A 72,089-nucleotide genomic window follows, 5' to 3' on the forward strand; every position below is an offset into this window, starting at 1 on the left:
CAGACAGAGATCCTAGGTTCACTTCTAGATTCTGGGGTAGTCTTCAGAGAGCCCTAGGAACTAGATTGAACTTCAGTACCACATTCCACCCACAGACAGATTACCAGTCTGAGAGGGTAATTCAGATCCTGGAGGACATGCTACAGGCTTGTGTGGTTGAGTTTGAGGGCAGTTGGGATGCACACTTGCCTTTGATTGAGTTTGCTTATACCAACAGCTACCAATCAAGCATTGGGATGCCTCCATATGAAGCTTTGCATAGTAGAAAATGCAAAACTCCCCTGTGTTGGGATGAGGTAGGTGAAAGAAAGATGATTGGGCCCAAAATGGTTTAGCATATCGAGGAGAAGATCAGGGTGATCAGAGATCGACTTAAGACTGCATCAGACGGTCACAAGTCCTATATTGATTTAAAGAGAAGGGATATTGAGTATGCAGTGGGTGGCAAAGTATTCCTCAAGGTTTCCCCTTGGAAGAGAATTATGAGATTCGGCAGAAAGGGGAAACTGAGTCCTCATTTCATTGGGCCATATGAGGTTCTAGAAAGAGTGGGTCCTTTAGCATATCGTTTGGCATTACCTCCAGAGTTAGAGAAGATACATAATGTCTTCCATGTGTTTATGTTGAGGAGGCATAGATCAGACCCATCTCATGTACTACCAGTAAAAGAGATTGAAGTGAATCCAGACCTCACATATGAGGAAGAACCCATAGAGATTCTGGCTTATGAGGTGAAGCAGCTACGGAACAAGCAAATACTATTAGTGAAAGTGCTGTGGAACCATCATTTGGGCCAGGAGGCTACTTGGGAACGAGAAGAGGACATGAGGAGACAGCACCCATAGCTGTTCAGAGATTGATGCCAGGTAAAATCTTGAGACAAAATTTATTTTAACGGGGGGAGAATTGTAACACCCCTATTTGCATAGCCTGGTATATTTCACTATTTTGGTGACCGGTGTCAGTCCGGATAATTAAGGGGATTAGAACCACACTTAAGACAACTAGATAAGCCTTAAACACAAATAATTAGTAATTGTCAATTAGTTAAGTATAAATAAGAAAAACAGAACATAAGAAGTTAAATGAGCCGAGAGTCACAGCGATGGGTGACCTTCTCGGGAAGGATTGCGAAGTCCATTTAAACTCAAATTTTGAATCGTAAAATATGATGCTACGGTCCTTAGGACTATTACGAACATAGTGGAAAAGAGAAAATCACAAAAAAGAATTGTTAAGCCCGTCAAATAATTAGGTCAAGGATCAGAAGAAATATTGAATTATTTGCAAACCGAGTCGAACCGGCGAGGGGCAATTTGGTCAATTGACCCCTGGAGTAGACTCTTGACCTAATTGTCAAATAAAATCGAAGAAAAGAAAATTTCTGAGTCGGTAATTAAATTAAAGAACTAATGAAAAAATAAATAGAAAAAAAAAAGAAAAAGTGAAAAGTGATGACGTCATGCATGACATCATGCATAATGCAATAAATATTATAATTAAAAAATTAATATTAGATAATTGTGGTCTTCCTAAAGGATTAAAAACATAAAAGAAAAGAAAGAAAAAAAAAAACAAAAAAGTCTTCTTCTTCCCAAACTTGCCGCCCCATCTCTCTCACCTCTCCCTCACCAAAAACCTTTATTGAAGCTCATTTTTTAGCTTGAAGAACACTAAATCCCACAATAGAAAATTTACCTACCATGATTAAACGTTGCTTGGGCAACTAGAAAAGAAGATTAAAGGAGAAAGAAAGAAGAAAAATTTAAAGGAAGTGAAGATTGAAATTCTGTAAAAAGGTTAGTAAACTAAACTTGATTTTCTAGTTGAATTAATTGTGTTTATAGTTGAATAAACCTAGAAATATGCTTAAAATGAAATGAAAACATCTTTGGGGGACTATATGGAATTTCGGCTAGCTAGGGTTTGAGATGAGAATGCATGAGTTTGATTGAATTAAATGTGTTAGCAAGCTTGAATGAGTTGAGAAATGGTGTTTGTATGTTTGGAATTAATTAAATGTAACAAAGTAGTGAGTTAGGGTTTGGACCTAGGGTTTTAGAAGACAAATATTGGAGAATTGGTTAAATGGTGTGTTTGACCTTGTTTGAGCTGAAAAATGGTCATATGTGACCAATTGGGGTATGTTGGAAGTGTTAGAATTAGGTTTAAATAAGGATTGCTTAGGGACATTATGCAGGCAGTAGGACCAAGGTCTCTTTCAGGGATCAAAACTGAAAATTTACCGGCCCAATTGGTGTGAGGCCAATTGGGAATGAAATTAGACACAAAATGACACATTTTTCATTTAGGAATCATGCCCAAAAAGTGACTAAAACCTAGTGAACAAATCGACCAAATTCGGAATTAGGTATGCTGCCCTGTACAAAAATGACCAAATGAACAGAGCATCTGTTCATTTGGCCATAACTTGGGCTAGGCAGGTCTAAATGACCTAAACTTTTACTAGTAGAATGCTGAGATATAGACCTAAAACTTTCATGAAGAAACAAACCCAAATTATGCCCTTAACCAAGTCATTTAGCCACCCAAATTTGGTGACCTAAAACTGCTAGAACTAGTTTTAGTGCCTAGAAAATTTGGGTTAGAATAGTCCTGCAGCCATGATTCAAATGGCTATAACTTGAGCTACAAAACTCCAATTTGAGTGATTCAAAAAGGAGAATAAATTTAAGACAATAAGGAACAATTTCTGTGAAGAAAACTTAGCCAAATTCTAACAGCAACATGACTAATGGAACAGTGGAACATAGTATACCAAAACTGAAAATTTGCAAATTTGTCTAAAAGACTTAAAATTTGAGTAAACAACCAAAACCAACAAATTTAGTAACCAAAATGTGCTATGTGGGTGAAATTGGGATTCCCATACCTATTAAGCATTAGAAAGTCAAGAAATTGACTTACATAGTGTAGTAAATAGTAACCCCGAAACACAAATTTTAAAGAACGGCAAGTTTAGGATATTAAAGCTAGGTATAAGTAAATTTAAATTTATTTTTGGATTTATGATAAGTTATGATACTGAAACACTGTGAAACTGTGTATTTCAGTGGAAAAGAATACTAGGAAAGAACCCGAGGCATCGAGTCAAGGCCAAGAGGTGACTGGTATAATGTTTGTGCACAATATAGAATTTATGTAAATTTTCTTCTGCACATCTTTTTGAATGAATTGAAATATTGAATTGTGATATCATTGTCTTGAAATGTTTATTATGCTTTTAGTTTAAATTGTTGAAAGTTTAATTGTATATATTTGAAATGGCATCAAATGTTTAGTAAATTATTAAGATAGTTTTGAAACCACAGTGTCATGACCATATATTTGAATACCTCACTAGCATGACTAGTGGGGGAAATCAGTTTCGAATTTTGATTCCTTCTCTGGCTGAAGTGTTGAGGTGTGTGCCAGTAGAAGAAGAAAAAGAATGGGTTCCCATATATTTGAGCTAGCTAGCCTTGTGTTGTGACTTCTCCTTAGCCTTTAGCTACTGAGATGATATTTGTTTCGAATAGCATGATATAACTATGTGTTTTTATAAAATTTGTTTTGAGACTTTTGAAATGAAATTGTTTGGATTAAAATCTTATAAATCATGTTTTGAATTTATATTTCATGTTCAGTTTAATTTTTGAATAAGTATGATTTAAATTTTGCATAAAGGTTATTTTAGTATATTGCGCACCACTGAGTCCTAGTACTCAGCGATGGCTGTTATTGCTGTTGTAGTGTAACACCCCTATGTTCGGTAGTGCGTTCTACTGCTCCAGTGACCAGTGTTGTCCGGACAGCTAGGATGCCTAGAACTACACTTAGATATGAGTGAGGAGACATAAAATAATGAAATACAAGAAAAGAAAATACAAGAAAAATAAAGAAAAAATAATAGTAAAGAAATACAACCAAGTTAAGCGAGCCGAGAACCCTAGAGATGGGTGTGTCACACCCTACCCCTCTGTAAGGCATAACATGTTCCCGTAGTATACCTAATGAATTACCAACTTCGCCTACTGATAACCCATTAAATACACTACAAGGGATTTTCAAAACTTTTCTTACTTCTTATACAGTGGTGAGCACTATTTACAGGTGTTAAAAACCTTTTTGAACTGAAGTGATAGGACTAACACATTTGAATTATTTGGAATTTCTGTAAAAATTTTGGCAGAGTGCCATCTGTATTTTGGATAAAACAGTTCTTCAGAAAACCTATAAAAAGCACTTCAATATATTTCCAAATCTCAACTCCAACATATTCTCAACACAACATTTTTCTCAACTCAAATCCACAGTGATTTTTCAAAGACTGAGATAAAAGAAATATAATAGAATTTTTACAAGCCAAAATAACTCATAATTATTTTACAACTTCAATGTACAATTTGGATTTACAACTGCTCAAAATCAAAAACAATATGTACATATAGTGGTCATACATTACAGTACAAAATGCAAAATGTTGGTATACTCATTATACCCGAAAATCTCTCGCTGGAGGTACTAGCAGCCTAATCACGCTCTGCCTGTCTGCCTACCACAAGCAAGAATAAAGCTATCATTTGAGACAATGTCTCAGTGGTGCACAACATTAACCAAATACAATTTAAATCATAATTCATAAATCATATAAATAGTGGATACTTAAAACCATAGTTAATTTCAAGACAGTAATTGTCAACAAGAATTTAAACTCCATTTCTCAATATCACAATAAATTTCAATAAGTCAGATCATGGTTGAATTCAAAAGACAGTATATGTCAATAAGAGTTTAAATTCATTTCACAATCTCACAATACATATCAATAAATCACACACAGCTTAATCATGTTCCAAAGTTCAATTCGTCCCAAAAGCCGATGGCTAATGAGGTATTCAATTCGTCCCAAAAGTCGATGACTAATGAGGAATAACATAGCTAGCTAGCAAAAATATGAGTACTCATCCAATTCGTCCTCGACAGGCACACACCTCAACACTTCAGCCAGAGAGGGAATTCAATTCGTCCCACTAGACAAGCTAGCGAGGAATACAATCAATATACATGATAGCTGTGGTTTCAAACCATTTCCAATGCTTTTCAATCAATAAGTATACATCAATATCATTCAAACAATTTCTCACAATTTCAAACCATTTATAGTGCTTTTCAAGCGATAAATATCCATTCAAACACATTTCCACAATTTAAAACAATAATGTACAAATAGTCATAATTCATTTCAATTCAAAAATTCAAAGAAATAGTTGTTGTGCACAAACCTCTGATAATTGTCTCCTGGTCTGGACTCAGTGTTTCCTTCCCTTTCCCTGAGTCTTTACTAACTGAGAAACACAATTTGAAGTGTTTCAGTACTAAATTAAACTGTCTCTATCGATAATGCTTGATAAGTAATTCACTGAAAGCTATTATTTGCTTAATCACCTAATATATCGACCCTCGATGCGTTCTAGGTAAATTAGGTTTTAGTGTTACTAATATGTCACATTCGATAGTCTTTTAGGGTTGGTACATGTTACCAATTTCATTTCCTTGTTTGGTGCATTTTATTGGAACTTACTGGATTCCGGGATACTAGTTTGACCTAGTCGGACGACCTAGTTCCCTCGGTTTTCGGGTTTCGGTCAAAACTAAAAACTTGTAGATCTATGTCTTATGGAACGCGGGAAAAAATTTTAGGTCATTCTGAGTTATGTAGACCAAGTTATGGTCATTTTACTATTGCTGGTCAAATGGCATCAAATTTGGTCATTTTAGGTCAACTTTGGTTCGGCCAGTTTTTGGACCCGAACTTGTGCAAGCTGTTTGACTTGCTTATGGTCATTTATGGGCTTTGGTGTCTTCATAAGACTTGTAGATATGGGTCTTAACTATTCATGGTTAAACTTTCAGGTCAATTGGACCTGTTTTGAGTGAGTTATGGCCTAAACACTAACTGCTGCCCAAATGGTCAATTTTCAGGCCTCAATTGCACTAAATCTGGATTTGATTATTTTTCAAGCTACCTTGCAAGCAGAATTTTGGAATGCTTCCTTCATGAAAGTTGGCACATTTTGTGCCTAGTTTCACCTCCAATTGGTCTCATACCAATTGGAGTTACATATTTAGATTTATAGGCTCAAATGCATACTGTCTTTAAATACATTGCTTAACATCTATCAATTGCACATTTACTTGCTATAAGTCCACTTCTCTTACCAATTCTGTTTTGGTACATTACCAAAACCATATATCACTTCACTTTAAAGTCACTTTGGGCAGAATACAAATATCTTCAATACACCAAATGAAACTCTAATTCACAAAGTCCAAATACAACCATAAATACACATAAACACTCCTAATTGTTACATACAATTTCCATAACCAATTTACATACATATTCATCAATCCTCAATGTCACAATTTACCCAATATCTTCATGAATTTAAACACTCATCAAGAAGCCTCAAAGCTGCCAAAATGCTTCACATTGCCAAAGTGTCCATAATTTCGTCAACTTCAATCCCAATTGCACAATCACCACATATACATGGAAATAACTTACTAGGACATTAATCACCCTACTCAACATAATTTCCCATCAAATATATGTAAAAATAAATCATCAAATATACAACTCCATGGTTGTCCAAACTGGATATATCAATAACTCCTCAAAACTTAAAAATTTCTTCACAAAGCAAACACCCATAACATGTTTTCAAACTTTAACAAAGAAATATTCAAAAACTCAAACTTACCTATTGTTGGGACTTGCTTAATCTTCACTAAAACTTCTTAATATTGGTATCTACTCCTTCCTTGTGAAGTGGGGATAAATTTTAATGAAGATAGGTGTGGGAAAAGGAGGCTTGATCATGGGATTGTTAAGCTTTGAAGGTGGGCGGCCATGGGAGCTTTTCACTTCTTCATTTCGGCATGGGTGAACCAAGTGAGGAAGATGAAGTGTTTAGTGGAGCAATTCTGCCCACTAAACACATATTATAATCCTAAGTGGTCCACTTACACCAAATCAAATATATTTTATGTTTAATTCTCATTTATTCCACATTAAACCCATAATTTTTGCTATTTATTTTATATACCACCAATTTAATTTTTTATTATATTTTCCAAGTGTAATATTATTTATTTTTAATGGACATTTAGGTCAAAAGACAAATGACCACAATGCCCCTGTTCGGGTTACATTTCTGATTTTTTGGTAACACCAGGTTTTGTCCGTTTTTCGATTTCTCACTTTTCTTTGTACTAATTAATTAATTTTTCTTTGATATTTCTAATGATATTTATACTTCAATAGGGGTCTCTTTAAGTCCTAAAAATATTTTTTAGGGTTCCACGCAGTCCAGGGCTAGTCAACGGTTCACGCCGTGACTTCCCGGTGCGGTCACCCATCGCTAGGGTTCTCGGCTCGCTTAACTTGGTTACCTTTCTTTGCTATTATTTTTCCTTTGTTTTTTTTGTATTTTCTTTTCTTGTATTTCATTATTTTATGTCTCCTCCCTCATATCAAAGTGTAGTTCTAGGCATCCTAGCTGTCCGGACAACACTGGTCACCGGAACAGTAGAACGCACTACCGAACATAGGGGTGTTACAGGGTGACCGCACCAGGAAGTCGCGGCGTGAACCGTTGACTAGCCCTGGACTGCAGGGAACCCTGGAAAATATTTTGAGGACTTAAATAGACACCTATTGAAGTATAAATACCATTAGAAATATTAAATAAAAAATTAAATAATTAGTACAAAGAAAAGTGAGAAATCGAAAAACGGACAAAACCCGATGTTACCGAAAAATCGGGAATGCAACCCTAACAGGAGCATTGTGGTCATTTGACACCCCGAGTTGTCTTTTGATCTAAATGTCCATTAAAAATACATGATATTACACTTAGAAAATATAATGAAAAATTAAATTAGTGGTACCTAATGTAAATAGCAAAAATGGGGTATAAATTAAGTAATTAACACTTAAAACATATTAAATCATTATTGTAGGGTGAGTGGAGCACTATGGGTTAAATTAATCACTATGTGGGCAGGTGTAAACCCACTAAGCACTTCATCTTCTTCATTCATTCCTCCATTCCAAATTGAAACCCTTAAAAATCCTCCATGGCTGAAACTTGAGAGAGCTTCCTAACCTCCTCCATTTCCACCTCCAAACACCAAAGTCACTTCACTAATTTTGATCCCCACCTCACAAAGAAGAAGTAGATACTAAATTCAAGGGAGTTTGGTGAAGATTTAACAAGCCTCATCAATAGATAAGTGTTTAAATTGATTTCTTTCTTAAGTAAAATTTATGGGAAGCTTGAGATGAACAAATTGATAAAGAAAATTTGAGGTTTTGGTGAGTTGTTATTATGCACTAGTTTAGGCAGCCATGGTAATTAAAGAGTTTGAATTATTTTCACATGCAATTGATGGGTATTGATGTTGATTAAAGTGAATAAAAGTTTTAGTAGGTAAATTCTTGGTGTATGTTAAAGTTGAGCACTTGAGTTGGAAATTATGTTGAATTTGAAATTCTATGCGTGAATGCCTAAATGGACAGCCATGAAATTATGTACTAAATAACCTATTTTTACATGTATTGTGGAGAATTAATGTTGACTAATATGATTTAAAATTTTGATAAGTTAACTTCATGTATATGTGATGTTGGACCAAGTGGAGAATTGAGCTTGAAAGCAATTATGGGAGGTTTACAAATGCGGCAGCTTGTTAACTCCTTGAAGAATGCTGGAATTCATGGAATTTTTTGATGAATTGTGGTCCTAAAGTTTTCCAAATATGTATGTAAGTTAGTGGTGAAGATATATGTTATGATAATGGACATGTAAATGAGTATGATTAGGTGATTAAATTGTTGTAATTGAGTTTGACAAATTCTGCACTTTATGGTGTATATTGAGTGTGATTATAAGCTGCCAAAATGATCAACAATATGTGGTAAAATATGTTTAGGTTATGGTACAAACCAAAGTTGACATGAATGTGGAGTTTGGTAATGCTAAAAGTGACCTTTGATGAGAAATGAAGGAAATGCAATAGGGCAGTTAGGTTTTGGGCTTAGAACCTTAAGTGTGTGGCTCCAATTGGTATGAGACCAATTGGAGGTGAAACTAGGCACAAAATGTGCCAACTTTCATGAAGCAAGCTTGCCAGAATTCTGCTTGTAAGATAGCTTGAAAAATGACCAAATCCGGATTAGTGCAATTAAGGCCTGAAAATTGGCCATTTGGGCAGCAGTTAGTGTTTAGGCCATAACTCACTCAAAATAGGTCCAATTGACCTGAAATTTTGACCATGAATAGTTAAGACATATATCTACAAGTCTTATGAAGACGCCAAAGCCCAAAAATGACCATAAGAAAGTCAAAAAGCTTGCAAAAGTTCGGGTCCAAAAACTGGCCGAACCAAAATTGACCTAAAATGACCTAAAGTGACCAATCTTGATGCATTTTGACCAGCAATAGTAAAATGACCATAACTTGGTCTAAATAACTCAGAATAACCTGAAATTTTGCCCTGCGTGCAATAAGACATAGATCTACAAGATTGTAGTTTTGACCAAAACCCGAAAACCGAGGGAACTAGGTCGTCCAGCTAGGTCAAACTAGTATCCCGGAATCCAGCAAATTGCAAGAAAACGCAATATACATGGAAATGAATTTGGTAACATGTACCAACCCTAAAAGACTATTGAATGTGACATATTAGTAACATTAAAATCTAATTTACCTAGAACGCATTGAGGGTTAACATGTTAGGTTGACTAAGCAAATAATAGAATTTAGTGAATTAATTATCAAGCATTATCGTTAGAGACAGTTTAAATGAGTACTGAAACACTTCAAATTGTGTTTCTCAGTTAGCAAAGACTCAGGGAAAGGAAAGGAAACACTGAGTCAAGGCCAGGAGACAGTTATCAGAGGTTGTGCACAACAGTTATTTCTTTTGAATTTTTCAATTGAAATAAATTATGACTATTTGCATATTATTGTTTTAAATTGTGGAAATGTGTTTGAATGGATACTTATTGATTGAAAAGTATTGTAAATGATTTGAAACTGTGAAAAACTATTTGAATGATATTGATGGATACTTATTGATTGAAAAGCATTAGAAATGGTTTGAAACCACAGCTATTATGTATATTGATTGTATTCCTCGCTAGCTTGTCTAGTGGGACGAATTGAATTCCCTCTCTGGCTGAAGTGTTGAGGTGTGTGCCTGTTGAGGACGAATAGAATGAGTACTCATATTATTGCTAGCTAGCTATGTTATTCCTCATTAGCCATTGGCTTTTGGGACGAATTGAATACCTCATTAGCCATCGGCTTTTGGGACGAATTGAAATTTGGAACATGATTAAGCTGTGTGTGATTTATTGATATCTATTGTAAGATTGTGAAATGGAGTTTAAATTCTTATTGACATTCACTGTCTTTTGAATTTAACTATGTTTTGATTATTGAGATTTATTGTGATATTGTGAAATAGAGATTAAATTCCTTATGACATTTATTGTCTTGAATTTAACTATGGTTTTACGTATTCACTATTTATATGATTTAATGATTTGTGATTTAAAGTTGTATTTGGTTAATGTTGTGCACCACTGAGACATTGTCTCAGCGATAGCTTTTCATTGCTGTCGCAGGTAGACAGACAGACAGGGCAGCAGACTAGGCTGCTAGTACATTCAGCGGGAGATCATCGGGTATATTGAGTATACCACATTTTGCATTTTGTACTGTAATGTATGTTCACTGTATATATATATATTGTTCTTGGTTTTGATTAGTTGTAAATTAAAATTGTACATTGAAGTTGTAAAATAAATTATGAGTTATTTTGTAAAATTTGTACTGTATTTCTTTTATCTCAGTCTTTGAAAAATTATTGTGGATTTGAGTTGAGAAATATATTGTGTTGTTTAACTGTTGAAGTTGAGATTGAGAAATCTATTTGAAGTGCTTTTTATAGGTTTTCTGAAGAGCTGTTTTATTCAAAATACAGATGGCACTCTGCCAAAATTTTTACAGAAATTACCACTAATTCAAATGTGTTAGCTGTATCACATCAGTTCAAAAAGATTTTTAATACCTGTAAATAGTGCTCACCACTGTAAAAAGAAGTAAGAAAAGTTTTAAAATCCCTTGTAGTGTATTTAATGGGTTATCAGTAGACAAAGTTGGTAATTCATTAGGTATACTACGGGATTATGTTATGCCTTACAGAGGGGTAGGGTGTGACACGTAGATATAGAGACTAGAGAGCAGCAGAGTGAGCTGTTGAGGATTGAGGAGCTACCTACTCTGAAGTATATCAGGTATATTTTATACCCTTATTATAAAAATTATTTTGGTGTATGTAATGTATATAAATATAGAAAATGGTCATGAGCAGTTGTATAGAGTTGTATAAAGCTTGTAATAAATTTTGGTTTGGATTTTTTCTAATGTAAATTTTTAGAATGATGTATCTAAATTGTTTTATCTTTATTGAAATATGAATAGAAATATTTTGTTTTAATTTGAATGAAATTGAATTATAGTATTTTGGAAATTGAGAAATGATGTTGAAATTGGTTGAGATGGATGTTGATTTGATGAAGTTGATGAGATAAGTCATTGGAAGTGCTCTTTACAAATATTTGAAGAACTATTTTCTCAAAATACAGACGGCACTCTGCCGAAATTTTTATAAAATTTGTGAAAAAATAAAATGGAACAAAAATTTTAACTAGTTTTCAAACTCTAATTAAATGTTTTAATACCTAGTAGAAAATGCTCACCACTTATGAAAGTAAAAAAATTGTTTTAAAATCCCTTGTAGGGTACTTAATGAGTTATCGGTAGGTGAAGTTCGGTAGTTCATTAGGTATTCTACGGGGTCATGTTATGCTTTACAGAGAGGTAAGGTGTGACGGGCCTCTAGAGGTAAGGGACCAGGAACATTTGAGTTTAGAACATATCCTATATGTTCAAGGTTCAGGACAAGTTTCAAATTTCTTAGCCAATCAAATAGATTAGGTCCTGTCAACCTATTGCGATCAAGTATGCTTGCAAGAATATTAGATAGTAGTGGTTATGGTGTGCTCATTATTATTAGAAAATTAACTGCAGAAAATAACCAGATTCATTAGTAAATGTATCATGTAATTAACCGAAATAATTATGTTCTTTTAATCAAATTGGTCCTCCCTCCTACACTTCCAAAGTAGAAAACGGAAATCCTAGTTAGATGAATTTCTAATGGGTGATTGAATTCTTATAATCCTATTGATCATCCTCAGGTACATCCATTATTGGAGTTACAATAAACTATAAGTGAGCAACTCCTTGCCCATCACATCTCATGTGAGGTTCAATCCTTTACCTAGTCCCTAATGCTCAAAATCTCAGGTACATTCATCATTGACTTATCTTGCATTAGTTAAGTTGATCCCATTGAGCCAGTAAATATGCAAATAATTTTAATGTCCTCAGGTATATCCAATATTAGCCACCAAACCATTTACATATTTACAACATCTCATGCTTAATAATTATTCTTAAGAAAATCTCTTAAATTAATTGCATCATATGCAAGTATTTAAAATTTCTTAAAATAATTATCTCATTGGAAGGCCCATGTTATAATTACTTTAATTATACCATTTTCAACTTAATCAATTGTTTGGAAGATTTTGTGGTCGTCCTAATTACTATTATGGTCTCACTTTGCACATTATCCAATTAACATGCATATATCATATACTTGCATACATTCCTATACATCTCAGGCATTCATGGATAATAATAAATATGGTATGATCATGGACTTTCTAAGGGATTCAATTCTGAGCCACCAAGAATTGAATTAGGGCATTCCTAGGTGCATTTCATTTATTCATTTTATGAGATTTGCTGAAGGAATACATAATCAACACTTGATCTTGAATTTCTCCCACTGGTCCCACCAATGCTCTTGATCTCCTTGATCTTCTTGCAATCCAATTACATAGTAATCCTTGGAATACCAAGGCAAATTTACAAGAACTAAATAAATGAAATTACAATGTAAAAAAATTACAACCTTTATAATACATGTCCAAAATAAATTAAAATAAATTAATTAATTTACAACCCAAAGAAATATAAAAGAAATAAATCCAATAACATTGGTCTTTTATAGTCCATGATCATCCATCATGCATATCACTATTTAACAATTAAATAAAACATACATACTTAAATTAAATTGAATATCTCATTTTCAACTTAAAAATCTAGATTTGAATATGATTCAAACAAATTTAAAAATTTAGATTTGAATCACATTCAAATAAATTTAAAAATTCAGATTTGAATCAAAATTTAATTGTGTGATTAAAACCCTAATTAAAAAATTTAATTAGACATAAAATAGACCTTAAATCATACAAAAATTGCACATTTAAAATCCATCAAACCTTGCACACCACAATAGTGCCAAAACCATGGGCACCATGGTGTTCTTCCTTATGCCGCCACCTTTGCTTTTGCAACTAGCAATGAATAATCATCTCATGATCAAATCATATAATTAAATCATATATTAAACAATCTAAATGGCAAATATAGTGGCTCTGATACCAATTGAAGGAGCAAAAGCATGAAAAATGTAAGTTTAGATCATTGAATTCAAAAATTTTTCTTCTAGGGCACATGCATCATGCAAGATTCTTTTTTATCTATTTGATTTCAATGATTAACAGTATATTAAAACACTTTTAATATATTTTTGGATCTACATTTGCCATTTAAGATTTTAGAATTAACAGATTAATTCATTAGAACCCTAGATTAGATCAAGAACAAATGCACTAACCTTTTGATGCACTGCAATTGTGTTTGGCACCTTTGGTGTGACATCCCTTATCCGTCTACAGTGTAGCTGAGTAAGATGTGCCACACAGTATACCGGAACACCATATTTTATCTCAATTATTTTTATCCTTCCTTGTTTTATTTCTTTATGGTGATGAAATGCAATTTGTAAAATTTGACTCATTTAAGTCATTTATTGAAATTATAAATTCATTTGAGGTTTTGAAAATTTTATAGAAAATCTGGCAGAGTACCGGCTAAAAATGGAAAAAACAGTTCTTCAGAACCTGTGAAAAACACTTCAATAGTCATTCTATTCCACAACTCCCAATTATCACATCAATTTTTAATAATTTCTCAATAATTCTTTCATTTGTCATTCATTCATTTAACATCATAATCATGTACATTTCATTTATAAACATAAATTTACAAATACTGACATTCATACCAAATTATATTACATAAGTTTCAATTTATACATGAGAAAATAAAAGTTTGATTACAAATAGTACAAACAGTATAAAATATCAAAATGGGACCTAGTGTCCTACCAATGCACCGTAGCCTGTGAGGTGACACAGACACTATGCAGATATGTGAACAGGCCTCACCCAGTCTGTGGTCTGCTAGGTTCTCTATCAATCTCTCCAGAACTTATGCATTGCAAAAGCGATGCGCTAAGCATAAAGCTTAGTGGTGCCAATAATACAAGAAAATATAATATCCAAATAAAAGTAAAAATTTCCTAGTTATTGTTCTTATAAGAAATGAATAATTACTAACTTATTGTTTAGTTGAATGTTAATTGCATTTTATGATATTAACTCTTTCCAGCATTTTATTAATCATTTTCTTGATGATTTTGAGCTTCTTTTTATTGTAATCATTCCTGCTCTTTATCTTAATATTTAATTTCCTTACTTTCTTTAATAATCAATTAAATTACATTTATACTTTTCCATGCCCAAGTGACCTATACAAATTGACCAGACTGTATAAACGGGTAAACTAGCACTAGTGTACCAGGTACCTCGGGCCATCACACCATCGGTCACAATGTATCTCCCGGTGTGCAGACAGAATAGCTAATAAGCCATAAAAGCAATAAGGCATAAAGCTAAGTATAACATCATAATCAGTATAGCCATAGGCTATCATATCACAGAATGGCATGGAGCCATACATCATATGCAGTACTGCTATCAGAACGTTATTGGCATGCCAACCTATCCAAACCAATCACATTAGGCCTACTAGGGCATATTACAAAGTTATTTCTTGAATATTTGTACTTAACATGTAAGGTTACTATTCATTCAGTCATTTAAGTCAAAATATTGACTTTCTCATATATAATAGTTACATGAGTTCTAATCACATAGATTTACCACATTTTGGTTTCCAAAAGTATTGGCATTAGTTGCCAATTCATACTTCTAACCATTGGAGAATAATTGAAAATTTCAGTTTTTGGGTGCTAGAGTTTATTGTTCTATTAGGCCATTCTACAGTGAGAATTTGGCCAAATGTAAAGTTGTTCCTTATTGTGTCTAGTTATATTTCTTTTTTTGAATCACTCCATTTAGAGTTTTGTAGCTCAAGTTATGGCCTAAACACCATAATTGGCCAGACTGTAATTTTTCCAGAATTTATGGGCAGAATCAATTTTGCAGTTTTTATACACTGAATGCAGGTCAACTTTTGGACATGTTGTGGTCAAAATTTGAGTTTGTTTTCTTCATGAAAATTGTAGGACTATGTCTCAGCTTTCTATTGGTAAAAAGTCATGTCAATTGGACCTTTCTACACTGAGTTATGACCAAATGAATGAATACTGTTCATTTGGTCATTTTCCAAGGACTGCATATTGGTCACCTGGATTAGGTCAATTTTTAGAGCCACTTAGGTTGGTTTTCTGGGCAGGGTTCCTTCACCAAAATTGTGGCATTATGTATCTAGTTTCATCTCCAATTTGCCTTGCACCAATTGGAGCTATACAAGTTCAGTTAAGACTCTCCAAACACACTGGACTCCAGACTGTAGCACACAAGGCAGCCTACCCTTTCCAATATCCAATGACTCAATTCACTTCATAGTAAGTTTAGAACTTACCAAATGGTCACTAATTGACCATTAAAATGTTCCTACACCATTATAAGAACAAAACCTCATTTGGTCAAAACCCTAAGTTCTCAATTTCTCTATTCTTCCATTTACTTACAATTCAAGGTGCTAAGTGTTAATTTCATATCAAAGGATAGCTTATATACTCAATTAATCTAATGGTGTTATTGATTGGCAAAACTGTATTATTCAGTTATTTGATCAAATGGTGTTATTGATTGGCAAAACTGTGTTATTCAATTATTTGATCAAATTTGTGTTATATGAACTTTGTAAATTGTGAAAGGGAATTGTGAATTATTTGATTTGTGAATTGTCAATAAAAGATTTATATATCGCATTTCAAATTGTTATTGTGCACCACTGAGTAAATTTTACTCAATGATAGCTTTTCATTGCTGTCGCAGGTAAATAGACTGACAGGGCAGCAGACTAGGCTGCTAATGCTATATTGAGAGTTCATCGGGTATATTGAGTATACCATATTTTGCATTTTATATTGTAATGTATGTTCATTGTATGTATATAGTGTTCTTGGTTTTGAGTAGTTGTAAATTAAAATTGTACATTAAAGTTGTAAACTAAATTTGCAAATTATTTTGGTTTGTAAATATTGTGATGTATTTCTTTTATCTTAGCTTTTGAAAACACTGAAAAATTATTGTGGATTTGAGTTGACAAATGTTGAGAAACATATTGTGTTGATCAAATGTTGGAGTTTGAGATTGAGAAATATATTTGAAGTGCTTTTTACAGGTTTTTGAAGAACTGTTTTATTCAAATACAGATGGCACTCCGCCAAAATTTTCACAGAAATTACTAATAATTTAAAGGTGTTAGCTGTTTCACTTTAGTTCAAAAAAAAAAAAATTAACTCCTGTAAATAGTGCTCACCACTGTAAAAAGAAGTAAGAAAAGTTTTAAAATCCCTTGTAGTGTATTTAATGGGTTATCAGTAGACGAAGTTGGTAATTCATTAGGTATACTACGGGATCATGTTATGCCTTACAGAAGCGTAGGGTGTGACATGTTTAAGTGGTATCAAAGCAAAGTTTTTAAATTCTGTTTTCACCTATAATTTGAATACTCTTTCTTCATAGTACAACTGCTCAATGTCATTGTTTAATACATACAGTACATTACAGTATAAATATGCACTAATGGGAGGAAATCTCCTTGTGTTATTTGTTCAGGAGGTCTAAGATCCTCAAATTAACTATGGAAGAGGGTGATCGTTCAGTCGATCAATCGATAGAGGCTGAGGTACAAGGGCATGCCCCAGCCCTACACAATGTTAGTGGATCAGCCGCAGCAGCCCCCTTAGTACCGCAGTTTCCTGCTCAGTTCGCTTAGCAGATGGCTACGATGTTCCAACATATGGCTGGTAACATGCCTACTCAAGTCCCACTACAGACACCAGTGGTACAACCACAGTCTTCTGCTAGGCAGTATGACAAATTGATGAAATATGGGGCTATTGAGTTCAAGGGGACAGTAGATCCTCTAGAGGCAGAACAGTGGTTAGAGAGAATGGATAAGGTGTTCAAGAAACTGCACTGCACAGAGGAGCTCAGATTTGAATATTCAATGTCTCTGCTACAGGGGGATGCATATGACTGGTGAAAAACCATTCCCCATAATCTGGTAGAACCTTCAGTGCTAACATGGAATGATTTTCTATGGGAGTTCAGACAAAAATATGTCCTTGATGCTTATGTGGACCAGAAGCTGCAAGAGTTCCTAAGTCTGAAACAAGGGAGTAGATCGGTGGCTAAATATGAAAGGGAATTTTCCCGCCTGAGCCATTATGCAGTAAGTCTACTTTCTACTAGTAGGGAGAGATGTAAGAGGTTTGAAACCGGCTTGAAAACTAGTATCAGATTACAAGTGGTCGGATTCAAACATAACAACTTCTCTGAGCTTATTTCTCAAGCACTAGAATTAGAAAGAATTGAATCTGAAGCAGCCCCTGAGAAAAAGAAATAAGAGAAGACAGAAAAAGAGGAAAAGTCAGTAGAACAGAGTTCCAGTGGTCCTACTGAAAAGAGGAAAAACTTTGGGGGACACAACAGAGGTGGTAAGAAGTCCGGTAGAGATAGATCTTCTGGACAGAAACCACCCTGATCAGATCAGCAAACTCAGCAGAAACCCAAAAATGCTCTGTCAGATCGACTTTGTGAAATTTGTGGTAAACCACATAGTGGGTTATGTTATAGAGCCATAGGAGCATGTTTTAATTATGGAGAGATTGGTCATTTTGCTAGGGATTGTATGAATCCACGCCGTTCTGAATCATTTACTACACCAAAGGGATCACCCCAAGTTTCTACACCAAATAGTTCACCATCAGTTAGTAGAGGCAGAAGCAGAGGTAGAGGTAGGGGTAGTACACCTAGAAGTCAGAGTACTGTGAATCAGCCAGAACAGGGTGATGCTTCAGCTAGAGTATACGCTATACAATAGAGGGAAGAGGCTGAGACTTTTGACATCATTGCTGGTACTCTCTAAACTAGTAACTAATATATATATGTATTATTTGACCTGGGGTCTGCATACTTTTATGTAAGTACCAGTATTGTTTGCCTTCCTGTTGTCCCTCATATAAAAAAAAAAATAATAATAATAAAATTTGTTAGTTACCTAAAAGTAAGTTATAGTAATGGAATTGCTCTAGATGAGGGCAAAGATGTTACAGTTAGTAATTGTCAATAGATATTGTAATCAGAATAAGTCTCAAATATTAGTGAATTCGAAAAGGATAAAAGATAGGAAAGTTTGATCTATTGGAATGTATCGTAGTAACTATGTAATGTTCTTGATGTTTATACTGTAAGCTGCAGATTACAGTACTGACTTGAGATTATTGTGTAGAGCTACGTACTACTCGATAGTACACCAAGATGAGAATAGTTGCTAACATCATCTTTTTTGGTATAGTTATGCCAGGATAGAATTTAATTGTTGGAAATAAGTTTGAAAATCCTACTTAAGGATTTAAAACTCAAAAATTAGGTTATTGAAAGGTTATAGTTCAGTACAAAAGGAAGTAAGTTATAGAATATTAATAGATAAAAAGAGTTATGAAAGTAAAAATTTGAACATTTAGTTCAGATATAACAAAGAAATGTTACGAATGTGGAGAAGACTATTGACTAGAATGGTCAGAGGACCAATGACTAGATAAATCATTCTAACATGACCTCAAGGGTCATTCAAGAAGGAACATGAACTGAAATATTAGACAGCACAATAGTAAGAGAAGATTGTTGTTATACAAACAAATTAAATGTTGTATTAGATTGTTAAAAGTCTTATACAAATTCGAGAGAAAGAAGATTATACGATCATATAGAAAGGAGAAAATAAACGTATGACTATTGTAAGATGGCTATTGGGTAAAATTTCGCAGACGAAATTTATTTTAAGGGGGGGAGAATTGTAACACCCCTATATTCGGTAGTGCGTTCTACTGTTCCGATGACCAGTGTCTGTCCGGACAGCTAGAATGCCTAGAACTATATTTAAATATTAGTGAGGAGACATAGAATAATGAAATACAAGAAAAGAAAAGACAAGAAAGACAAAGGAAAAATAATAGCAATGAAATGTAACCAAGTTAAACGAGCTGAGAAGCCTAGCGATGGATGACCACACCGAGAAGTTGCGGCGTGGACCATTGACTAGCCCTGGACCACGAGGAACTCTAGAAAATATTTCTAAGACATAATTAAAGACCTATTGAAGTATAAATATCATTATAAATATCAAAGAAAAATTAATTAAGTAGTACAAAGAAAAATGAGAAATCGAGAAAACGATAAAACTCGGTGTTACCAAAAAATTAGGAATGCAACCCGAACAGGGGCATTGTGGTCATTTGACACCCCGAGTTGTCTTTTGACCTAAATGTCCATTAAAAATAAATAATATTACACTTGAAAAATGTCATGAAAAATTTAATTGGTGGTACATAGTTTAAAATGCAAAAGATGGGAGTTAAGTGTGGGAATGTGAAAACTTTGATTAAACAAATATTAAACTTTTATTAGTGGTCCACCAACTCTACTTAAGTGAACATGTAATCAACATATTGTGGATAGAAACTCATCTTCTTCAACATTACAAAAACCAGCCGAAAATGGAAGAAAGGAATTCCTCCATGGCCGAATTGTCCCAAGCTTCATGCAAGCTTGTTTAAGCCATTTTCCCCTTAAGTTTCTTCATTAACCTTGCTCCCCACATCACAAGGAAGACTTAGATAGCAATCTTAAGAAGTTTAGTGAAGGTTTTGAAGAGTTTCAAAAGTGGTAAGTATGTATTTCTAATTATTGTTTCATTAAACTTTGTATGGATGTTATGGGTAGTTGAATTGTGAAAGGATTTTTGAAGTTTGATGAGTTAAGGGAGAGGTATATTTTTGGTAGCCATGGAACTTCAATAAGGGTAGTTTATCCTTGCATGTAAATGGTAGATTAAAGTGTTGATGAAGTGTTTATGTGTGTAGGAATAAATTGGATAATGTATACTAAATGTATATGTGAAAGTACACTTGATTTTGGAAGCTTGGAAAGCTAATTGAAGAAAATTACAATCAGCAATTTGAAGTGTGGACCAAAATATGTTGTTTCATGGTTTGGTTTATGGAATTATATTATTGAATTATGGTGCTTGTTATGGCAGCATGTATATGTGTACAAGGGTTTGAGTTTGGACATGTAAATGAGCTATGTTATGTGGTTAAATTGTTTGTAATTTAGACTTGGAAAATTCTGTACTATAATGTGCATATTGAGTGTGGTTACAAGCTGCCAAGATGACCAACAATATGAAGTAAAATGTGTTTAGGTTATGATACAAACCAGAATTGGCATGGATGTGTAACTTGGTAAGTGTTAAATGTGTAATTGATGAGTGATGAACAATGTGCAATAGGGCAGTGTAGGTTTTGGCCTAGAACCTTAAGTTTGTGGCTTCAATTGTTATGAGACCAATTGGAGGTGAAACTATGCACAAAAAGTGCCAACTTTCATGAAGGAAGCTTACCAAAATTCTGCTTGGAAGGTGACTTGAAAAATGACAAAATCCAGATTAGTGCATTGAAAGCCTGAAAATTGACCATTTGGGCAGCAGTTAGTGTTTTGGCCATAACTCACTCAAAACAAGTCCAATTGACCTAAAATTTCTACCATGAATAGTTGAGAGATATATCTACAATTCTTATGAAGACACCAAAGCCCAAAAATGGCCAGAACCAAGCCAAATAGCTTGCACAAGTTTGTGTCCAAAAACTGGCCGAACCAAAAGTGACCTAAAGTGACCATTTTGATACATTCTGATCAGCATTGGTAGATTGACCATAACTTGGTCTACATAACTCAGAATGACCTAAAATTTTGCCCTGCATGCAATAAGACATAGACCTACAAGTTTGTAGTTTGGACCGAAATCCGAAAACTGACGGAACTGGGTCATCCGGCTAGGTCAAATTAGTATACCGAAATCCAATAAATTGCAATAAAATGCAATATATGTAACACCCTCCCGGTAGCAACTCTGTACATTCTACTGTTCCGGTGACCGGTGTCGGTCCGGACAGTTAGAATGTTCGGAAAAAAATTTTAACTAAAGTGAGGAACCATAATTAACTCAAATATTAATAAGAAAAATTTAGTAAAAATTTTAGAAATAAAATACAACTAAGTCAAATGAGCCGGTGCCCAAGCGATGGGTAACCCAGAGGGAAGTTGCGGTTCTCGCTACTAGGAGCCCTAGACCTGGGAAAAAATTCATAAAATAATTTTTGAGACTCCAGAGAAGGGTCATTGAGGTTCCTATGGCATTAGAATGCCAAGAAAATATTTAGAAAAATTTTTCAATCGGTACAGACAATTTTGACCCGTTAAGCCAAACGGAGGGCATTTTGGTCATTTCGCCTTCAGAGGCAATTTTTGGCCGACTTGTCCAGTTGAGTAAATAATTATTATGACATAAAATATGAATTAATATTGATGAAAAATTTATAAAAAAATGAGAAATGAAAATAAGAAAACAAAAGTAAAAAGAAATGCAAGTTAATGAGAATTGTGACATCATAATGATGTCATTTAAAATTGTCCACCAATCACCATACAACCAATACACTTAAAACAAATAAAAGAGGTTGAAAATAGAAGAAAACAAATCATCTTCTTCCTTTGGACCAAACCAGCCGAAACCCTTCTCCCCTCTCCCTCCATTGATTTTCAACCAAAGCTCAATTTCTCTCTTCATTTCACCATAAACCCTCCTACTCCATTCACTAAAACTCATCCTTGCACCTTGAATAACCCTTAGGTAGCAGAAATAAAGAGAAAAGGTGAAGAATTAGAGCTCTTAAAAAGCTCTTAAGTGAGGTTAGTGCTATAATTCTCTCTCACTCTTTTTAATTTTTGTTAGAGCATCAATTTAAGTTAGGAAATTGTAAAAATTTGAAGTAAATTGTACATGTTAGAGTATCTTCAATTTTCAGCAGCCATGAACTTTCTTGAGTTTGATGGCTTGAATGGAATTAAAATCTAGGGATGTACCTTGATGTGTATAAGTGAATAAAAAAGAAAAAAAAAAAAACCTTAATGGCATGTATATTGTAAGATTTGAGAACTTAGGAATTAGGGTTTTGAGGGAAATTTGAGTTTCACTTATGTAATGGTGAATGAACATTTTAAGGGTCAATTAGTGACCATTTGAGGTAAGTTGATCATAATTTGGAGTGAAGTATAGTGATACAAAGTGATTTGGTAGGCTGCCTAGTGTAACCAGCAGGGTGGCTATGATTCCAGCCCACTTGGATAGCCATAACTTTGGATGTGTAGGTTCAATTGGTGTTTGGCCAATTGGACATGAAACTAGACATATAATGACACAATTTTGGTGAAGAAACCATGCCCAAAAGACCAAAGCAAGTGGACCACAAACTGGTCCCAATCCGGATGTCCCGCAACCAGAATCTGCAGAATGACCAAATGAACAGTAATTGTTCATTTGGCCATAACTCATTGAAGAATGGGCCAATTGACCTGAAATTTTTACAGCAACAAGTTAAGATATAGAAAAACAACTTTCATGAAGAAACTACCCCAAATTATGGCCAGAACATATCCAGTAAGGCAGTTGCAGTCACTGTTCACTGCACTGTAGATATGGTCAATTCTGCAGTTTTGCAATCCGGCCAGCTGTGGTTTTTGGATCATATCTGGAGCTACAAAACTCCAAATGGAGTGATTCAAAAAACGAAATTCAACTAGACAAAATAAGGAACAACTTTCATGTTTACCATTTCCTCAAATTCCCACTGTAACAGTCACAAATGGAATAGAAAATTTGGGGTACAAAAACTAAAAATTCTGCTCCCTTAGTTCTAAGCTTAAAAATGGTATTGGTGATTAATTCCAATAAGTTTTGAATGCAAAATGTGGTACATTGGGGGTGTTAAAACCAATGTACCTATTTTCTATCCAAAAGTCAACATTTTTGTTGACCAATGAGGTGAATAGTGACACCAAAACTTGAAATTCAAAAATTGAAGAATTCAAAAGTATCAAATGCCCTAGTATACCTAACAAGATTGGTTTGGATAGTTTGGCGTGCCAATAGGGTTCAGTTAGCAGTACTGCACATGGCATTATGCCATTCTGTGATTTTATTGCTTTTAGCCATTCTGACCTTGTGTTGATATTTGGCCTTGTGCCTATTGTCATTACAGCTTATTAGCTGTTCTGTTGCACACCGGGAGATACATACGTGACCGATGGTGTGACGGCCCAAGGTACTAAATACCCAGCGCCAGTATACCCGTTTATCCAAATTACTATCCAAAGATAGGTTACTTGGGCAACCAAAAGAATGAAAGTGGATAAAGTTAACTAAATAAATGATTATAACAAGTATAAAACCAGTAAAACATCGATACATTCAATACATATTTATTTTCTGTTATTTCCTTTTATTTTATTATTGCACCACTAAGCATTATTGCTTAGCGCATTGCTTTTGCCACGCGTAGGTTCTGGAGATACTGATCGAGAGCCCAGTAGACCGCACGCTAGGTGAGACCATCCTGCAGCTCTGCATAGTGTCCGTGTCACCTCACCATCTTCAGTGCATTGGTAGGACACTAGATTTCATTTTGATATTTTGTAACTAATTTTTATTTTCTCATATGTAATTGAACTTATGAAATGTATTTTGATGTTCATGTAAATAATGAGAATTGTGTTTGTGAATGGAAAAGTGAATGTTTATCTGTGATTTATACATGATTATCACATGAGATGAATGATTGAGAAATGAAATTGAAAAATTTTGAGATTTTGATATTGGAGTTTGAGATGATTGAATATGATCATTGAAAGTGTTTTTCACAGGTTCAGAAGAATTGTTTTCTCCATTTTTAGCTGGTACTCTGCCGGATTTTCTATAAAATTTTCGGAACCTCAAATAAATTATAATTTCAATAAATAACTTAAGTAAATAATATTTCACAAGTTATATTCAAAACTATGATAAAAATTAATTAAGGTAAAATAGAGTGTGCCGGTACACCGTGTGACATTGCTTACTCGGATATACTGTACACGGGTAAGGGGTGTCACAATATACTTGAAAATGAATTTGGTAACATGTACCAACACTAAAAGGGTATTAAATGTGACATATTGGTAACATTAGAATTGAATCACTTAGAGTGCATCAATGGTCAATATTATAGGTTGACTAATGAAATGAATTGAAGGGAATAGTACTAAGAAAATTTAAATATTGGATTTTATTGTTAGAAACAAATTCATTGAGTACTAAAACACTTTAAATTGTGTGTTTCAGTTAAAAAGGATATTGAGAAGCATAAAAAACACTGAGTCAGGGCCAAGAGGCATATCTCAGAGGTTTGTGCACAATAGTTATTTCTTTTGAATTTTTCAATTGAAATAAATTATGATTATTTGTATGTTATTGTTTTAAATTATGTTTGTGCATAATAATTTTGACTTCTCATTTTCTACTTAAAAATTTAATTGAAGATTATAGTTTTAAATTGTGTCCATGCACAATACTTTTATATTCACTGCTTTTACTAGCAAATTTATTTGGAGAAATGAGTTATGAATAATTTTTTATTGTTTTGGTTTTGGGAATATTATTTGGAAATTATTGTGTTGCCTACTTTGTAAATGGAAATTTTGAGATAAATTGTGTTTAGTGGTATCGGAGCAAAGTAGGGATGGCGATACGTAATGCCTACGATTCCTGGCAACTCTCACACATGAACCCAGGAGCTTGTAGGGATAGCAATACGTAACGCCCGCAAGTGCTCTGATAAGTACACTATATTCCTCCCTTTTTGACTTGTCAGTCTGAGGTGAGTGTGGATGAGTACTCATTATTTAGCTAGCTTCCTCCCTAATTGATTTCGATTATTGGGGTGAGTGTGTTTTGTCGTGGTGTACCACACGGCATGTGCGGAAAAATTGTGTCATGGCCTAAATTGTGTTATTGTTTGGCAACACTGTATTATTCAGTTATTTGATCAAATGGTGTTATTGATTGGCAAAACTGTATTATTCAGTTATTTGATCAAATGGTGTTATTGATTAGCAAAAATGTATTATTCAGTTATTTGATCAAATGGTGTTATTGATTGACAAAACTGTATTATTCAATTATTTGATCAAATGGTGTTATTGATTGGCAAAACTGTGTTATTCAATTGTTTGATTAAATTTGTGTTATATGAACTTTGTAAATTTTGAAAGGGAATGGTGAATTATTTGATTTATGAATTGTCAATAAAAGATTTATATATCGCATTTCAAATTATTATTGTGCAGCACTGAGTAAATTTTACTTAGCGATAGCTTTTCATTGCTGTCTCAGGTAGACAGACTGACAGGGAAGCAGACTAGGCTGCTAATGCTATATTGAGAGTTCATCGGGTATATTGAGTATAACATATTTTGCATTTTATATTGTAATGTATGTTCACTGTATGCATATAGTGTTCTTGGTTTTGAGCAATTGTAAATTAAAATTGTATATTAAAGTTGTAAACTAAATTTGTAAATTATTTTGGTTTGTAAATATTGTGATATATTTCTTTTATCTCAGCTTTTGAAAACACTGGGAAATTATTGTGGATTTGAGTTGACAAATGTTGAGAAACATATTATGTTGATCAAATGTTGGAGTTTGAGATTGAGAAATATATTTGAAGTGCTTTTTATAGGTTTTTGAAGAACTGTTTTATTCAAATACAGATGGCACTCCACCAAAATTTTCACAGAAATTACTAATAATTTAAAGGTGTTAGCTGTTTCACTTCAGTTCAAAAAAAAAAATTTTAACACCTGTAAATAGTGCTCACCACTGTAAAAAGAAGTAAGAAAAGTTTTAAAATCCCTTGTAGTGTATTTAATGGGTTATCAGTAAAAGAAGTTGGTAATTCATTAGGTATACTACGGGATCATGTTATGCCTTATAGAGGGGTAGGGTGTGACAGTACCGATCTAAAAATTTTTCTAAGCCTTTTCTTGGCATTCTAATGCCATAGAAACCTCAATGACTCTTCTCTGAAGTTCCAAAAATTATTTTATGAATTTTCTCCCGAGTTTAGGGCTTCTCGCTACGAAGACCGCAACTTCCCATTGGGTTACCCATCGCTAGGGCACTGGCTCGTTTAACTTGGTTGTATTTTATTTTTAAAACTTTTTCTTAATTTTTCTTATTATTATTTGAGTTATTTATGACTCCTCACTTTAGTCTAAATATTTTTCCAGACGTTCTAGCTGTCCGAACTGACACCGGTCATTGGAACAGTAGAATGTACGGAATTGCTATAGTGAGGGTGTTACATTTGGGATTCGCTTAGGACACTAGATGTTGTCCCTCTAGTTTGTCCACACTAATATCACCAATAGCAACCCCTTGAACAGCTTCTCAAGCCTTTCCAATCAATTAGAAATTCAGGTTTTGCCTTTTAAGAGATTACAGATGTATACAAGACACTAGAAACGATTTCTAGCAATTTTAATTCAAGAGAATATTGACAATTCTCTTTGAATTGATGAGATATGAAAAAGAAGAGAGGAAGAGGACTCCTTGGGTGTTGGCACAAAAGAAATAAATAGCAGCTTATAATTTTTCTTTTCATCCTTTCCCTTATATAGCTAGGTCACCACTTAAAACCCTTGCCACATGTCACCTTCTGATTGGCTCTAAGTTTAATGGACCCAATCACATTGTGCCAAGTGTCAAACCTATATTTAATCTTGAATTTGGTCATCTTACATGATTAAAAGACAATTGGTAAGCTTATGTGTAGTGCCATGTGTCACCATCTCATGGTGCCACGTGTCACCATCTCATGGTGCCACATGTCACCCTGTGAAATGACCAAAATACCCCTGTGTCTTAATTTTTAGTTCTCAACCCAAAATAATTATTTCTCTTCTTCTAATCAATTTATATCAAATATAAATAAATTAATTAATCTCTATTAATTAATTTCTCATAATTAAATTCATATTTAATCACTTTAAATATAAATTTAACTTATACTATACATCCAATAACCTAGATTTGGTTTCAAGCCATGCTAGAGACTTTGCAATCTAATTGCAAACCAAACCTATTTAATTAATCAATTAAACTCTTTAACTAATTAATTAAATCATATTTAACTTGGTGATTACTTGTGTATGTGTGTGACTCACTAGGCTCATCACTAATTGACAATAAGATATGATATCAACTCTTAATATCATTAGAACTCTTTCTTATCATAAATGATTTCTCTAAATCATTTTATGCACCTCATAGATCATGGTTAATACCTAGCATAGCATGCCATGGCCACCCAATCAGTAATAAGGTTTACCTTAAATGAACCTATAATCATATGTTAACATGCACTAGAATCTCTCTATTACAAAATCCCAATTCGAGCTGGAGTCATGGTTTATGTCAAACCCCATTTGTTATGAATATTATGTTCTCTTTTAATTCCAGTTCTTGATTAAAAAGATTTTCTCATCAGAAACTCTTTTCTGAATAAATCTATCTGTCCTGGCCAGGAACTTGAAACATCAAGAATAATTAAATGAACATAGGATTTTATCCCTATTTACTTAGGGTAACAGATTCCATCTTGATCAACACCTACCTCTATATAAAACTTGTAGGAGCCAACACATGCCCATATATCCATATACAGTACAAGATGAAAGCAGTATCAAACTCAAACCACCTATATACAAGATAATTGTGTTATCTCAGGTCTAAAGATTATATGCACTGATATGATTTATGATAATACATTGACAAGAGTAAACTCCATGTGCTTGTCATAAATGTCACTAGTTCGGTCTACTTATCATGTATAAGTGCCTATCATGTTTTTTATATGGCATGAAACTCACCATTCCATCTTATTTATATCTCATATGAATACATTGGGAACAAACATGAATACAATCTTTCTGGATAAGTCATGTCCTGTGTGAAGTATCCTCGATTGTGAACTAATTTATGATACTTTGTGCTAGAAATACTATCACTCATATTCTTAATAACTTAAGAATAGAATTTCTAATAAAATATCAATGGGCCTTTTCTATTACACATAAATATATTATGTAAACAAAAAAGTGAAAATGTCTTTTATTAATAAAACATGTACAAGATACATACTAAATGATATGCTCTAGGGCATACTACTAATATGTGTAATGGATATACAAGAACCGATATGGGTATAGATGTAATGGCCCGGCCCACTAGTGATATTGTCTGCTCTGGGCCAAAGCTCTCACGGTTTTAAAACGCGTCACTAGGGGTTACGAACCACCAACTTATAAACCCAGCATCTCTCCCGTGTTTTGCCGATGTGGGATTTCCTAGGGTGTTACAATAGGCATACTAAATGATATGCTCTAGGGCATACTACTAACATGTGTAATGGATATACAAGAGCTGATATGGGTATAGATTTTCATTCCTTTTAATTAGGACTCTAATTCAAAAGGGATGTATTAATTAAAATCTAGAGAATTCCTTTCATTAATGAGGACTCTCAGTTAATGAAGGGAGGTCTCATCATCTGCATAATTGCCGGTAAGTCCTTTACCCATATCGTTTCCTCTTAAAATGATTTAATGTTTTAAAATTACAATATCTATTTGGTTCAACCGAATTAAAGGAAGAAATCTCCATCGATAATACTAGAACCTCGAGAAAGACTCTTCATCAGGTCCCGATACAGAATTTAGAGTTTTTGGAAGGACTCTCTCGATTACTGAAACGTGTGATATATTTTGCTTGTAATATTCTGTAAAGTAAGTGCTGGGGTTATCAAGGAAATGAGTCTCTCCCGATCTCCCCAATTTAATACCGAACAGGATAATAAAAATTCCAGACCAAGGAAAGGACTCTCTCCCAATCTCCTCTAATTTAATACCAAATGATTTTTATAAAATATAAACTACTGGAATTCCAGGAAAGGACCCTCTCTCGATCACTCTATTTAATACCGAACAATTTTTAAAACTATGGGAATTTCAAGAAAGGATTCTCTCCCAATCCCTTCATTTTACACCGAACAGTTTTATAAGATGTATAACTATGGGAACCTAAGAATGGGTTATCTATTAGTAGTATGCCCTAGAGCATATCATTTAGTATGTATCTTGTATATGTTTTTATTAATAAAAGGCATTTCCACTTTTCCATTTACATAATATATTTATGTGTAATAGAAAAGGTCCATTGATATTTTGTTAGAAATTCTATTCTTAAGTTATTAAGAATATGAGTGACAGTATTTCTAGTACAAAGTATCATAAATAGGTTCACAATCGAGGATTCTTCACAATAAGGACATGACTTATCCAGAAAGATTGTATTCATGTTTATTCCCAAGTTATTTATATGAGATATAAATAAGATGGAATGGTGAGTCTCATGATATATGACAAACATGATATGTCACACCTTACCCTTCCGTAAGATGTAACATGATCCCGTAGTACATCTAATGAATTACTGTACTTCGCCTACCGGTAAGCCATTAAATATACTACAAGGGATTTTAAAACTTTTCTTATTTCTTTTAACAGTGGTGAGCACTTTTGACAGGTGTTAAAACTTTTTAATCAAAGTTAAATCACATATTAGGTCTGAAGTATCAATAATTTCTGTATAAATTTTGGCAGAGTGCCGTCTATATTTAGAGCAAAATAGTTCTTCAAAAACCTATAAAAAGTACTTCCAATATATTTGTTCAATTCCAAACTCCAATATGGCTCAACATAATTCAATCTCCTCAACACAATTCAAACTCAGTTCAATATCATTTTCAGCAATTTCAAAGATAAAGGGCAAAATAAATGAGTATTTCAAAAGCTAAAATAAGAGAATTATAATATAATATTTTGATAGACCAAAATAATTTACAACTTTATTTTACAACTGCTCAAGACTAAGTACAATATATACATAGAGTGCACATACATTACAACAAAATTTTAAAAATATGGTATACTCAATATACCTAACAGAATCCCAAAATATAGCACAAGCAGCCTACTCTGCTGCTCTGTTTGTCTGTCTACCTGCGACAGCAATGAAAAAGCTATCGCTGAGTAAAATTTACTCAGTGGTGGACAATAACAATTTAAAATGCAGTATATAAAACTTTTATTGACAATTTACAATTCAAATAGTTCACAGTTTTTCAAAGTTCACTTAACTCAAATTTGATCAAACAATTGAATAAAACAGTGTTGCCAATCAATAACACAACTTAAGTCATGACACAAACTTTTCCAAACATGCCGTGTTGTACACCACGATAAGGCATACTCACCCCACTAATCGAAATCAATGAGGGAGGTGGCTAGCTAGCTAATGAGAACTCATCCATACTCACCTCAGACTGACAAGTCAAAGAGGGAGGAATATAGTCATACTCACCCCATAAATGGAGGAGGAACATAGTAATATTGTCATGCCAAGTATGAATCAAAACAATTCCAAATCACCATATTTAAATATTTTATACAAGCCACAAATCATATTTTATCTCAAAATTTCCAATTACAAAGTAGGCAACACAATAATTTCCAAATAAAATTCCCAAAGCCAAAACAATAAAAAATTATTCATAACTCATTTCTCCAAATAAATTTTCTGGTAAAAGCAGTGAATATAAAAAATGTTGTGCACAGACCTGATTTAAGTCACCTCTAGGCCTTGACTCAATGTTCCTTATACTTTTCAATATTCTTTTCAACTGAAACACACAATTTAAAGTATTTTAGTACTCAGTTAAATTGTTTCTAATAATAAAATCCAATATCTAAATTTTTCTTGGTACTATTCCTTCAATTCATTTAATTAGTCAACCTATAATGTTGACCATTAATACACATTAGGTGAATAAATTTTAATGTTACCAAAATGTCACATTTTTGCATTTCAATATGCTACCAATATAGTGCAATTTACCATTTTTACAAGTTGGCATTCATTGCCAAATTATTTCAAGTATCATTGTATGTAAATGTCAAGTTCTCAATTTTTGTGTGCTAAATTGGTCTAGCTTAAAGTCCTATTTCTCTTAGTTTTTAGCTTATGGTCAAAGAAGAAAAATTGTAGCTCTATGTCTTATTCCACTCGGGGCAAAATTTCAGGTCATTTTGAGTTGTATAGACCAAGATATGGTCAATTTACTAAAGCTGAACAGATTGCACATTTAGTGCAAAATTTGGTCAATTTTAGGTCACTTTTAGTTCTGGCAGTTTTAGTACCCGAACTTGTGCAAGCTATTTGACTTGCTTATGGTCATTTCTGGGTTTTGGTGTCTTCATAAGAGTTGTAGCTCTATTTCTAAGCTATCCATGGTAAAAATTTCAGGTTAATTGGATCTGTTTGAAATGAGTTATGGTCATCCTAATGACTACTATTCATATGGTCAAAAATCTGGGTTTGCAAGGTTACCATTCCAGATTTGGTCATTTTTAAGGTCAGTTTCTAGACAGAATTTTGGCAATATTTCTGTATGAAAGTTGGCCTATTTGGTGTCTAGTTTCACCCCCCATTGGCTTCAAACCAATTGGGTTCACAGTTTTGTACTTATGACCTAATTTAGGTGCTGCTAACATACACAACCTGCATTTAAACATCACACTTCTAATTTTGACAATCCTCCTCCTCCTAATACTTCAACATTTAATCATGGCACTTCTATATATATTGTACACAATTCCAGCAAACATTTTGGGCAAAATACTCAAGTGCTCAATACACATATTACTGCCCTAATTCTCAAAATTAAATTCAACACAATATATACATGTATTCACTTAATTTTTACTGCATACAATTCTACCACTACTTCACATATACTGCCCTTAAACCATAATTACCATAATTCATCAATTTAATTCATGATATCAAGCATCAATTCATGCACTTCAAGGCTGCCAAAAATGGCAGTTTGCTAAGGTCTCCAAATTTCTTTCCAAAACCCCTAAATTCAATACTTACACATACATGGGCATTAATTGGCTAGCACTTCAATTTAACTCCGTCGACACTAATTCCCATCAATTTAATGTAAGAAAAATTCAAAGAACATGAGCTCCCATGGCTGCCAAAAATTGTACACATCAATAACTCATCAAAACCTTCAATTTTTTTCACCATTCAACTCATCTCAACCTTAAAACAAACTTTAATGAAGCAAGGAATGAAAAACTAGCACTAACCTTATTTTGAGCTTTATAAAACCTCACCAAATCTTCTTTTTTTTGCTGCCTATTTGTTGCCCAAGGTGTGTGTGTGCAAGCTTTAATGAAGAAACCAAGTGGAAAGAAGGCTTGAATCATGAGTGCATGGTGGTGGAGTGAGGTTTGCCCATGGAGGATTTCCATTGTGTTTCTCTTGGCTGTTTTGTTTCCAAGGTTGAAGATGAATATTTCTGTCCCAAATTGGCTTATTTATGTGTCCCAAAATCTGAGTTAGTAGAGCACTAACCATAAATTAATGGTTTAATTACTTAAAGTTCCATAATTTGCACATTTGCCTCATTTCTTTCACTATTTATATAATGTACCACATTTTTACTTTTCATGATATTTTCAAAGTATAACACCACTTATTTTTAATGGACATTGAGATCAAAAGTCAACTCTAAGTGTCAATTGACCAAAATGCCCCTCTTCGGGTCAAATTCAGACTTTTTCGGCGCTACCGATTTACTCCTTGTACCGCTGATTTCTTTAATTTTTGTTTTTTGTTTATACTAACTTACTAATTTTTCTTTGACATTTTCAATGCCAATTACACCTCAGTAGACCTTTAATTATGTCCCAAAAATATTTTCCCGAGTTCCCCGCAGTCCAGGGCTAGTCAATAGTCCTCGCCATAACTTTCCGGTGCGATCACCCATCGCTACGAGTTTGGCTCATTTAACTTAGTCACATTTTATCTCTTTTATTTTTTTCTTAATTTTTCTTGTATTTTCCTCTATTGTATTTCATTATTTCATGTCTCCTCACTAACATTTAAGTGTAGCTCCAGGCATTCTAGCTATTCAGATAGACACTGGTCACCGGAACAGTAGAACGCACTACTGAACATAGGGGTGTTACATGATAGGCACTTATACATGATAAGTAGGTCAAACCAGTGACACTTATGACAAGCACATGGATTTTACTCTTGTCAATGTATTGTCATAAATCATATCAGTGCATATAATCTTTAGACCTGAGATAGCACAGTTATCTTGTATATAGGTGGTTTGAGTTTGATACTGCTTTCATACTTGTACTGTGTATGGGTATATGGGCATGTGTTGGCTCCTAGTAGTTATATATGGAGGTAGGTGTTGATCAAGATGGAATCTATTCCTCTAAGTAAATAGGGATAAAATCTTAAGTTCATTTAATTATTCTTGATGTTTTAAGTTCCTGGCCAGGACAGATAGATTTAATCAGAAAAGAGTTTCTAATGAGAAAATCTTTTAATCAAGAACTGGAATTAAAAGAGAACATAATATTCATAGCAAATGGGGTTTGACATAACCATGACTCCAACCTGAATTGGGATTTTGTAACAAAGAGATTCTAGTGCATGGTAACATATGATTATAAGTTCATTTAAGGCAAACCTTAGTACTGATTGGGTGGCCATGGCATGCTATGCTAGGTGTTAACCATGGTCTATGAGGTGCATAAAATGATTTAGAGAAATCATTTGTGGTAAGAAAGCGTTCTGATGATATTAAGAGTTGATATCATATCTCATTGCCAATTAGTGATGAGCCTAGTAAGTCACACACGTACACAAGTGATCACTAAATTAAATATGATTTAATTAATTAATTAAAGAGTTTAATTAATTAATTAAATAGTTTTGATTTGCAATTAGATTGCAAAGTTCCTAGCATGACTTGAAACCAAATCTAGGTTATTGGATGTATAATATAAGTTAAATTTATATTTAAAGTGTTTAAATATGAATTTAATTAATGAGAAATTAATTAATAGAGATTAATTAATTAATTTATATTTGATATAAATTGATTAGAAGAAGAGAAATAATTATTTTGGGTTGAGAACTCAAAATTAAGACACAGGGGCATTTTGGTCATTTCACAGGGTGACATGTGGCACCATGAGATGGTAACACATGGCATTACACATAAGCTTGCCGAATGTCTTTTAATCATGTGAAAAGATTAAAATTAAGATTAAATATAGGTTTGACACTTGGCACAATGTGATTGGGTCAATTAAACCTAGAGCCAATCAGAAGGTGACATGTGGCAAGAGTTTTAAGTGGTGACCTAGCTATATAAGTGTTGTTATGAAAAGAAAAATCATAACCAGCTGCTACCTCCCTTTGTGCCGCCACCCTTGAGGCTCCCATTCTCTCTTCTTCTTCATCTCTCATCAATTCCAAGAGATTAGCAAACAATCTCTTCAATTAAAAATACTAGAAATTGTTTCTAGCGTCCTGTTTACATCTTTAATCTCTTAAAAGGCAAAACTTGAATTTCTAATTAACAAAAAAAGCTTTAGAAGTTGTTCAAGGGCTGCCATAGGTGATCTTGGTGTGGACAAGCTAGAGGGACAATATTTGGTGTCCTAAACACACTACAGTGCATCAAGAGGTTAGTGCACTTGTTCTTGATCTAATCTAGGGTTCTAAAATTAATTTGATTAATTCTAAAATCTTAAATGGTAAATATAGATCCAAAAAACATATTAAAAGAGTTTTAATATGTTGTTTATCATTGAAATCAAATAGATAAAAATAAATCTTGCATGATGCATGTGACCCTAGATGAAAACTTTTGAATTTGATGATATAAACTTATGTTTTTCATACTTCCGCTCCTTCATTATCTCCCAATCCCCCTAATTTAATATCGAATAATTTTTAAAACTATTGGAATTTCAGGAAAGGGCTCTCTCCCGATCCCTCTATTTTACACCAAACATTTTTATAAAAATGTATAACTATGGGAATCCAAGAAAGGACTCTCTCCCGATCTCCTCTAATTTAATACCAAATGATTTTTATAAAATATAAACTACTGGAATTCCGAGAAAGGACCCTCTCTCAATCACTCTATTTAATACCGAACAATTTTTAAAACTACAGGAATTTCAAGAAAGGATTCTCTCCCAATCCCTTCATTTTACACCTAACAGTTTTATAAGATGTATAACTATGGGAACCTAAGAATGGGTCATCTCCCGATCCCCCTAATTCAATATTGAACAATTTTTAAAACTACTGGAATTTCAGGAAAGGGCTCTCTCCTGATCCCTCTATGTTACACTGAATAGTTTTATAAAAATGTATAACTATGGGAATCCAAGAAAGGACTCTCTCCCGATCCCCCTATTTAATATCAAAGAATTTTTAAAACTACAGGAATTTCAGGAAAGGACTCTCTCCTGATCCCTCTATTTTTGAAAAGTGAATTTTAAAAATTGCGGATGTTTGAGCCGAACCCTTTCTCGATCCCTTTCTAGAGAACCAGGATAGTGAATCACATGCGTAATTTCTCAATTTCTTTATTATTCGGACTTTCTTGGTTTTAGATCTCATAACTTATGGTCCGAGCTTGTCTAGATTTCTGATCTCATAACTTATCATCTGAGGTTGTAACACTCCTACGTTCGGTAGTGCGTTCTACTGTTTCGGTGACCAGTGTTGTCCGGACAGTTAGGATGCCTAGAACTACACTTCGTTATGATTGAGGAGACATAAAATAATGAAATACAAGAAAAGAGAATATATGAAAAACAAAGGAAAAATAATAGCAAAGAAATGTAACCAAGTTAAGCGAGCCGAGAACCCTAGCGATGGGTGACCGCACCGGGAAGTCACGGCGTGGACCGTTGACTAGCCCTGGACCGCGGGGAATCCTGAAAAATATTTTTAGGACTTAAAGAGACATCAATTGAAGTATAAATATCATTAGAAATATCAAAGAAAAATTAAATAATTATTACAAAGAAAAGTGAGAAATCGAAAAACGGACAAAACTCGGTGTTACCGAAAAATCGGGAATGCAACCCGAACAGGGGCATTGTGGCCATTTGACACCCCGAGTTGTCTTTTGACCTAAATGTCCATTAAAAATAAATGATATTAAACTTTGAAAATGCAATGAAAAATAAAAATGTGGTACATAATATAAAAGTGGAAATAATGAGGCAAAATTGTAAATTTGATAACTTTAATTAAATAAGTCATTTCCTAAAGTTAGTGGTCCACTAACTCACATTTTGGGACACCTTTATAATGCATTTGGACAGATTTAAACTTCATCTTCAACCTTTCCAAAGGGCAGCCGAAACCAAGAATGGAATTCCTCCATGGACGCATGGGTGGAAGCTTCATGCAAGCTTGATCTAAGCCACTTTCCATGCATTTTCCTTCATTAAAGTTAATCCTCACACCATGGGCAGTAGATAGGCAACAAGAAAACCAAGTTTTGGAGAGGTTTTGAAGAATTTCTAAAGTGGTAAGTTTGTGTTTTTGGGTTTTTGCTTCATTAAAGTTTGTAAGGATGTTATGGGTGTTTGATTTATGGAGAGATTTTTGAAGTTTGATGTTGAATGGGAATGTGTACTTTTGGCAGCCATGGAAACACCTTGAAGGCAGTTTATTTGTGCTTGTAAATGGTGAATTAAATGATTGATTAAATGTATATTGTGTAGGAAATTATTTGGGTGATGTATACTTAGTATATGTAAAGGTGGAATGAAATTTAAAGCTTGGAAATTAATGAAATGTAAATGTACCATTGTGGCAGTTTGTTAACTCTTGAGGAATGCTGGAATTCATGCTCGGTTTATGAAATAATGGTGTTGAATTGTGATAGTGGTTATGGCAGTTTGAGTGCATGTATGATGGTGTGAAGTTGGACATGTAAATGACCATGAATTGGTGATTGAATTGTTGTAAATTGAGTTGGACAAATTCTGCACTTATTGGTGCACATTGAATGTAATTGTAAGCTGCCAAAATGACCTATAATATGTTGTGAATTATGTTTAGGTTATGGTATAACCGGAATGGGCTTGAATGTTGAGTTTGGTAAGTGTTAGGAGTGATCCTTGATGTGTATGAAAGAATTGCAATAAGGCAGTTTGTGTTTTAGGCCTATAACTTTAAGTATGTGGCTCCAATTGGTATGAGACCAATTGGAGGTGAAACTAGGCACAAAATGTGCCAACTTTCATGAAGGAAGCTTGCTAAAATTCTGCTTGCAAGGTAGCTTGAAAAATGACCAAATCCGGATTAAGTGCAATTGAGGCCTGAAAATTGACCATTTGGGCAGCAGTTAGTGTTTAGGCCATAACTCACTCAAAACAGGTCCAATTGACCTGAAATTTTAACCATGAATAGTTAAGACCCATATCTACAAGTCTTATGAAGACACCAAAGCCCAGAAATGACCATAAGCAAGTCAAAGAGCTTGCACAAGTTCGGGTCCAAAAACTGGCCGAACCAAAATTGACCTAAAATGACCTAAAGTGACCAATTTTGATGCAATTTGACCAGCAATAGTAAAATGACCATAACTTGGTCTACATAACTCAGAATGACCTGAAATTTTGTCCCGTGTGCAATAAGACATAGATCTACAAGTTTGTAGTTTTGACTGAAACCCGAAAACTGAGGGAACTAGGTCGTTCGACTAGGTGAAACTAGTATCCCGGAATCCAGCAAATTGCAAGAAAATGCAGTATATACGGAACTGAAATTGGTAACATGTACCAACCCTAAAAGACTATCGAATGTAATATATTAGTAACAATAAAACCTAATTAACCTAAAACGCATCGAGGGTCGATATATTAGGTTGATTAAACAAATAATAGCATTCAGTGAATTACTGATCAAGCATTATCGTTAGAGATAGTTTAATTAAGTACTGAAACACTTCAAATTGTGTTTCTCAGTTAGCAAAGACTCAGGAAAGGGGAAGGAAATACTGAGTCAAGACCAGGAGATAGTTATCAGAGGTTTGTGCACAACAGTTATTTCTTTTGAATTTTTCAATTGAAATAAATTATGACTATTTGTAAATTATTGTTTTCAATTATGGAAATGTGTTTGAATGGATATTTATTGCTTGAAAAGCATTGTAAATGGTTTGAAACTATGGAAAAAAAATTGATTTAGTGTGATTTGTGAAAATTGAAGTTAATTATGAATTGTGTTGCCATTTTGTGAATGAAATTATGACTTTGGAAATTTATTGGATTCTCACGAATCATTTGAATAAAATGTTTGGAATTGATTTTGTGTTCACACTTAGCATGACAGTATCATACCATTCCTTCTCCATTTATGGGGTTGTGATCATTTATTTTCCTTCTCCATTTATGGAGTCGTGATCATTTATTCTTCTCCCTCTCTGGTTTACCAGTTGAGGTGATCGGATGAGTACTCATTATATAGCTAGCTCCCTTCCTCATTGATTTCGATTAGTGGGGTCGTCATTGCTTTGTCGTGGTGTACAACGCAGCATTGATCGGAAATTTGTGTCATGGCTTAAGTTGTGAATGAATTGGCAACACTGTGTTCTTAAATTATTCAACTAAATTGTGTTATTATGAGCTTTGATAATTTGTGAAATGGAGTTTAAATTCTTTTTGACATTCACTGTCTTTTGAATTTAACTACGTTTTGATTACTGAGATTTATTGTGATATTGTGTTAAATTCCTTATGACATTCATTGTCTTGAATTTAACTATGGTTTTACGTATCCATCATTTATATGATTTATGAATTGTGATTTATAGTTGTATTTGGTTAATGTTGTGCACCACTGAGACATTGTCTCAGCGATAGCTTTTCATTGCTGTCGCAGGTAGACAGACGGACAGGGCAGCAGACTAGGCTGCTAGTACATCCAGCGAGAGATTATCGGGTATAATGAGTATACCACATTTTGCATTTTGTACTGTAATGTATGACCACTGTATGTACATAGTGTTCTTGGTTTTGAGCAGTTGTAAATTAAAATTGTACATTGAAGTTGTAAAGTAAATTATGAGTTATTTTGACTTGTAAAAATTGTATTATATTTCTTGTATCTCAGTCTTTGAAAAATCACTGTGGATTTGAGTTGAGAAATATGTTGTGTTGAGAGATATGTTGGAGTTGAGATTTGGAAATATATTGAAGTGCTTTTTACAGATTTTCTGAAGAACTGTTTTAGCCAAAATACAGATGGCACTCTGCCAAAATTTTTACAGAAATTCCAAATAATTTAAATGTGTTAGTTCTATCACTTCAGTTCAAAAAGGTTTTTAACACCTGTAAATAGTGCTCACCACTGTAAAAGAAGTAAGAAAAGTTTTAAAATCCCTTGTAGTGTATTTAATGGGTTATCAGTAGACGAAGTTGATAATTCATTAGGTATACTACGGGATCATGTTCTGGGTAGGGTGTGACAAAGGTTGTCTAGATTGTCGATCTCCTATTAATTTCCCGAACCTTCTTACACCTACTTGAACTACGTCTATTTATTTCAATTATTTTCTCTTTTTATCAGAGCAAAACTCTCTATGTCATCACTTCCATCCGTACTCCTTACAATACTAATGAAATTTCAGTAGCTTTTATATCACCTAAACTTTTATTCTCATACTAAATGAAAATAAAAATAAAAATAAATGACAATAAAATTTTTGAGGTGACACGGACGTCACAATAGAAAGCTAAGGATGATATTTGTGAGATAAGTCTACCAGATATTATCCTATCCTGAAAGTTCAGCATGACATGATATCATAAAAGTTCTTACATCATGAACACAGGTTATTTATATTTGGAGAATGATAGGTTAAAATGCTTACCTGTGGAGAGCTGAAGTGGTGGAAGAGCTAATACTGATGTCCCACAAAGCTAGAACTGCTAAAGTTGGTGTGACAAAGCGACTTAAGCTATCGGGAATGATGAAAATAGGATCTTGATGACGAATTGAGTTTGGACTTTCAAAATAGCGCTAGTACTAAGAATATGGATTGCAATATTAGTAGCTCTAATGACAAGATTCTTTAGAAAACTTATTTATAAAGTCTCTAGAAATCTTAAGAGCTTTAAAATGAAAGCAATAAGGCTACCACAATATTTAAATTCAAATATTTTCCCAGTACAACAATCCCTCCTTCTCTTCTATAGTATTGCATGCAGGTATTTATAGAAGACGGGTACCCCAAATAGAGGGTCTGGATTTTAGCGGAAAGGGATGAAGAGTCTAGATTTAAAATGACATGATCCGATGTCTTGGAATTAAAGAAAATTAAAATTAAGGGTTGGGATTTGGTTCAGGATTTCTATCCTTCATTCTCTAATCCAACGGTTAGGGATCTTGCCTTACAAAATAGATCCAAAGGCTAGGAGTGAAAGGTGTCGAATTAGTTATTTACTTTTGATATGAAGGTCTCAAATCCATCCTTACAAGTGTAATCAACGGTGTGAATTAAGATGTATTGAGATGCTTTAACTATTTAAGATCCGATGGTGAGGAATTAATCTTACAAATTAAGGGTCATGATTGAAAGCGATTCGATTCCCCAAACCCTCCGATCTCTACTGGCTATTTCTTGGTCTACTTGATCTCTTACTATAGTTGGCAGATTTTGGGACCTCCTATCCCAATCTCTTAACCCAACTCCTTTCACGTCTGATCTCTTTTTACTTCTTGACTTCCATCCTATCTCTTTTCCATATTCAGTTTATATCTATGAACCTCGAATAATGGTGAAGCATTTAATTATCCACTTACTGATGAGCCACTTCGAGTTCTATAAGCATTAAATGCCTAGGCCTATATGTACGAGAGAAGTAACCCTATCATTCTCACATTCCACCTTTCCTTCTCCAGTAAATTTTTGATGTGCTTTCTTTCTGGACCTTGTTTTCCCAGTAAAATTTCTCATCATGACAACTGCCTTGATCTTTTTTCGATAGTTTTCTTTGCCCATCGCCTGAAAATGGACGATACTGATAATCAGAGAACTATGAGAACGTCATCTGATGACGACGAGGGAACCAGACTAATTGACCGATTAGGGTCCAAAATGACTACCGGTCTAGCTTTTGATCAGTTTATTGGTCTAAACTATGGACCAGTCTCGAGCAAGGGGATTGCTAATTTCAATCTTAATGTCGGTGACCACCTCTTGAAGTTCATTTGGCTCCCAACCATCTCAGGGGTCCCGACTGTAGCTTGATTCTGGTCGATGACATAGACGATGACACCGAGCTTCCCATAGCCTTTACCATAGTTAACGAGAGCTACCTCTTCGATCTCCACGTATCTCTTAAACAACATCTTGAGATCGAAAGGAGTCTGAACTGTGAGAGGAAGATAGGTAGAGTGTAGGGTTACGGATATTTATAATTGCTAATCCGAAGAGATCATCCAAACGATGTAATCTGACCTTTTGGAAATGAAATGGACTTTTATTTACTTATTTTGTTTTAATTTTATTTTATCTTTATTATTCACATTGCATTAATCTTTTTTCCGATCTCTAATAACTGTGTCTGATATGATCCCTAATCGAACCCGAATTCTATTGATCTCTTCCGTTCGAATCCCATTGCTATCCGCTCTACGGTTATTCTCCATAACCGACTTTACTTGTCCGATCTCCTCCCTATGCTTCTAGAATTTTCCTTTAACGCGAAACTAAAATGATCGGGTTTCCGCTATCGATGCCTCACCTAGGGCCTCATGAGCATTTAATGCTCGGATGAGTATAAATAGGAAGGGGGGATAGTCATTTGCACACTTACTATGACACCCATCACCCGTCTACAATGTAGCCGAGCAAGGAGTGCACATTCGATGCTGGAGCATCCTGTTCTGTCCATTGTTAATTTTTAAACTTCATAGAAAACATGTGGTAATTTTTTTTTATCACAAATTATTTCTATGGATACCTGGGCAGAGCCTCCTCTATTTTATTAGCATCTGTCGGGTTCTACTATTCACCTGTTAAAAATAATTTCATATCCATTTATCTGGTCATGTAACATATCATTCATTTTCTCATATAATAAATCATTCATAAGAAAATTCATGTACAGAAATTCACATCTTTATTTACAATCTTAAAAACATAATTAAAATTTATTTCCATCACAACTATGATTACATAATGTTTTTACACAATGAACCAAAATACTAGTCTATACATGGGCCCTACCAAAATAAAATGCAGACTGCTGAGGTGACTATAAACTCTGGCAGATCTGATCAGCTTCTGTGTAGGCACTACTTTGGCAGCTGCTGCTATGGTGGCTGCTGTATCTGGCCTCTAGTACCTACGCGATGGAAAAACCACTGTGCTAAGCGAATTGTTTAGTGGTGCATAACTTTAAAGAAAAATAACTGAGTAATTACAAATAATAATTCTAGGTGGAGTTTCATTACTCTAGATCAACTGTATTTTTATTGCACTTTGGAAATAAATTAATTATCAGTATCTTATCTATTCATTTATTTCATTTTATGTCTTTTAAAATTATATTAATGCCCAAGTAACCTATAACAGACTATAAGGCTGGATACACGGGAGTATACTAGTTAGACACCCGTATATCTATCCTGAAGGAGCGAAAGCATGAAAAACACAAGTTTATATCATTGAATTCAAAAATTTTCACCTAGGGTCACATGCATCATGCAAGATTTATTTTTAACTATTTGATTTCAATGATAAACAATATATTAAACTCTTTTAATATGTCTTTAGATCTGTATTTGCCATTTAAGATTTTAGAATCAATCAAATTAATTTTAGAACCCTAGATTAAATCAAGAACAAATACACTCACCTCTTGATGCACTGCAGTATATTTGTACTTTTGGGATGCGTCTTTAGGACGCCAGATGTTATCCCTCTAGCTTTTTCACACCAAGATCACCTATGGCAGCCCTTGAACAGCTTCTAAAGCTTTTTCTATTAATTAGAAAATCAAGTTTTGCCTTTTAAAAGATTAAAGATGTAAACAGGATACTAGAAACAATTTCTAGTATTTTTAATTTAAGAGATTATTTGCTAATCTCTTGAAATTGATGAGAGATGAAGAAGAAGAGAGAATGAGAGCCTCAAGGGTGGCGGCACAAAGGAGGCAGCAGTTGATTGTTATTTTTTCTTTTTCATAACAACACTTATATAGCTAGGTCACCACTGAAAACCCTTGCCACATGTCACATTCTGATTGGTTCTAAGTTTAATTGACCCAATCACATCGTGCCAAGTGTTAAACCTATATTTAATCTTAATTTTAATCATCTTACATGATTAAAAGACATTTGGCAAGCTTATGTGTAGTGCCATGTGTCACCATCTCATGGTGCCACATGCCACCCTGTGAAATGACCAAAATACTCCTGTGTCTTAATTTTGAGTTCTCAACCCAAAATAATTTTTTCTCTTCTTCTAATCAATTTATATCAAATATAAATTAATTAATTAATCTTTATTAATTAATTTCTCATTAATTAAATTCATATTTAAACACTTTAAATATAAATTTAACTTATATTATACATCTAATAACCTAGATTTGGTTTCAAGCCATGCTAGGGACTTTGTAATCTAATTGCAAACCAACCCTTTTAATTAATCAATTAAACTCTTTAATTAATTAATTAAATCATATTTAAGTTGGTGATTACTTGTGTATGTATGTGACTTACTAGGCTCATCACTAATTGGCAATGAGACATGATATCAACTCTTAATATCATCAAAACTCTTTCTTACCATAAATGATTTCTCTAAATCATTTTATGCACCTCATAGACCATGGTTAACACCTAGCATAGCATGCCATGGCCACCCAATTAGTAATAAGGTTTACCTTAAATGAACCTATAATCATATGTTACCATGCACTAGAATCTCTCTATTACAAAATCCCAATTCAAGCTGGAGTCATGGTTTATATCAAACCCCATTTGCTATGAATATTATATTTTCTTTTAATTTCAGTTCTTGATTAAAAGATTTTCTTATCAGAAACTCTTTTCTGATTAAATCTATCTGTCCTGGCCAGGAACTTGAAACATCAAGAACAATTAAATGAACATAGGATTTTATCTCTATTTACTTAGAGGAACATATTCCATCTTGATCAACACCTACCTCTATATATAACTAGTAGGAGCCAACACATGCCCATATACCCATACACAGTACAAGTATGAAAGCAGTATCAAACTCAAACCACCTATTTACAAGGTAACTGTGCTATCTCAGGTCTAAAGATTATATGCACTTATATGATTTATGACAATATATTGACAAGAGTAAACTCCATGTGCTTGTCATAAGTGTCACTGGTTCGACCTACTTATCATGTATAAGTGCCTATCATGTCACACCCTACTCCTCGTAAGATGTAACATGCTCACGTAGTACACCTAATGAATTATCATACTTCGCCTACCGATAACCCATTAAATATACTACAAGGGATTTTAAAACAATTTTCTTACTTTTATAAGTGGTGAGCATTTTCTAATAGATATTGAAATCATTTATTTGAAGTTGAAACTAGTTAAAATTTTTGCCCATTTTATTTTTCCGCAAATTTTATAAAAATTTTAGCAGAGTGCCGTTTGTATTCTGAGAAAACAGTTCTTCAAATTCCTGTAAAAAGCACTTCCAATAAATTTATTTTTTCTCAATAACTTCTTCAAAGTCACAATCATCTCAATCAATTTCAACACATTTATCAACTTCTAAAATTCCAACTCACCATTTTCAATATCCAACAATTATCAAAATACCATTAATGAATTTCATTCAATTTAAAATAAAATACTACCAATCATATTTCATTAATGACAAAATAATTTATATATACATCATACTAGAAATTTACATTAAGAAAATCCAAACTAAAATTTATTACAACTTTATACAAACGTTGTACAAGCTACTCAAGACCGATTTTACATGTCCATACAATTACGTGTAATACATATGTCAAAATGAATATTTACAGTCAGGGTATAAATTATACCTGATAACTTCAACCAGGTAGCACCCCTGTCCTCAGCACCTCAATCTGCTGCTCCTCTAGTCTCTATATCTGCGACAGCATACAAAGCTATCGCTGAGTGGTGAACTCAATGGTGCACAAACTAATAATTTAAAACTTAATACAAATTATTCTTAACAATTCATAATGAATAAAAATTTAAAATTTCTAAATTCTTCAAAATCCATGACATACAAAAATCATTATTTTCATTCATGCAATTTATTCATTTGAATAACATTTTGAGCAATTAATAACTATTTATTTACATTCCTTTTAAATTCCGAAACAATACAAAAATATTTTGAATCACTGACAAATCATTTATTTCAACCATAATTTATCAAATTATGCATAATTTAAAAGGTGTTGCCAACAATTCACACAGTTTATCTCATGGCCCAAAATTCAAATAGATGCCGTGTTGTACACCACGACATTTCACATTCTCCCAATAACAGAGGCTAAAAGGGAGAAACAAAGACTAGCTAGTATATATGAGTACTCATTCAAATTCTTCCCCAACTGGCAAGCTAGAGAGGAAGTAACTCGCCCCATCTAATGGAGGAGATATCTCTCTAGACAAGCTAATGAGAATTCACAACAAATTTTTCCATGTCAACTGTGGTTTCAGATCATATTCAAAACAATTTCTAATCACAAAGTGTTTACAAATCAACATATTTAATCATCATAAAATTCATGCTCAAGGTTGGCAACACATCAAACTTAAAATTTACAATCCTCAAAATAATGCAATAAATCCTTAAATGCATAAGAAAATTTATATTCAAATTGTACAATTTCATTCGATAAGTTAAAATTCACAACACAACAAAAATCATAAATCATACAATAAATTTATTTCAAATCAATTTGGAATTGAAAAATAACAAAAGAGTTAGTTGTGCACAAACCTTAAACGAGTCGCCTCTTGGCCTTGACTCGATTTCTTGAGTTCTTTCCCAGTGTTCTTTTCAACTGAAACACATAATTTTACAGTGTTTCAGTACCATAACTTAGCATAAATCCAAAATAAATTTAACTTCACTTTTACCTAGCTCTAATGTGCTAAACTTGGCGTTCTTTAAATTTTGTGTTTCGGGGTTACTATTCATTACACTATTCAAGTCAAATTATTGACTTTTTAAAGCTTAATAGGTATGGGAATTCCAACTTCACCCACATACCACATTTTGGTCACTAAATTTTTTGGTTTTTGTTGTTTACTCAAATTCTAAGTCTTTTAGGCAAATTTGATAAATTTTCAGTTTTGGTGTTTAAGGTTGTATTATTCCATTAGTCATTTTTTTGTTAGAATTTGGCAAAACTTCCTTCATAGAAAATGTTCCCTAATGTCTTAAGTTTATTCTCCTTTTTGAATCACTCCAATTGGAGTTTTGTATCTCAAGTTATAGCCATTTGAACTATGGCTACTGGATTGGACTCAACCCAGATTTCTGGGCAATTTTTGTTTCTGGCAGTTTTAGGTCACCAAATTTGGGTGGCCAAATGACTTGGTTAATGGCATAATTTGGGTTTGTGTTCTTCATAAAAATTTTAGGTCTATATCTCATATGTCCACTGGTAAAATTTTAGGTCATTTAGACCTGCCTAGCTCAAGTTATGGCCAAATGAACAAACACTGTTCATTTGGTCAGTTTGTAAAGGGCAGACTGAGATTTTCCAAGTTTGGTCAATTTGTTCACTAGATTTTGGTCACTTTTTGGGCATGCTTCCTAAATGAAAATTGTGTCATTTAGTGTCTATTTTCATTCCCAATTGGTCTCATACCAATTAGACTTGTAAATTTTTATTTTTGGTCCCTCAAAGGGACCTTGGTCATGCTGCCAGCAGTATGACCACACTCAATCCGAATTTGATCTCAACTCCAACCCTTCTAACACACTTCATTTGGTCACCATTGATCATTTCCCACTTCAAACTAGTTCAAACATATCACTTACCCATTTCTCACATTTTTGTCTCTAACCCTAGATATCCAAACCCTAGTTTATCAATTCTTTGCATTTAATTGATTCAATGCCTATATACATGTTTCTTCATCTCAAACAAGATCACATATACTTTTAAATCTATCAAACTCATGCATACACACATCAAAACCCTAGTTGATTGAAATTTAGGTTTGGTCCTCCAACAATTAATTTCATCTCATTTCTTTAGTTTCTAAGTTCATTTAAATAACTAAACATGCATTTGATTAGATAATTGAAAGTTAGGATACTAACCTTTGCTTTGGATTCCCAAAACTCCAATTTTCTATTTTTCTTCCTCCTTCTTTCTTCTATACTTCTTGTCTAGGGTTCTTAAGAAGCTTTCTAGGGTTTATGGTTAATTTTAGTGGAAGAACCTCAAGTTATTCAAGGTTGAATAACTCTTTAATGGTGGACACTTATGGAGGAGGGAGAGAGAGATGGGAGGCGGCACTTAGGGAAGAATAAGGACTTTTTGGCTTTTTTTTTTCTTTCTTTTCTTATATTTTATCTTATGGAAGACCAAAAAAGTCAATTTAAATAAATTTTTAATTATAGGATTTATGGCATCATGCATGATGACATGCATGATGTCACCTCTCTTTACTTTTTCATTTTCTTTTTTTTTTTTCATTTATTTTTCTATTAGTTCTTTAATTTAATTCTTGACTCCAAAATTTTCTTTTCTCTGATTTTATTTGACAGTTAGGTCAGGAGTTAGCTCTCGGGGTCAATTGACCAAATTGCCCCTCGCTGGTTCAAACCAGTTTGCAAATAATTCCATATTTCTTTCGGCTTCCTGACCTAATTATTTGACTGGATTAACAGTTCTTTTTCGTGATTTTCTCTTTTTCACTATGTTTGTAAGGGTCCTAAGGACCGCGATGTCACATTATATGGTTCGGAATTTGAGTTTAAATTGACTTCGCAGTTGTTCCCGAGAAGGTCACCCATCTCTGTGACTCTCGGCTCGTTTAACTTCTTATGTTCTGTTTTTCTTATTTATACTTAACTAATTGACAATTACTAATTATTTGTGTTTATGGCTTCTCTAGTTGTCTTAAGTGTGATTCTAATCCCCTTAATTGTCCGGACTAACTTCGGTCACCGGAATAGTGAAATATGCCAGGCTATACAAATAGGGGTGTTACATATCATGTTTGTCATATGGCATGAGACTTGCCATTCTATCTTATTTATATCTCATATAAATAACTTAGGAATAAAGATGAATACAATATTTATGGATAAGTCATGTCCTTATTGCGAAGTATCCTTGATTGTGAACCTATTTATGATACTTTGTGCTAGAAATATTGTCACTCATATTCTTAACAACTTAAGAATAATATTTGTAACAAAATATCAATGGACCTTTTCTATTACACATAAATATATTATGTAAACGGAAAAATGAAAATGTCTTTTATTAATAAAAGATGTACAAGATACATACTAAATGATATGCTCTAGGGCATACTACTAACAATCTCCCACTAGCACTAGAGCCATTCATTACAATATCTTAGACCCATCTTCTTAAGATGTCGATCTAACTATGCTTGTGACAAAGGCTTAGTGAATGGATCAACATGATTTTCAGCTGATGCTATTTTCTGCATGGCTACATCGCCTTGCCCAACTATTTTGCTGATAATATGGTAACGTCTTTCTATGTGTTTGGATTTCTGGTGAGACCGGGGTTCCTTATATCCAAATAGCTTCTTTTGTAGCATTTAATGTTGTCGACACCATATTTTGGCCGATCCTCGAAATCAATAGACTTTGAAATTGATCCCCACTTGATCGATCCCCCATCTAGTCTATTCATTTCTGACCTCTCGTCAAAGAGAGCAAACCAATATCAAGTCTCCATGCTATCCAATCTCATTTTCGATCTCTCGCTAAAGAAGGTCGAACCAACACCAAGTCCCCATGTCATTCGATTCATTACCGATCTCTCATTAGAGAGATTAAACCAATGTCAAGTCTCCATGTCGTTCAACCTCAGCCCCGATCTCTTTAACCAATATCAAATCTCCATAAAGAGAATCAAACTAACACCCGATCTCCTGGCCATTCAATCTCATTTTCGATCTCTTCCTACAAAATATAGTTGGAAGTTATTTAGCTAACGTTAAGATCGAGTCTATCACTTGTATATCTTAGACATTACTTAAAATAAAGTTTAAGACATCAGTCTGATTTAATGGTGATTCTGATTTAACTCAAAACAAGCCTTTTCCAATTTTAATGATCTAAAGTTCTGCTCGGTGTTTGGTTTCGGCTTAAGCTGATCTCATGCATAAATGTTCTTCCGACCTCTTGTACTCAGATTAATAATTGTTGTTAAGTTAGATGTCCCAATACATTCAAGCACTCAAGCATTCATGCAATTTAGATACTTTCCGAGCTCATTAAGAAATTGAACAAAAGAGATTTCATTTCATATCAAAATAAAATACAAGTCATTCGACTGGAGGATCACCCCCAGCGTGTTCTACATTTCACTCACCCTCTCTATCTCCCTCGGGCTCCTCTTCGTTCTCCTCCTCATCTTGGGGAGCTAGGTCCACCATCCAAGAGAAGTCTTTCTCAGGATAACGCCTCTTGAGCTCGGCCAGAAGGTCACTGTGGGCGTTCACGTAAGCACCAGCCTCCTTTGTCACTGCCTCTTCTTCTTTCGCTCTAAGTTCTTCAGTGAGGCGAACGACATCAGCAGTTCAGAGCGCCTGAGCTTCTCCGAGTTCATGAGCTTGCTCGGCCAATTTAACCTCATAGGATTTCATCCAACCCTCGATTTCAGCTATATAGTCCTGGGCGGATGAAAGTTGAGCTCGGGCAGAAGCTGTATCCTGGACCGCCTTCAAGATCTCCTGCCTCAGAAGATGAGCCTTTTCCTTCATTATATGCTGGTTTACCAAGCTCTCCACACTCAAGCTCATCGTCTGGGCGAGGAGATCATCGATGTTGCCGGGGGTCAGCCTGTGCCGATCCTCCTGGAGGCAGATGGAAGCTCCCAGAACCTTAGCTAAACCCAGGTTCTCCCGAACAGAGTGATTCTTCTCCAAAGTATGAATGAGGACCTGGGCACCACGAGACAAGGTCCTCACAGTGGGTTGGGAAGGACCACCTTCCGCACTTGAAGGAGCAGGTGGAGGCGGTGGCTCTTCTTGTCGAAGAGGAGACTGAGCTATTTCTATTTCAGGGACTGGCTATCCCGAGGGTCAGGACGAGCCTCCCGGCACCTCTCCTGAATCATGCCTTGGCGTCTGCGAGACCTCGGCGTGCTTCGTTTCCTGCACTTTCCTAGAGACCTCCCTCTTACGCTTTCGGCTCTCTTTGGAAGCCTTGTTGCCTGCTATACCTGCACAAAGAAAAGTCAGTGAGTTCGCTAAGGCCCAAAGATCAGAGATATAGAAAGTACCAAGGCCGAGGTCAGAGAGCTGAAGCTCGTATTCTTCTCCAGTAACCAACCGCATCATCTAATGGTGCAGTTCGGCCATCACTGCCTCTAAGCAGGAGAACTTCTGAGTGGCCGCCTTATCCTTCAGCTCCATTACCATGGCACCCTCATCCCTACTCAGGGCGATATGCTTCGAAAGTGGCAGGACCTGATATTGCCAGCTATGGGGGAAGCCCTCGAAACTGTTTAGAATCTTGCTCCTCAACATGAATAAGCGATTTTTCCAATTTTTTAGTGAGGAGGGGAGATCGATAAAAAGCCCGCAGTGCGGTTTTGCTTGAAAGAACCAGTACTCGTCGTCCTTTCGTCAAGTAAGCCTATGCAGCTCAACAAACACCTTCGCTGTAGGATCGAGCCTCTTGGCCCGGCATAAGCCTCTGATAGCCACCAGGATCCACCACGAGTTCGGATGCACTTGGGCTACACTTACGTGGTGAAATTTTAGGATGTCCTTGAAGAAGTCATCAAGGGGAAACTGAAGCCCAGCTTTAAATTGCTCTTCGTACACAATGATCGCATAATTTTCCTTGAAAAAGTGATCGACTCTGAGATCGCTATGGCATCTGATAAGCTCGAAGGAGTCTGTTCGAAGGTTGCATTCTTGACTAATGGATTGTAGATCGGTCTCTTAGAGGACCCACGGCAACTCGTCCATCGGGAGATTTTCTCTACCCGAGGAAGATGTCTGCCTTGATTGAGCTGCTCGACCACGAACTAAAGCGAAAGTCGTTGGAGGCTCAGATTGCTTACCTGGTCCGACCACTTCAACTTCATCCGATGACCACGAGGCATGGACGGAAGAGGGGCTTGCTGCTCTCTGACCCTCAGTGCCGCTCATTTTCAAAGAAATAAAAAGGCTTAAGTAGGAGAAGGATTAAAGTCCTTACCGGAGTATGATTGGTGCCAGAAGAACTTGAAGAAATGAGAGAATTTTGGAATCGCTCGCAAAGTGCTGAAAATAACATAAGGGAGCAACTGACTGACCCTTCCCCTATTTATACCCGTCTGAGCATTCAATGCTCACAGTGTCCCAAGCGACGCATCGGTTAGCGAAATCCATCCATTTTTCTAACACGTCACAGGAAGATTCCAGAAACACCATAAATAAAATAAGAGGAGATTGGCTGGCCAAGATCGTCGGATTAGGGCAGATGTTCAGAGTTATAGATCGGTTAAAGGTGATTCAATTAGGAACCAGATCGGATATGCACATTAGAGATCAGAAAATAACTAATGCAATAATTAAATGATAACCATCAAATAAGATTTCATTTCATTTCCAAAAGGTCAGATTACATCATTTGGGCGATCTCAAGAGACCGGGTTACATCATTAAAAACCTTTAAAGGTCATATTACATCATTTGGGCGATCTCTAGAGATTGGCAGTACATCCTACCTAGCAGGGACCTATGTCAAAGCCTAGTCTCATGGCTGAATCAAAAGATGTGTTTGATCAGAAAGCCAGCCATAGGCATCGGATAGATGTATAGCTCAAATGGAGTGACTATGGCTCTCATGATAATGAGAGGAGTCATCGTCGATGTCATCGACCAGAACTGAGCTGCAGTCGGGACGCTCAATGTGATGAGAAGCCAAATGAACTTCAAAAGGCAGTCACCGATGCTAAGAGGAAAATTAGCAGTCTACTCGCCCGAAATCGGCTCACCGATTATATCGGTAGATCGACCCGAGATCGATACGATCGATATTTTCAATCCTGATCAGTAAATTAGTCTGATCCTCTCACTGTCATCAGATGTGGTTTTCATGATTTTTTGATCACCGGGGTCGTTAATTTTCAATCGAGGAACTAAGAGAATAGTCGAAAAAAGATCAAAAGTGGTCACCATGGCCAGAATGTTACTGGAGAAACTAGAATGGAAGAAGAGACAAATGGAAAGAGGAGAAATGGAATGTGGGAGAAATTCTTCGCTAAGGCATATATATAAGGGGTCTGAGCATTTATTACTAGCGGAAATCGAAGCGGATGCATTGGTAACTGTCGCAAGGGGTTCTGCGATCGCCTGAACGAACCCTCACCGAAGTGGGAAAGAGTGAGGAGTCGCCACCTTAGTTTTGAGGGAAACTAAAGAAAACCATTTGTGAAAATAGATTGAAATGAAACCACTTCAAGACAGAGATTCTAGGTTCGGGGTCCGTAAACGAGTGGGGAAGGTGTTAGGCACCCCACCTCGTCCCTTAATAAGGGTAAGCAGATCTAATTTTGCATTAGTTAGGAGGGCTTGAATGGACATGTTAATCCTTTTGACGAAAGGAACATTTGATTTTTCACTAAATTTGGATCACCCAGATACATAAGTAAATAAGACAACCTTAGTGAGTTACTGTTGTATGTTAATTTTATTTGAAAGGAATGTTTTATTAAAATTTTAATTTAAGAATCGGATAAGAACTCTTCTCTGAACTCTTTAACATTTGTTAAAATTCTGAGTTGAGACCGAATAAGAACTCTCCTCCGATCTCTTTTAAATCATTAAAAATTTTGAGTTGAGACCGGATAAGAACTCTCCTCCGATCTCTATGTAACGTTTATTAAAATTTTGAGTTGACACCGGATAAGAACTCTCCTCCGATCTCTATTTAATATTTATTAAAATTTTGAGTTGGGACCGGATAAGAACTCTCTTCCGATCTCTATTTAATGTTTATTAAAATTTTGAGTTGAGACCGGATAAGAACTCTCATCCGATCTCTATTTAATATTTATTAAAACTTTGAGTTGAGACCGGATAAGAACTCTCCTCCGATCTCTATTTAATATTTATTAAAATTTTGATTTGAGACCGGATAAGAACTCTCCTCCGATCTCTTTTAGATTAACAGGAGCCTGAAAGGGACTTTTCCAATCTCCCCAATTTTAATTTCAGCTACATGTCATAAGGTCCTAAAGCTAAGGATTCTGACGTTCTAAGGTGCTGGGGGTAAGGCTTCTAATTGATATTTTGTGACTATATAAGAGAAGCTGGCCTGAATTTTGCTGACTTCCCCTAAGGTCACTTTACCAGTACCTATTAATGTCCGATCTATTCTGTTTCGTTTACTTTGGTTTTATTCCACTTTATGGCATCTTGCCGAATTGCCGTTTACGTCAGCCTAATAGTTTGGCTATTTTACTGACGTGTTATTCAGGCTCTCTCTCTTAAAAGAGACCCTTAAGTTGCAGTTATCTACGTTTTACCCAACCACTTACACGCTACTAGGAGATAGAAAACTTGCATTTAGAAATGACGAAGATTAATAAAATGATGGACTAATCACTAAAGAGATAACTCGAAAGTAACATTCTTTGGGGTTCTTTTGCACAAAATGAACTTGGAGAAAATCGCATACGTAAGAAAAACAAAGAAAGTGCGAAAAGTAAACGTAAACACTTAATAAAACAGCAATATGAGCTCTTACCTGTAAGGAGCCAAATCTATTAAAATAACTACGGGGTGGCAAATAGTGATAAGACAGCGGACTGATTAGCCTGAGGGCTGATGTTCATCGTGAACTGAAGGGTGCTTAGCTAAAATGCAATCAGATTAAGATAAAAACCGAGTGGAATGAAGTTGAGCTTGGACAACAGGAATGAAAACAGAGATGATAAAGGGCTGAAAGTGAGAGTATGACCAGATACTGAACAAACTGAAAATGTAGAGTTCCAGTATTCAGAATCCTTTTCAAGAAAACACTTCAGAAAACTAGTTTCAAAAGTCTTTCTAATCAACACTTCTAAGTAGCAGAGTAACAAACTGAATGAAGTTTCAGAGTTCTTTCGCTATAATAACTACCTCTCTTTTTGCCCGTCCCTTGAACAGTTTTTCATGCAGGTATTTATAGGAATCGGGTGCTCCCCATGAAGGGTCAGGATTTATTTTGAGGGCGATGGAGGGTCAAGATTTCGAAGGACATGATCGGATGCTTGAGAATTAAAGAGAACCAGAATGAACGGCTGAGATTATTCTTCAGAATATTTGTCCTTTTCTTCTTTCAATCTGATAGTCTCAAATCCTCTTGTCCGGAGCGATCTGAGGGCTAAGAGCGAAAGACGCTGGCATTGTCGTCTTCTCTCTTGATCCAAGGGTTCCGGGTTTGTCCTTACCAGTGAGATCAACGGTGGGGATTGGGATGTACAGGACTGTCATGACATACCCTGGCACCTGTCAGCATTGCGGGCGATTCTTAGGCGTGCGGTGGAGATCTCGTCTGCAACGCTTTAACTACCTCAGCTCTGATTCTGATGACGGTTATTTGGGATTTGTCTTATTCTCTTTGTCTTCCGATCCCTCCCCCTTCTCGATCTTCTTGACACGCTCCTATTCCGATCTCTCATGCTGATCTCCCATCCTCTGATCTCTATTATTTCGATCCCTTAATTAGCCTTGGTCTGGTCAAAGCATTAATTTCCCCTCGATTCCCGAAGGCCCGCTTGCTCGCCGATAATAAATGCCCGCTTTTCCTATATATACCCTGCACGAAAGAGACTTCCCTTCATCCGATTTCCTCTTCCTTCTTACTTCGATTCTACCGCTCTGGTGGAAGTTCCGGCTACAACTGTGGCTTTGATCCTTTTCCGATGGACTTCCTTACTCCTCGACTGAAAATTTACGACCCTGGTGATCGCATAACCTTGTCTGATGATGGTGAGGGAACTGGATCAATTGACCGATCTGGATTGCGGACCTCGACTGTGCCGATCTCGAGTCGCTCAACTGAGTTTATTCGGCTTCTCATCACATTGGGTGTTCCGACAGCGGCTTCCCTCCACATTGGGTGTTCCGACAGCGTCTTAGTTCACTGTTGGTTACACCCTTTAGATCAGTCATAATGTAGGCTTTGACACAAGCCTCTTTTAGATAGGATATTCTGCTGGTCTTTAGAGATCAGCCTTTTGATGTAATCAGATCTCTAATGTATTTCTATCTTGAGATCGCCCAAATTATATAATATGACTTTTGGAAATGTATTTCGATCTCTTGAGATCGCCCAAATGATGTAATCCGACTTTTGGAAATGTATTCCGATCTCTTAAAAATAAAAATCTTATTTCGCCAACTATCATCTTATTGATTATTTTTCGATCTCTGATATATTTGTCTGATCTGGTTCCTAACAAAACGACTCTTAACTGATCCTTTATTCAAAATATTCAACTTAATATGCTGATCTCCAGTTAACCGATCTCTTTATGTAATTCAGAATGTTTGAGAAACGTGTCAGAATAGCTGGCGAGTCCCGTTAACCGATGCACTGCCTGGAACCCCGTGAGCATTAAATGCTCGGACGAGTATAAATAAGGGTGGGGGGTTAGCCATTTGCTCCTGTATGTCATTTCAGTCTCTTGCTCACAACTTTAAAGTTCTCTCGTTTTCTCAAGTTCTTCCGACGCCGATCAGACTCAGGTAAGGGCTTTGATCTTCTTTTTAGTTTAAATTCTTTATTTCCTTTGAAAATGAGCGGCGCCGAAGGTCAGAGAGCGACGAGCCCTCCTTCCATTCAATTCTCGTGGTCGTCTGATGAAGAAGAGGTAGTCGGGCCAAGCGTTCAACAAGAACCTCCTAGGGTCTCCGTTCCAGCTCGGGGGCGGATCGGACCATCAAGGCACGCACCTTCTTCAGGGAGGGAGAATCTCCCTATGGACGAGCTGCCATCGATCTTGCAAGAATCCGATCTGCAATCGTTTAGCCAGGAGTACAATATTCGTCCTCATTCGTACGAACTTATCCGGTGTCACGGCGATCACCAAGCCGATCACTTCTTTGAAGAGAATGACATGGATATGGTATACGAGGAACAGTTAAAGGCCGGTCTTCGGTTCCCTCTGGATGACTTCTTCAAGGAGGTCCTAAAACTTCACCGAGTGTGCATTGCTCAAGTTCACCCTAACTCGTGGCGGATCTTAGTAGCCTTCCGAGGCCTATGCCGAGCTAAGGGAATCAGACCTACGGCTAAGGTGTTCGCCGAACTGAACAGGCTAACTCGCCGAAAGGACGACGAGCACTGGTTCTTTCAGGCGAAGCCTCATTGCGGGCTCTTCACCGATCTGCCCTCCTCTCTTAAAAATTGGAAGAACCGCTTCTTTATTCTGAGGAGCAAAAATCCGACCTACTTTGAGGACTTCCCCCGTAGCTGGTGGCACCAGGGGCCCTTGCTTCCGAAGCGCATTACCCTGAACCAGGAGGAAAACTTAATAGTGATGGATCTGAAGAATCAGGCTGCCACTCAAAAGTATTCCTGTTTAGATGTAGTGACTGCCGAGCTGCACCATTGGACCATACAGCTGCTCACCGGCCAAGATCACGAACTTCCGCTCTCTGACCTTGGCACTGGTATTTTCTACATCTCAGATCTCAGGACCTTAGCGATCTCACTGACCTCTTCTTTGTGCAGGTATGGCGGGTGATGAGGGTTCCAGGAAGCGGAAGAAAGAAAGAGTGATCTCCCGAAAAATAAAGGAGATGAAGCGTTCGAAAATGCTTCAAACACCCGGTCATGAACCTAGGGAGGTACAAGGGGACCCGCCCCGACCTTCGGGGCCGCCGATCACTGAAGCTGTCCGATCTCCTCCTCAACAGGAAGAGCCGCCTCCACCTCCTCCAGTTGATCCAAGCAGAAAGGGGTCCTTCTCAATCTTCTGTGAGAGCCTCTTCTCGTGGCGCTCAAACGTTGATCGAGTCCCTGAAGAATAACCGGACTGTTCGGGAGAACCCCGGTTTTGCCAAAGTCTTAGGGTCTTCCATCTGCCTTCGGGAGGATCGGGACAGGCTATCCTCGGACAGCCTTGACGATATCTTGACTCGATCCATGAGCCTGAACGTGGAGTGTCTGGTGAACCAGACCATAGTTCGGGAAAAGGCTCATCGCCTGGGCAAGGAGGTCGAGAAGAAAAATCAGGAAGTGACTTCCCTCCGATCCCAACTCGCATCCGCTCAGGATTACATATCTCAAGTTGAGGGGCGGGCGAAGTTCTATGAAGACAGGCTGGCCGAACAGAATCATGTTCTGGCTGAAAGGGATCGTGCTCTCGGAGAAGTCCAGGCACTTCGGGCCAATGAAGCTTCTCAGGTCGCTCAACTTATCGAGGAGCTTAAGGCGAAAGACGAAGAAATGGTGACAGGGATAGCTGGTGCCTATGTGAATGCTCACAAGGACCTCTTGGCCGAACTCCAGAAGCGTTACCCAGAAGAGGACTTCTCTTGGATGGCCGACCTGGCTCCCGGGGGCGAGGGTGAGGATAGTGAAGAGGAGGGAGAGGATGAGCGAAATGTAGATCAGGCTGGGGGTGATCCCCCAGCCGATTAACTTGTACAAATTTTGCAATGAAATGAAATAGAATGCCTTTTTGTTCGATGAATGGTTGTGATCGGAAAATTTCTAAACCCTTGTTTGTCTGAGTATATTGAAATAACTGGAAACGATTATTATCCTAAGTGTGAGAGATCGGAAAACACAATATGCATGAGATTGGTAAGGAACCAATGTTAAACAGAACTTAATTGAAAATTTGGCTTGAACATCTAAGATCGAGATCTTCATTAAACCGAATTAGAAGCTTAGCTTGATTATTCCTAAACTTTTAAAAGGGAGGTCGACCATGAATACTGGCAGCAAGGTTCTAGTGTTAGTTCAATTTCGTCTGACAAGAGAGATCGGGAATGTAGTTAACTGGTCAGGATATTTGACAATGGGCTTGAGAGATCGGTAAATGTTTGAGAGACCGGTAAGGCTTTAACGGATACGAGAGCTTAGCATTGACTCAACTCTCTGTGAAGAGAGATCGGAACTGTGATTAGATGGCAAGGAGAGACTTAGTGCTAGGGATCGGTTTCGAAGTTTGTTGATTCTGGGGATCGGCCAAAATATGGTGTCGACAGCTGCCCCTCTTTACATAATTTCTATTAAAGGGAAAATTTTCGGTGTAGGAATTATGTAAAGATTCAAACTCATATTTTGGACGATCAGGTGTTCGAAGTTAGGGAGCTAAAGCACACTTAAGTTGGTGGCCTAGGAATTCGCAACAGAAGTTGAACCGAAAACAACTTGGATCAAAGAACTAGAAACATAGGGAATGATAGCAAGAAAGTAAAATTGCAGGAAATTAAAGTTGGCAGAAAATTTAAAATTGCTGGAAATTAAAATCAACTTAGATCAAGGAACCAGAGGTTGATAACAGGAAATGTAAATTGCTGGAAATTAAAAATCAACTTAGATCAAGGAACCAGAGGTTGATAACAGGAAATGTAAGTTGCTGGAAATTAAAATCAACTTAGATCAAGGAACCAGAGGTTGATAACAGGAAATGTAAATTGCAAGAAATTAAAATCAACTTAGATCAAGGAACCAGAGGTTGATAACAAGAAATGTAAATTGCAGGAAATTAAAATCAACTTAGATCAAGGAACCAGAGGTTGATAACAGGAAATTTAAATTGCTGGAAATTAAAATCAACTTAGATCAAGGAACCAGAGGTTGATAACAGGAAATTTAAATTGCAAGAAATTAAAATCAACTTAGATCAAGGAACCAGAGGTTGATAACAGGAAATTTAAATGCGGGAAATTAAAATCAACTTAGATCAAGGAACCAGAGGTTGATAACAGGAAATGTAAATTGCTGCAAATTAAAATCAACTTAGATCAAGGAACCAGAGGTTGATAGCAGGAAATTTAAATTGCAGGAAATTAAAATCAGCAGGAAATTTAAATTGCACTCACAAAGCAAGCCTGATCCGGACACAAGAAGTTCTTCCCTAATGAAGTGTACTTAACAGAATCCCGAAGACCTAATGACGAATGGAGGACGATTTGCAAGACTTGACCTATGGCCTTGTTTCTTCAAATGCCCCATTTCTGTTTTTCAGATTTTCTCCCGAAAAGCACCCTCGCGGGTTTTTACTTCCTCTCGTCTATATGATCAGAAGCGCCTTTCCAGGTTTTCACCTCTAGTTTTTTTTTTTTTTTTGGTCATTTCCTGCAAATCTCATAGTAAAGTACATGAGGTTATCAATTGTCAAATCTTAATCTTATGGCAAAAATTTTAACTGATTGATAGCGCATTAAATAACGAGAATGCAGAGGGATAATGTTAAAGAATAAATATAAGAGAAAGACAGAAGCATAAGGAATGGAGTATGACTTTATTGCGGTTTTAACAAAGATAGAGTTTCAAAGAGGAAGGGTACAAGAATAGATCTCACATATTCCTTGCGGTTGGCTTTGAAATCCCTTAACTGCCATTATTTCAAGTTCTCTGAAGCCTCATGTCACGACGGTTTATTCCCCTTTTCGGTCTCATGCTTCTTTCCTCATTTCTCCCTTTTGGTTCTTGGGATGCCCTTGCGGGTTTTCACCCCTAGATTTTTTTTTTTTTTTTTTAACTCACTTTTTCAGGATGCCCTTTCGGGTTTTCATCCTTCACTCATTTTACAGAAAGTGCCCCTTCGGGGTTTTCGCCTTCTTTCACACATTTTGCTAGGAGTGCCCTTTCGGGTTTTCACTCCTACTCCTTTTTATTTTTTTATTTTATTTTTTTTTTTTAGGCATAGTATCTCTTGACGGTGTCAGCATTCACAGGTCTCGGAAACTCTTCACCGTCCATGTGGGTCAAAATCAAGGCTCCTCCAGAAAATGCCTTTTTAACTACATAGGGTCCCTCGTAGGTTGGCGACCATTTGCCCCGGGGATCATTTTGATTCGGCAGTACTTTCTTCAGAACTAAGTCCCCGGGTTGGAATTCGCGTGGGCGAATGCTTTTGTCAAATGCCTTAGCCATTCTCCTTTGGTATAACTGCCCATGACATGCCGCTGTTAATCTTTTCTCATCTAACAAGTTTAACTGATCCAACCTCGATCGGATCCATTCTGACTCATCAATCCCTGATTCCTTCAGGATCCTTAGGGAAGGAATTTCAACTTCTACAGGTAATACTGCTTCCATCCCGTAAACCAGTGAGTACGGAGTTGCCCCGGTTGAGGTTCTTACAGAAGTCCGGTATGCGTGGAGAGCGTAAGGAAGCATATCATGCCAATCCCTATACGTGACCATCATTTTCCGGATTATCCTCTTGAGGTTTTTGTTTGCAGCTTCCACCGCTCCATTCATCTGGGGACGGTATGGGGAGGAATTGAGGTGTCGGATTTTGTATTGATCACACAATTTCTGGATCTTCGGGCCATTCAGATTCTTGGCGTTGTCAGTGACGATTTCATTAGGGAGGCCATGCCGGCAGATAATATTACTTCTGAGAAATCTGAGAAACATATTCTGTGTGATGTGCGCATAGGATGTCGCCTCGACCCACTTGGAGAAATAGTCGATGGCCACAAGGATGAATCTGTGCCCATTGGATGCCTTGGGATTGATGGGACCAATCACATCGATGCCCCACATTGCGAAAGGCCATGGTGAGGCGAGGTTGAACAATTTATGAGGCGGAACATTTATTGGATCTACGTAGATCTGACACTTATGGCATTTCCGGAAATATTCGATGCAGTCCTTTTCCATTGTAGTCCAAAAATATCCCCGTCGCATGATTTGCTTAGCCATCATGTGCCCATTGGCATGGGTTGCACAATTTCCTTCATGAGTCTCCAAAAGGATTTTCTTTGCCTCATTTGCATCCACACATCTCAATAGCTCACCGTCGGACCCTCTCTTGTATAGGGTTTCACCACTGGGGAAGTAACCCAATGCTAATCTCCGAAGCATCCCCTTTTCGTTTCGGTTCGCCCCTGAGGGGAATTCTCTGGTTCTGCAGTAGACCAGGATGTCATGATACCAAGGTTTACCGTCGGGTTCTTCCTCAATCATGAAGCAATAAGCTGGCTCATTCCTTGCCTTAATCTTCAATATCTGAGTCATCCACCCTTCTTCCATTTGGGCCATAACAGCTAAAGTAGCCAAGGCATCAGCAAATTGATTCTTGTCTCGACTAAGGTGAGTGAAAGAGATCTCTTCGAACTTCTTAATCAGCTCCAGTAGTTACTTCTGATATGGGATCAGCTTGGGATCCTTGGTTTGCCATTCTCCCTTGACTTGATAAATAATCAGGGCTGAGTCTCCGTATACCTCCAACTTCCTGATTTTCATTTCGATGGCAGCCTGTAGACCCATCACACAAGCTTCGTATTCCGCGACGTTGTTGGTGCAGTCAAATCTCAACTTAATGGCTATCGGAAAGTGTTTTCCATCCGGGGATATCAATACAGCTCCAATTCCATTACCGGACAAATTGACAGCTCCGTCGAAATACATTTCCCATACATCGGCTGGCCCCTCTTCTTCGCAGTGCACTTCATTAATATGCTCATCAGGGAACTCAAAATCCAGAGCTTCATAATCTTGGATAGGATTTTCTGCTAGGAGGTCAGCGATCACGCTACCTTTCATCACTTTTCGGGTCATGTAGACTATGTCGTATTGGGAGAGTATAACCTGCCACTTGGCTATCCTACCTGGTATGAATGGGCTTTCGAACACATATTTGATAGGATCCATCCTGGAGATGAGCCATGTCTTGTGATTCAACATGTAGTGCTTGAGGCGATTTGCTGTCCAGGCTAACGCGCAGCAAGTCTTTTCTAAGAAAGAGTACCTCGACTCACAATCATTGAACTTCTTGCTCAGGTAATAAATAGCCCTCTCCTTTCGCCCGGTATCATCATGTTGTCCCAAAACACATCCCATCGAGTTCTCACTGGATCGCCATATACAGGATAAGAGGCCTCCTCACACTGTGTGACCAATACTGGTGGTCTTGACAAGTATTGCTTGATCTTCTCAAAAGCCTCTTGGCAAACTGAATCCCATTGGGTGGAGTTGTTCTTCCGGAGTAGCCTGAAAATAGGCTCAGCTTTGGCAGTGAGGTTGGAAATAAATCTCGAAATGTAGTTTAACTTTCTCAGAAAACTGCGCACCTCCCTTTCTGTTTTTGGGGATGGCATTTCTTGAATAGCTCGAACTTTGTCTGGATCAACCTCTATTCCCCTCTCGCTTACTATGAATCCCAATAACTTTCCCGATCTAGCTCCGAATATGCATTTGGCAGGGTTCAGTTTCAGCTGGTATTTCCTAAGCCTTTCGAATACCCTCCTCATCACCTGTACATGGCTTTCTTTTCCTCTGGATTTAATGATCATATCATCTACATACACTTCCACCTCTTTATGCATCATATCGTGGAATAATGTGACCATTGCACACTGGTAGGTAGCACCAGCATTCTTCAACCCGAAAGGCATGACCCGATAGCAGAATACTCCCCATTGAGTGATGAAAGCAGTTTTATCCTTGTCTTCCTCATCCATTGGGATCTGATTGTACCCTGATGCCCCATCAATACACGAACACCTACCCAATCCCGCAGCATTGTCAACTAACACATCAATGTGAGGGAGAGGGAAATCGTCTTTCAAGCTCGCTTTATTGAGATCCCTGTAATCGACGCACACCCGAACTCTCTCGTCCTTCTTCATTACCGGGACCACATTAGCTATCCATTGGGGATATTTGACCACTTCCAGGAACCCAGCGTCATACTGTTTCTTGACTTCATCCCGAACTTTGAGTAGTGTGTCGGGATTCATTCTCCTTAACTTCTGCTTTACCGGGACTGTCCCTGAAATTAGGGGAATTTTGTGCGTCACTATTTGGGGGTTCAAACCAACCATATCATCATAGCTCCAGGAAAATACGTCGAGGAATTCTTTAAGCAGACTGATCATATCTCCCAATTCTTCACTCTCTACTACCTTAAGTTCCCTTTTTACTTCTTCTGTGCCTAAATTTATGGTGTGCGTTTCGTCTCCACAAGGCACGAGGGAGGGCTCATCCTTTTCACTGTCTTCTTGTGTACGGTCTTCCTCAGAATCATTTGAAGTAATGGCAGTTATGGGGATTTCAAAATTAACCAGAGGAATCTCTGAATCTATTGGATTATTAGGTGTTAATTAATTAATGGTCCTGAATGAATAAAAAAAATCTATTATAAGGATGGAATTCAAAAGGAAAGAAAGAGAAGATTGGATTTTAAAATGCGCTATCAATCCATTAATATTTATGCCATAAGAAAAGGTCCATTTACAGTATTACACTTGTCACCATGGACAAAATGATCAAGTGTAGATAACCAAAGGTACTTTACTCGAAATTGAGTACAGGGACGTCCTCTGTTGTCCAGTTGTTCAGCTCTTGCCCCTCAGTCATTGGCTAGACTAGGGCCTCATACAAGGAATCCGGTTGGATGACATCAATAGATGGTTCATCAGGTGATTCTTCTGTATTTGCCGGATGTTGAATGACTGGCTTAGTGAAGATCTCCGTGATTCTCGGGACTACCCTTCCTTTGCCCATTTTCTGATCGAACCTTTAATCCCGAAGTATTTTCCTCATCCAGAATCGCCCATCCCTAAGGGCATCTTCCTCATAACCCAAACCACAGTGGCCCACCTTCTGAATAGCCGGTATGGGTTCCACGATTCCCTGTAATGTAGCGCCCAAGCCTTTGCCCTCTTCGTATCCTCCCCTTGTCATTATTTTGGCTACCATAGCCATAGCCCCTCCATTGCCTGAGATGGTTTCTTGTAACTCGAGGGCTTGGAAGGAGCTTTCCAATGACTCCTCAGCTGCCTCCACATAGGGAAGTGATTGCGGCTTGGTGACTAGCAAGGCCTCCTCTCCTTTTACTGTGATGATTTTGCCGTCCATAATATATTTGATCTTTTGGTGCAAAGTTGAGGGAACGGCGTTCACAGAATGGATCCAAGGCCTCCCCAGCAGCATAGTATAGGCAGGCTCAATGTTCATCACCTGGAATGTGACGTTGAAAGTGCATGTGCCAATCTGAAGCGGCAAGTTAATATCTCCCAACACTTCTCTTCTGGTACCGTTAAAGGCTCTTACCACCATAGCACTTTGACGTATGTCCGATTGGTCAACTGGCAACCTAGCTAAGGTAGCACTAGGGAGTACATTGAGAGCTGACTCGTTATCAATAAGTACCTTGGCTACTATACAACCCTTACACTTCACTGTTACATGTAGAGCCTTAGTGTGCCTTAAACCCGCAGGGTCTATCTCGTCCACCGAGAAAGTAACAAAACTGGATGCCTGGATTTGTCCCACTATCTTCTCAAACTGCCCCAGAGTAATGTCGGGGTTTACAAAGGCCTGGTCCAGGATTCTCTGCAAGGTTTGTCGGTGCACTTCCGAACTCAAGATCAGCGATAACAGCGAAATTCGGGCAGGTGTTTTCCTCAACTGCTCCACCACATCATACTCGCTCTGTTTCATTATTTGGAGCAGTAGTTCCTCCTCTTCTTTATGCTCAGCAGGCTATACTTTCTCTGTTTTTTCAACCTCCTCTTTGGTGTTCTTTAGTGACTCTCCCATTTTTACTTTCCCTTTTCTCTTTTCTTTTTCTTCGTTACTGTAACACCTCCCACTTCGAGTTATGAACTCGACCTCTTGCTCAAGGGAGGAGGGCTTTGTGGCAGTGACGGGTTGGGGATCGATCTGGGGAGTAGCACTGGTGGTAGGTCCAGCATAAGTCATCTGAAAGTGTGCATGAGGAGTGAAACATGGCTTAGGAGGTGCCGGAGGTGAAGCAAGGCTAGGAGCCGGTGTACTGCTTGACGCTCCTTGAGTGAAGACTTGGAAATTGTAGTTCCAAGGTATGGCATGGGTGTTGGTAACAGGGAGCTGAGATGGGGCTCGGATAACCGTTACTGGTGGTGAGGCTACCGGGGGTGAGAAAGTGATTCTGGGTTTAGGGGTGGGAGCATTTTGGCTATATCTAGTGGTATTCACTCCCTCTTCCATCTTCGACCTTGTCTGGCATCTCAGAACCTTGAGAGACAATAAGTTCCGAACCTCTTGCCTGAATCCCTCACAGCCCTGCAGCTCGTGATCAGCTGCCCCTCCATGATAAGGACACCCCGTACTCTCTTCCAATCCTGCTACCTGAGGGCAGAGGTAGCCTTCCCTCATTGCCACAGCAAAAATTTCCTTAAAGTAAGGAACCAACTTGTTTACTTCCAGCGTTGATCCTTCTTCATCAGGCTCTATCATATTTACACCACTGCCTGCATTATGGTTAGGCAGTGGGTTTGAGGTAATATTGGGGAGGGAACCATTTCCCTCAATCTTCAACCACCCGTTTCTGATTAAAGCGTGCACTCTTCCCCTGAGTGCCCCGTAGTTATCGGTTGAGTGCCCTTGTGCCCCTCCATGATACTCACAACGGGCAGTGGTATCATACCACCTGGGGTATGGAGGCTGAATTGGATCTAGGGGAACTTGTACGATTTGGTTTATACCGACAAGGTATCGGTATATTTCACTGAGTGGGAGGGGAAGAGGTGGATCAGGGTTTCTTGGGGGTCTTGGGTTGTTTTGTGGTGGTCTTGGTTGAGCAGGAGGAGGAGGTGGTCTCGGTTGGTAATTTGTAGGTGGGGGATATTGTGGGCGCGGGTGTGGATAATTAGGGAAAGGAGGTGGAATGTTGGCGACTGTTTGGCCATGAGGGGGAGGATATGGCCGATAATTGTTTTAAGGGAATGGGGAATAATTGTTTTGACGGGTGACGGAATGCACGTCACCCTCCTTCTTCTTGCCAAAATTGGCAGTTTTCTTTGCAGGGTTCTCAGCCAACTCCTGCAATCGTCCCATTCTTAGGTTGGCCTCTATTCTTTCACCAGCCTGTATGATGTCAGAGAAGCTGTTGGAAGTGTTCCCAATCATCAAGTTGAAGTAAGGGGCCTTCAAAGTTTCGATGAATAGAGAGCATAGCTCATTGTCGGTCACCGGGGGATGCACTTCTGCCGCCTTTTCTCTCTATCTCTGGGCATATTCCTTGAAGCTTTCTCTGTCTTTCTGTACCAGGTTCTGGAGGTCCCTCCTTGTGAGGGCCACATCGCAGTTAAATTTGTACTGCTTTAAGAAGGCATCAGCTAAATCCTTCCAGGAGCGCAGTTTGCTCCTGTCCAACTGAATACACCACCTCAAAGCTGCCCCTGAGAGGCTCTCATGAAAGAAGTGGACCAACAGCCTATCATCATCCATCAGGGCGGACATCTTGGCGATATAGGTGGCCAAGTGAATGCGAGGGTCTGAATTCCCTGTGTACTTGTCGAAATCAGGGACCTTGAACTTGGGTGGCACCACCGCATCAGGAACCAATCTAAGTGATGCCATATCAACAGAGCCATACATATTCAGCCCTTCAATCGCTCTTAATCTCTCCTCTAGAGCAGATAGTTTCTCACTTTCTTTTGTTTTATTTTCCCCTCCCACTGCATGGAATACTCCCCCAGTTGGGAGATGAGGGGTGGAGTGGACTGGAGGGATTAAAATTGACGAATATGGGTCGGTGTTTGGAACGGTTGGGTAATGAGAGTAAGGTAGGTCATTATTCGTGGTAACCGGATTGACAGTGATTGTCAGGTCTGGGATGGGAGACTGAAAGGTAAAAGAAGTTGAAGCTTGGTGAGGATCCATTGTTGTAGGTGGTGGAGGAGGTAGTGGTAGGCTAGGCTCTGAAGTGGGTTTATTCTGGGACATTTCCCTCATTAGTCTCATAAGTTCTGAGACCTGATCCTTCAATTCGGAAACCTACCCCTGTAGGTTCTGTACTTGTTCCTGATCTTCCATTATCTTCCTTGTTCGAGATCTTGTTAAGTACACTCGCTTGGGTTGAACCGTGTGCTTGGTCAGACTTGCCTTGTTTGAAGCAATATTGATTTCCTGTAAGGAGTAAAAAAAGAAAATTTTAAATGAACTTTGAATTTTGCAAAGAAACTAAAAGTCCTGGTCTGGACGAAGGATACAGTGGCATTTGAGAGCCAGGTTGAAATCTGTAAAAGGATAACCGCATCAATTTTATCATGGCATCGTTCGATAGTCTGACTGTGAATGACTGGATTGAATGCGCATTTATGATACCTGTCCATATAGCGCATTCAATTTTTCAAATAACCCTAGCGAGGGAGTTCCTACGGGAGTCATATTATTCATTCACAAATTTACTAAACAATGGTCCAGAAATCATTTCATTAACTGAATAATTTGTACATCGTATCCTCTACATTGGCCTAGGCTCTGGAAGGTTCTTTATAATAAGATGACATCTTCTGAGATACTTATATAACCTTTCTTCTTGCTTGGCAGGGTCGAATGCTTTGAGAGCATATTCGGATTCAGGTAATAGTTCTTGTTTTCCCTGTGCTATCGTTCTTTCCAGCTGGTCAACATTCTCTTTCAGTCCTTGATCAAAGCAGTTTGTTTTTCTTTCTCTTTCCTTTCCTTAGCACACTCTTTCAAGATATCGTTGATGAGTAGTGCCTGTTCTTTTAATTCGAGCTTCTTCTTTTTGTTTTCCTGTTTATACTCTTCAACGAGCACCTCTTGGTATTTCATCTTTTCCTGAAGCTTACTATTCTGCACTTTCACTTCTTTTACCTCAGCTTGGAGAGAGTCTTTTTCCTTTTCCCACTGTTCCTCTTACTCTTCGAACCCCATCTTTTTGGCCCTTGCCTCTTCCCTGAGCCTTCTTACTTTCCTCTTGAGAATCTGCTATTTGTCCTCCAACTGTTTTATTTGTTCTTGCAGTTGCGAGTTCTTGGTATTTGCCTTCTGTAGCGAGTCAACCAGGCGATCATCAGCTTCTTCTAATAGGACATCTCGGCGCGGATTGCTGTCTTCGAATTCTGTAGTTGAGTATTCTTGGTCCCTGTCAGCTCTCCATTTAAGATAATTGCCCGAGGCACTTGGGCCTTTAGGCGATCTCTCCATCAGAGTAATGTTTTCCCAAGATTTGCGAGCCAGTTTCAATCCTTCCTCTTCCTTGAGCTCATGGTAGAAGTGACCTTGGTGGTATTCTTTAATGTTGATCATGGACTGCGTTGAGCCAAACTGCCTCATTACCAATGCCGGAGTGTAACTTGTATATCTGGTTACTCCGAATAGGGATACCGACTGATTACCTCCCGTACCGATCAAAACGGGTTGGCCTGACGTCCACAGCTTCCTCTAACAGTAATCATGGCTATTGAAACTCAAAATCCGTTCCCACCACTGCTGTTCATTCTTCGGACTGATTACTAACCGAGTCATCTTCTCGATGGGAGGCTGGTCAAGGTACCAAGTTAATCCCTTTGTCTCCACAGGACACATGTGACTGATAATCCAGAGGTATAGCAACTGAGAACAACACTTAATGGACCCTTTCCCCTGTTGTCTGCAGTAGGTTAGGGTTAACAAGGTTTCTGCAAGAATTGCTGATATCGGATTGATCTCCTGCCTTTCTACCGTCCAGAATACTTCCACCACGCTACAAGTTACGATTCCCAATGGTCCCGGGAACAAAATCAGACCATAGATTCCCAAGGCGAGTGCCACTGAAGCTTGATCCCACTATTTCTCTTGGAGGTACTGATCTAACCACTTCTGGAGATATGTCCAATACCAACCATGTGTGTTTCCTTTGACAGTTTCTTTTGACTTTGCCTCCTCCGAAGGGATGCCCAACAAATGTGTTAATCGTTTCCAGGTCTGCCTATGCTCAAGGTGTAGGTAGATCCGATTCTGTGTTGAATAAGGAATCCCTAATAATGCCTGATATTCTTCCATAGTGGGAACTGTATCAATATCATTGAAAGAGAATACCCCGTACTTAGGGTTCCAAACCGACAACATGGCCTTTAATGCCGGGATTTGGACCTTGACTCGCATTAAGGTTGCAATCTTCCCATACTTCTCTTCAAATCGTGCCTTGACCTGATCGGGAAGCGACCTCCATCCATTAGACAGACCCTCGAGGCCGTTCATTCAGACCTCTATTTTGTTCAGATCTAATGAAGGTAGTAAGCTAGCGTGTGCCTTGGAAACATCATTTTGCGAGGGTACTGGACTATGACCTGATTTGGACCAAAGTTTAGCATTCTGAACCTTTTCTGCCGACTGACTCGAGGATGCCATGATAAAAATGATGCCTATCCTTTTACAGACTCTTGGTTTGGTAATGCCTGCGGGAAAACTCGTTAGCTAGACAAATTTGGGTAATTTTGAATTATACTGTTGACAGGGTGACACATACACATTTATCAAAGTAGGAAAATGTGTAGGTGTTTCAGTAGAATTCAAGATTACCCTCACAAAAACGAACAAAAGGAAATTAAAGAAGAGCAGGATAAGAGTAAGTATGCCCCTTCTGTCCTATAATAGGGAGACTCCTGATACCGGATGAGCGCTACCTATTTGGATAGTTCTACCTTACAAGGTAGCTTACTACGGCTTTCAGCTATCGTGATAGTTTAGCTCAGGATCTAATTTTCTAAAAGCCACAGGTTCCCAAATTGCCCCTACTGTAAACAGTAGGGCCCTATTCTATAACCATGATATTATTGGGAAAATTCGACGAGTATCACGGTGGATAGAATGAGTTTCAATCTGAGTAGAAGCCTTCACGGATACTAACGGGGTAGAACCCACGGGTACCGCTACATGACTCCCTCCTACTTTCCTAAAAGGGTAAGAAAGCCAGGGTATAGGACTGAAGTGTGTGAGGACTTCGTGTGAGTGTTCAGTGTGTGAAGGGACACCTTTACCTCTTCCCAATTCAGGGGGATTTTATTTTTCCATTTTTCTTTTCTCTTTTTTTTTGTTTGAACGAAGAGCACTGTAAGGAGGATAAAATAAGCAAAACAAGAGGAACAGTTAGTAGGAATAAACAAAAATTAACATGTAAACTATCGCCGAGTGAGCCCACCTAACTATAATTTGATTGGAAAATTAAATATACTTTTTAGACCTCTAGACCGGGGTTAAATTCGGATATTCGTCCCCAGCGGAGTCGCCAAGCTGTCGCAAGGGGTTCTGCGATCGCCTGAATGAACCCTCACCGAAGTGGGAAAGAGTGAGGTGTCACCACCTTAGTTTTGAGGGAAACTAAAGAAAACCATTTGTGAAAATAGATTGAAATGAAACCACTTTAAGACAGAGATTCTAGGTTCGGGGTCCGTAAACGAGTGGGGAAGGTGTTAGGCACCCCACCTCGTCCCTTAATAAGGGTAAGCAGATCTAATTTTGCATTAGTTAGGAGGGCTTGAATGGACATGTTAATCCTTTTGACTAAAGGAACATTTGATTTTTCACTAAATTTGGATCACCCAGATACATAAGTAAATGAGACAACCTTAGTGAGTTACTGTTGTATGTTAATTTTATTTGAAAGGAATGTTTTATTAAAATTTTAATTTAAGAATCGGATAAGAACTCTTCTCCGAACTCTTTAACATTTGTTAAAATTCTGAGTTGAGACCGGATAAGAACTCTCCTCCGATCTCTTTTAAATCATTAAAAAGTTTGAGTTGAGACAGGATAAGAACTCTCCTCCGATCTCTATTTAACGTTTATTAAAATTTTGAGTTGAGACCGGATAAGAACTCTCCTCCGATCTCTATTTAATATTTATTAAAATTTTGAGTTGGGACCGGATAAGAACTCTCCTCCGATCTCTATTTAATGTTTATTAAAATTTTGAGTTGAGACCGGATAAGAACTCTCCTCCGATCTCTATTTAATATTTATTAAAACTTTGAGTTGAGACCGGATAAGAACTCTCCTCCGATCTCTATTTAATATTTATTAAAATTTTGATTTGAGACCGGATAAGAACTCTCCTCCGATCTCTTTAGATTAACAGGAGCCTGAAAGGGACTTTTCCAATCTCCCCAATTTTAATTTCAGCTACATGTCATAAGGTCCTAAAGCTAAGGATTCTGACGTTCTAAGGTGCTGGGGGTAAGGCTTCTAATTGATATTTTGTGACTAAATAAGAGAAGCTGGACTGAATTTTGCTGACTTCCCCTAAGGTCACTTTACCAGTACCTATTAATGTCCGATCTATTCTGTTTCGTTTACTTTGGTTTTATTCCACTTTATGGCATCTTGCCGAATTGCCGTTTACG

The sequence above is a fragment of the Hevea brasiliensis genome, chromosome 2 (assembly GCF_030052815.1).
Source record: "Hevea brasiliensis isolate MT/VB/25A 57/8 chromosome 2, ASM3005281v1, whole genome shotgun sequence".
Classification (NCBI taxonomy): Eukaryota; Viridiplantae; Streptophyta; class Magnoliopsida; order Malpighiales; family Euphorbiaceae; genus Hevea; species Hevea brasiliensis.